Here is a 72089-nt window from a genome sequence, read left to right as displayed (position 1 = left end):
CTTATGCACAGCACGGACCTAACCAGCAGGCATAAAGAATCCCTGTGGAAAGTCCCCTCATCACTGAGCACTGTAACAGCACTGTCACAGTATCCAGTGATGAGGGGACACCCCGCGGGAGTTAAAGAGGCCGCATTCAGCTGTCAATCAAGGGCTGGGCGCCGCCTCTGATTGGTCAAGGCGCTCCGCCAATCAGAAGCAGTGCTTTCCGGAGCAGGGATTTTTAAATCCTTGGCCACCAGAATACAGAAGAACTACCAGGGACACGTGGCACGAACTTGCGCTGTACGCCCTGGAGGTGCTGGCCTGCCCTGCCGCCAGCGTCTTGTCAGAGAGGGTGTTTAGTGCAGCTGGGGGAATCATCACGGATAAGCGTACCCACCTGTCAACTGCCAGTGCCGACATGCTTACACTCATAAAGATGAACAAAGGCTGGATTTCTCCAGACTTCTCTTCTCCACTGGCGGAAAGAAGCGGAACCTAATGATTCTTTTCGCTGCAACAGGAGAAAAATGCATCCTCTATCACCACAAAAAAGGGGGAATTAGCTTTGTCAATCACTCTCGGATATTATTACTCCTACTCCTCCTCCTAAAACAGCATGTCATCACGCTGAACTGCCAATTTTTCTGCGGCCCAAAAGGCTCTGTTTAAAAGTTTTTTACCATTTTTCAAAGTTTCAAAAGTATTGATACTTTAACAGAAACCATTTTTTTTTCACAGGGCTGCCTCCAGGCTCTGTTACAAATTAAGTAACAGCGAGCTGTAGCTTTAAAAAATTTTATGGGTTTCACCTGCCCTCATGGTTGAGCAATTTTTCAGGGGTACACTTGTACTCTTGGTACACCAATTTTTCTGGCCCTCGCCTATACTGTTATCTAACTAATTTTTCCGGCCATTGCCTACACTCTTGGTAACCAAATTTTTTCAAGTGTTCTCCTATACTCTTGGTACAGCAATGTTTCAGGGGTATGCCTACACTCTTGCTACAGAAATGTTACAGGGGTCTGCCTATACTTTTGCTACAGAAACGTTACTGGGGTCTGCCTATGCAGTTTCTACTGAATGGTTTGAGGGGTTCGCCTATACTTTTGCTACAGAAATGTTACTGGGATCCGCCTATGCAGTTTCTACTGAATGGTTTGAGGAGTTTGCCTATACTTTTGCTACAGAAATTTCACTGTGGTGCACCTATACTCTTGAAATGGAAATGTTACAGGGGTCTGCCTATACTTTTGCTACAGAAATGTTACTGGGGTCCGCGTATACTCTTGGCACAGAAATGTAACAGGGGTCCGCCTATACTTTTGCTACAGAAATGTTACTAGGGTCCGCCTATACTCTTGCTACAGAAATGTTACAGGGGTCTGCCTATACTTTTGCTACAGAAATGTTACTAGGGTCCGCCTATGCATTTTCTACTGAATTGTTTGAGGGGTTCGCCTATACTTTTGCTACAGAAATGTCACTGGGGTCTGCCTATACTTTTGCTACAGAAATGTTACTGGGGTCTGCCTATACTTTTGCTACAGAAATGTTACTGGGGTCCACCTATTCTCTTGCTACAGAAATGTAACAGGGGTCTGCCTATACTTTTGCTACAGAAATGTTACTGGGGTCTCCCTATACTTTTGCTACAGAAATATTACAGGGGTCTGCCTATACTTTTACTACAGAAATGTTACTGTGGTCCACCAATACTTGTGGTACAGAAATGTTACAGGGGTCTGCCTATACTTTTGCTACAGAAATGTTACGGGGGTTCGCCTATACTCTTGCTATAGAAATGTTACTGGGGTCTGCCTATACCTTTTCTACTGAATGGTTTGAGGGGTCCGCCTATACTCTTGCTACAGAAATGTTACTGCGGTCTGCCTATGCTGTGGATGCACAAAGACTTCCCATCGCGGTGCTTTACCTATCTGGCACAAATACACTGACTGACTTGGGCAGAAATGTGGGCCAAGGCCGAGATCCTTGGCGGGGTGCAACTCTGCCATGTTTGGGCACTTTGATTTCTTCCTGTGTAATACCATCTTTGTGCACCCACAGCATTGGCAAGCCCAAGGAAATCAAAGACTTCACATTGCGGTGTTGAGCTATCTGACACCTACACAGAATAAAGTGTTTGGGGATCCATGGATTTCCCATAGCTATTTAACTCAGGGCACCTTGGGTCACACAAGGTGGAGGCTGGGACCAAGCCTGACCCAGGGCCCGCTCACAGACTTCCTACACAGAGTATTGAGGGGCCTACCTCGGTCATGGTTTCTCAACCTAATTATGCCACCTCCTCCTCCTGCTTGGGGTCTTGGGATCAGCGCTGGGCAACATGTATTTTCTCTCGTGTTACCACAGTTATCTGAGACACAGATTTGGGCCAAACAAAAGGAGCGTTACTGCATTAATGAGACGTTCACAGCTGCACTAGCATCCGAGTCTGCTTTATGCCCACGATTAATGAGGGAGTGAGCCGAGGTTCTTGGCAGGGTGAAACTGCCATGTTTGGGCTCTCTGATTTCTTCATGTGTAATACCATCTTTAGGTTCCTTGGGCCGGCCTATGTTGTGGGTGCACAAAGACTTCCCATAGCTGTATTTAACCTGTCTGGCACAAATACACTGACTGACTAGGGTAGAAATGTGGGCCAAGGTCTTTGGTGGGGTGAAACTCTGCCATGTTTGGGCGCTCTGATTTCCTCATGTGCAATACCATGTTTGAGTTTCTTGGGCTCGCCTATGCTGTGGGTGCACAAAGACTTCCCATAGTTTTATTTTACCTGTCTGACACAAATACACTGACTGACTAGGGTAGAAATATGGGCCTTGGCGGGGTGAAACTCTGCAATGTTTGGGCATTCTGATTTCTTCCTGTATAATATCTCTTTGTGCACCGACAGCATAGGCGAGCCCAAGGAACTCAAAGACTTCCCATTGTGGTGTTGAGCTATCTGACACCTACACAAAATGAATTGTGTGGGGACACATGGATTTCCCTTTGCTATGTAACTCACGGCACCTTGGGTCACACAAGGTGGAGGCTGGGACCGAGCCCGACCCTGGGTCTGCTCACGTGCTTCCCACACAGAGTATTGCTGCATTGTGGAGATGTGTAGAAGTGCTGGGCTGGCACCTGAGTCCCCTTTATGCCCACGTTTGCGGCTCCTGACCATTTTGTGACGGAGGTGGCACGGGATTGGAATGATGATCATACGTCAATCATCCATTCTCAACAGCATTGTGGGCTTTCGCCCACACTTTCAAAGAGGGTTGATGCCTGGCCCTGCCAAACCTCTACAGTGTGTGTCTCCGGTTCCTCCTCATCCAGTACGCACTTATAAATAGACACGAGGGTGATGTGGCATGAGGGCAGCTGAATGCTGCGCAGGGAAACTTTTGTGTGCGCTGTGGATGCAGGGTCGTGCGGGGGGGGGGGGGGGGGGGTTGGACTGCAATACCAGCATGTAATCCAGGAGAAAAGGGAACGGTGTCACCCACAGGCAGTGATTGTCAATGGTTGCAGGTAGTGTGGTGCTTAGCTAAGATGTACCTGCGCGTGTGCCTTGCTAATGAGGGTTTGTCCGAAGTAAATTGCTAGGGGGGTGACGCCAGACTTTTGCCCCCATTTTGGCTTAATAGTGGGACCTCGGAGCCCCAGATGCAGCCATGCATGCTGCCCCTGCCCTTCCCTATCCGGATTATGGACATGATGTTCTGCTTCATCTGTTAGTGGATAGAGAAAGACCTAATTAGGTCGAAACGTTGCCTTTTTAACAATGAAACAATAAAGATGTTCCTTTAAATTAAGGATTGCTTTCTGCACCTTTTTATGCTGCCACTTCCCTGTGTTTACTTATGGGACCTCACAATTTTTGAATGAATCTAAGCAAAGCAGAAGGAAAAAAAAGTGATTTTAATTTTTTTGGCAATTGTGTCATTTTAAAAACTTTTTTTTTGTACAGCACACATAGGAATGAAGATTTGCACACCAAAATAGATACCCCTGTTTGTCCTGTGTTCAGAAACATACCCATTGTAGCCCCGATCTACTTATAGAACACATGGCTCGACCAATAATGGAGGGAACGCCAATTGGATTTCAGGGCACAACTGAATAATTATAGGCCCCATTGCTCACTTGTGTGGAAAAAAAATTTGACTCCCTAAAAATAATCCCCCCTTCTTTTTGGCATTCCCTAAATCTATATATATAAAATTGAATGTATGTCTGTATGCGTGCGTGCGTGTCTGTCTGTCTGTCTATCTGTTTGTCCTTTATGCGCTACTACACCATTCATCCGATCGCCATGAAACTTTGGGAAGTTGTTAAGTACACTCCTGGGAAGATTATAGGCATAGTACAACTATACTACGATTAATGGCGCGCGAGCGTCGTCGAAAGTTACGCCCCCCCCCCCCCCCCCCCCCCCCCACGTAGATCGTTTGATTTCCATCACTGGATGTCTGACAGTTAAAGGGGTTGTCCCGCGAAAGCAAGTGGGGTTATACACTTCTGTATGGCCATATTAATGCACTTTGTAATGTACATTGTGCATTAATTATGAGCCATACAGAAGTTATCAGAAGTTATTCACTTACCTGTTCCGTTGCTGGCGTCCTCGTCTCCATGGTGCCGTCTAATTTTCAGCGTCTAATCGCCCGATTAGACGCGCTTGCGCAGTCCGGTCTTCTTCTCTTCTGAATGGGGCCGCTCGTGCTGGAGAGCGGCTCCGTGTAGCTCCGGCCCGTCACGTGCCGATTCCAGCCAATCAGGAGGCTGGAATCGGCAATGGACCGTGCAGAAGCCCTGCGGTCCACCGAGGGAGAAGATCCCGGCGGCCATCTTCACCAGGTAAGTAAGAAGTCACCGGAGCGCGGGGATTCAGGTAAGCACTGTCCGGTTTTCTTTTTTAACCAGTGCATCGGGTTTGTCTCGCGCCGAACGGGGGGGCTGTTGAAAAAAAAAAAAACCCATTTCGGCGAGGGACAACCCCTTTAAAGCTGCATTGTGATGTCATTAAGGCTCTATTATGACACGTACAGAGCCACGTAGATCGTTCGATTTCCATCACTGCCACTAATTCTCTCACTTCCCGATGTCGTAGAAACATGAAATTTGGCACGAGCATTGATTATGTCATAAATAGGAAAAGGTAATGGGTCCCAACTCGATTATTCAATTCTAAGCGCCAAAGAATTAGCGTCCAAATTCTACGTACGGAATCTAATTTTCTCGCTTTCCAATGTCATAGAAACTTGAAATTTGGCACAAGCATTGATTATGTCAAAAATAGGAAAAGCTAATGGGTCCCAACTCGATTATTCAATTGTAAGCGCCAAAGAATTAGCGTACAAATTTTACGTACGGAATCTAATTTTCTCGCTTCCCAGTGTCATAGAAACTTAAAATTTGGCACGAGCATTGAATATGTCACAAATAGGAAACGCTAATGGGTCCCAACTCGATTATTCAATTCTATGTGCAAAAGAATTAGCGTCCAAATTTTACGTACAAAATCTAATTTTCTCGCTTCCCAATGTCATAGAAACGTGAAATTTGGCACGAGCATTGATTATGTCATAAATAGAAAAAGCTAATGGGTCCCAACTCGATTATTCAATTCTATGCGCAAAAGAGTTAGCGTCCAAATTTTGCATACGGAATGTAATTTTCTCACATAGAAACTTGAAATTTGGCACGGGCATTGAATATGTCACAAATAGGAAACGCTAATGGGTCCCAACTCGATTATTCAATTCTATGCGCAAAAGAATTAGTGTTCAAATTTTACGTACGGAATCTAATTTTCTCGCTTCCCAATGTCATAGAAACGTGAAATTTGCCAGGAGCATTGATTATGTCATAAATAGAAAAAGCTAATGGGTCCCAACTCCATTATTCAATTCTATGCGCCAAAGAATTAGCGTCCAAATTTTACGTACGGAATCTAATTTTCTCGCTTCCCAGTGTCATAGAAACTTAAAATTTGGCACGAGCATTAAATATGTCACAAATAGGAAACGCTAATGGGTCCCAAATCGATTATTCATTTCTATGCGCAAAAGAATTAGCGTCCAAATTTTACGTATGAAATCTAATTTTCTCGCTTCCCAATGTCATAGAAACGTGACATTTGGCACGAGCATTGATTATGTCATAAATAGAAAAAGCTAATGGGTCCCAACTCGATTATTCAATTCTATGCGCAAAAGAGTTAGCGTCCAAATTTTGCATACAGAATGTAATTTTCTCACAAAGAAACTTGAAATTTGGCACGGGCATTGAATATGTCACAAATAGGAAACGCTAATGGGTCCCAACTCAATTATTCAATTCTATGCGCAAAAGAATTAGCGTCCAAATTTTACGTACGGAATCGAATTCTCTCGCTTCCCAATGTAATAGAAACTCGAAATTTGGCACGCGCATTGATTATGTCATAAATAGGAAAAGTTAATGGGTCCCAACTCGATTATTCAATTCTAGGCGCAAAAGAATTGGCGTCCAAATTTTACGTACGGAATCGAATTCTCTCGCTTCCCAATGTAATAGAAACTCGAAATTTGGCACGAGCATTGATTATGTCATAAATAGGAAAACGTAATGGGTCCCAACTCGATTATTCAATTTTAAGTGCAAAACAACTGGCGTCCAAATTTTACGTACGGATTCGAATTTTCTCGCTTCCCGATGTAATAGAAACTTGAAATTTGGCACGAGCATTGATTATGTCATAAATAGGAAAAGTTAATGGGAAGTTGTTGAGTACACTCCTGGGAAGATTACTGGCATAGTACATCTATCCTACGATAGGTGGCGCGTGTGCGAGCGTCGTCGACAGTTATGCCCCCCCAGACAAAGATCGTTTGATTTCCATCTCAAGCACAAAAGCAAAAGCCATTACGAGCAATGGGATGAGTGTTCAACCACAAAATGATGCATCCGCCGAACGTATCACAAGACAATTCCTGGATATTGAGAATGCTGAGGTAAAATAAAAGCTGTGCTGTGATTCGTTGCTATATATTATACCGCTGAGGTAAAATGAATGCTGCGCTGTGATTCGTTGCTATTTTTTTGTGGTTGAACACTCATCCCATTGCTCGTAATGGCTTTTGCTTTTGTGCTTGAGATGGAAATCAAACGATCTTTGTCTGGGGGGGCATAACTGTAGACGACGCACGCATGCGCGCGCGCCACCTATCGTAGGATAGATGTACTATGCCAGTAATCTTCCCAGGAGTGTACTCAACAACTTCCCATTAACTTTTCCTATTTATGACATAATCAATGCTCGTGCCAAATTTCAAGTTTCTATGACATTGGGAAGCGAGAAAATTAGATTCCGTACGTAAAATTTGGACGCCAATTCTTTTGCGCCTAGAATTGAATAATCGAGTTGGGACCCATTAACTTTTCCTATTTATGACATAATCAATGCGGGTGCCAAATTTCGAGTTTCTATTACATTGGGAAGCGAGAGAATTCGATTCCGTACTTAAAATTTGGACGCTAATTCTTTTGCGCATAGACTTGAATACTCGAGTTGGGACCGATTAGCTTTTCCTATTTATGACATATTCAATGCTCGTGCCAAATTCCGAGATTCTATGACATTGGGAAGCGAGAAAATTAGATTCCGTACATAAAATTTGGACGCTAATTCTATTGCGCATAGAATTGAATAATCGAGTTGGGACCCATTAGCGTTTCCTATTTGTGACATATTCAATGCCCGTGCCAAATTTCAAGTTTCTATGTGAGAAAATTACATTCCGTACACAAAATTTGGACGCTAACTCTTTTGCGCATAGAATTGAATAATCGAGTTGGGACCCATTAGCTTTTTCTATTTATGACATAATCAATGCTCGTGCCAAATGTCACGTTTCTATGACATTGGGAAGCGAGAAAATTAGATTTTGTACGTAAAATTTGGACGCTAATTCTTTTGCGCATAGAATTGAATAATCGAGTTGGGACCCATTAGCGTTTCCTATTTGTGACATATTCAATGCTCGTGCCAAATTTTAAGTTTCTATGACACTGGGAAGTGAGAAAATTAGATTCCGTACGTAAAATTTGGACGCTAATTCTTTGGCGCATAGAATTGAATAATGGAGTTGGGACCCATTAGCTTTTCCTATTTATGACATAATCAATGCTCGTGCCAAATTTCACGTTTCTATGACATTGGGAAGCGAGAGAATTCGATTCCGTACGTAAAATTTGGACGCTAATTCTTTTGTGCATAGAATTGAATAATGGAGTTGGGACCCATTACCTTTTCCTATTTATGACATAATCAATGCTCGTGCCAAATTTCAAGTTTCTATGACATTGGGAAGCGAGAAAATTAGATTCCGTACGTAAAATTTGTACGCTAATTCTCTGGCGCTTAGAATTGAATAATCGAGTTGGGACCCATTATCTTTTCCTATTTATGACATAATCAATGCTCCTGCCAAATTTCATGTTTCTACGACATCGGGAAGTGAGAGAATTAGTGGCAGTGATGGAAATCGAACGATCTACGTGGCTCTGTACGTGTCATAATAAAGCCTTAATGACATCACAATGCAGCTTTAACTGTCAGACATCCAGTGATGGAAATCAAACGATCTACGTGGGGGGGTGGGGGCGTAACTTTCGACGACGCTCGCGCGCCATTAATTGTAGGATAGTTGTACTATGCCTATAATCTTCCCAGGAGTGTACTTAACAACTTCCCAAAGTTTCATGGAGATCGGATGAATGGTGTAGTAGCGCATAAAGGACAAACAGACAGACAGACAGACACGCACGCACGCATACAGACATACATTCAATTTTATATATATAGATATGGCAAAAGGTTTTTTTTTATTTTTTTTAATAATTGGTAAAACTTTTTTAAACTTATTTTTACTTTTTATTTTAGTCCCCAGAGGGGACAAGAACTTGCGATGCTTTGATCACTACTGCAGTATGTTGTAATTCCATAGCGTTACATCATACCGTGATCTGACAGGTATTCTATTAAGCCATGCCATAGGCACTCTGCAATAGCAGCCCTGCGGCCTTTCAAAAGCCCCCCAGCTGCCATGACAACTGCACGGCAACCTGCGATCTCATTGCGGGGGAGCGTACGAGACCCCCAAACATTGGTCAGGGGATTTAAATGCTGCTGTCTGAATTGACGACGACATCTAAAGAGGGAAAACAGCTCCGATGAGCAGTGTGGCTTATCAGAGCAGTTGTGTCCAGGTGTCGGCTGTAGGAAACAGCCAGAACCCACATCGTATGGAGCTGAATCCCCTCGCGATCACCCTCCATACACACTTCAAACCTGTTGTACGTCACTGTACACCCTGCAGAGTTAAGGGGTTAAACAGTTTCTACAAATTCTTTCACTTGATGTTCATGCCTAGGTCAAAAAACATCAACCCAAGAATGCTGACAAAGCAATATCTTTGGCTGATTACTTTCTCCTTGCAAAAAGAGACGAAAGGAAACCTGTAGCTGATTCCTACAGACCATTAAGAATGATCTCAAATGAGAAGTCATGATGCCCAGACACCATTAAAAAACAGTCATTAATGGCAAAATGTGCCTTATTTGTCAAAAGAAGGGACATGTAGCTAAATTTTGCCCCAGAAAAAGCGCTAAAGGTCTAACAATGTTCTTTGTTTCCAGTGACTTTGTCCATTAATTTGAATTGGCCAGATAGGCTGTGGATGCTTTGCTAGAATCTGGCAGTAAGCTGAGCCTGGTAGGGAAGATTTTGTAAACCGGAGGACATTAGTTGTGTTCATAAAATACAAAAAATTACTCCACATCAAATACTAAACTGCAGTTGGATGAAAAAGGTTTTAAAATGCCAATAGTTGTTGTTCCTGAAGTACAAGTACCAGTGATCTTTGACAGAACTATTCTGGGATTCAAGGACTTGCCAATGAGAGGCCAGCTGCTTGACCTTTGGCAATCACAGCAGACAAAAATCCAGGATAAAGCAGAAAAAGGGAATTATACCTACCCGATACTCGGCTTTTCAGGAGTCTCCATGACAGCACCACGTGAGATCGCCTCCTCCTGTTAGGATAGGAACACACAGAGAAGTTTAGAGACTCCCCCTTGTGCTACCTTTCTCAGTGATTATAATGAACCAACAGGGGTAGGAGCTTAACTAAAATAATTATGCAACACCCTATAGAGGTCTCCTGGACACTTGACTAACATGAAGAGCTGGGAGGGTTAAGTGTTGGCTTGTCACACTGGGGTTTTTTATAAGTAGACACAGGCAGGTACAACTCCCTATTGTGAAGTCCCTGTGGACCCGCAGCATGGGTGTCTCCCTGGAACCCACCGGCGGTACATAAATAAATCCCATTGCAGTGCCCATCACAGCTGAGGTAACGTCAGGTTTAATGCAGGTGGGCTTCGGCCCACACTGCATGCCCCAGTCAGACTGGCGTTCTTTAAAAGTGGACACATGCAGTTACAACTCCATGTGGACCGACAGCATGGGTGGGTCCCAGGAAGCCACCGGCGGTACATAAATATATCCCATTGCATTGCCCATCACAGCTGAGGTAACGTCAGGTTTAATGCAGGTGGTTTTCGGCCCACACTGCATGCCCCAGTCAGACTGGGGTTCTTTAGAAGTGGACACATGCAGTTACAACTCCGTGTGGACCGACAGCATGGGTGGGTCCCAGGAAGCCACCGGCGGTACATAAATATATCCCATTGCATTGCCCATCACAGCTGAGGTAACGTCCGATTAAATGCAGGTGGTCTTCGGCCCACACTGCATTCCCCAGTCAGACTGGGGTTCTTTAAAAGTGGACACATGCAGTTACAACTCCATGTTGACCGACAGCATGGGTGGGTCCCAGGAAGCCACCGGCGGTACATAAATATATCCCATTGCATTGCCCATCACAGCTGAGGTAACGTCAGGTTTAATGCAGGTGGTTTTCAGCCCACACTGCATGCCCCAGTCAGACTGGGGTTCTTTAGAAGTGGACACATGCAGTTACAACTCTGTGTGGACCGACAGCATGGGTGGCTCCCTGGAACCCACCGGCGGTATATAAATATATCCCATTGCAGTGCCCAGCACAGCTGAGGTAACGCCAGCTTTAATGCAGGTGGGCTAAAAATTACTAGGATTACAATGTAGGCGAGGGACCAAAAAAATTGTTGTACCAACAGTACAAATGTACTTCAGAAAAATTGCCCATGCCCAACCAAGAGGGCGGGTGAATCCCATTAATCGCTTTGGTTAATGTGGCTTAATTTGTAACTAGGCCTGTAGGCGGCCCAGTTAAAATAAAAATTGGTTCAGGTGCAAGTTTCAACGCTTTATTGAATTGAGAATTGAAACGTATAAACATTGTTTACAAAAGTTATATGACTGAGCCTTGTGGGCCTAAGAAAAATTGCCCGTTCGGCGTGATTACGTGAGGTTTCAGGAGGAGGAGCAGGAGGAGGAGGATGAATATAATACACAATTTGATGAAGCTTAAAGGTCCCCGTTTTTTATGGTGATAGAGAATGATGCTTCCATCCGCGGGTGCAGCCTACGTATTGTTTAGGTACCGCTGCTGTCCGCTGGTGGAGAAGAGAAGTCTGGGGAAATCCAGGCTTTGTTCATCTTTATGATTGTAAGCCTGTCGGCACTGTCGGCTGACAGGCGGGTACGCTTATCCGTGATGATTCCCGCAGCCGCACTAAACACCCTCTCTGACAAGACGCTAGCCGCAGGACAAGTAAGCACCTCCAGGGCATACAGCGCGAGTTCAGGCCACGTGTCCAGCTTCGACACCCAGTAGTTGTAGGGGGCAGAGGCGTCACGGAGGATGGTCGTGCGATCAGCTACGTACTCCCTCACCATCCTTTTACAGTGCTCCCGCCGACTCAGCCTTGACTGGGGAGCGGTGACACAGTCTTGCTGGGGAGCCATAAAGCTGTCAAAGGCCTTAGAGAGTGCTCCCCTGCCTGTGCTGTACATGCTGCCTGATCTCCACGCCTCCCCTGCTACCTGGCCCTCGGAACTGCGCCTTCTGCCACTAGCGCTGTCGGATGGGAATTTTACCACCAGTTTGTCCGCCAGGGTCCGGTGGTATAGCATCACTCTCGAACCCCTTTTCTCTTCGGGTATGAGAGTGGAAAGGTTCTCCTTATACCGTGGGTCGAGCAGTGTGTACACCCAGTAATCCGTAGTGGCCAGAATGCGTGTAACGCAAGGGTCACGAGAAAGGCATCCTAACATGAAGTCAGCCATGTGTGCCAGGGTACCTGTACGCAACACATGGCTGTCCTCACTAGGAAGATCACTTTCAGGATCCTCCTCCTCCTCCGGCCATACACGCTGAAAGGATGACAGGCAAGCAGCATGGGTACCCTCAGCAGTGGGCCAAGCTGTCTCTTCCCCCTCCTCCTCATGCTCCTCCCCCTCCTTCTCCTCCTCCTCAACGCGCTGAGATATAGACAGGAGGGTGCTCTGACTATCCAGCAGCATACTGTCTTCCCCCGCCTCCGTTTCCGAGCGCAAAGCATCTGCCTTTATGTTTTGCAGGGAACTTCTCAAGAGGCATAGCAGAGGAATGGTGACGCTAATGATTGCAGCATCGCCGCTCACCATCTGGGTAGACTCCTCAAAGTTTCCAAGGACCTGGCAGATGTCTGCCAACCAGGCCCACTCTTCTGTAAAGAATTGAGGAGGCTGACTCCCACTACGCCGCCCATGTTGGAGTTGGTATTCCACTATAGCTCTACGCTGCTCATAGAGCCTGGCCAACATGTCGCACAGCAGTCGGTGCACTGGCAGATTAAACCGATGTTGCAGGGTGCGCAGGGTGGCAGCGTCCGTGTTGGACTTGCGGAAGTGTGCGCTGACCCGGCGCACCTTTCCGAGCAGGTCTGACAAGCATGGGTAGCTTTTCAGAAAGCGCTGAACCACCAAATTAAAGACGTGGGCCAGGCATGGCACGTGCGTAAGGCTGCCCAGCTGCAGAGCCGCCACCATGCCCGGTTGGAGGCTCAGCGGCGAAGCCAGCGGTCGGTCTGCTCTGTCAGTCCCTGCAGCAGTTCATGGGCCGTGTGCCTCTTCTCTCCTAAGCTGAGTAGTTTCAGCATGGCCTGCTGACGCTTGGCCACCGCTGTGCTGCCACGCTGCGCGACACCGACCGCTGGCGACGTGTTGCTGCTGACACATTTTGATTGCAAGACAGAGGTTGCGTAGGAGGAGGAGGGTGGTTTAGTGGAGGAAGCATACACCGCCGCAGATACCAGCACCGAGCTGGGGCCCTCAATTCTGGGGGTGGGTAGGACGTGAGCGGTCCCAGGCTCTGACTCGGTCCCAGCCTCCACTAAATTCACCCAATGTGCCGTCAGGGAGATATAGTGGCCCTGCCCGACTGTGCTTGTCCACGTGTCCGTTATTAAGTGGACCTTGGCAGTAACCGCGTTAGTGAGGGCGCGTACAATGTTGCGGGAGACGTGGTCATGCAGGGCTGGGACGGCACATCGGGAAAAGTAGTGGCGACTGGGAACCGAATAGCGTGGGGCCGCCGCCGCCATCATGTTTTTGAAAGCCTCCGTTTCCACAAGCCTATACGGCAGCATCTCCAGGCTGATCAATTTGGCTATGTGCACGTTTAACGCTTGAGCGTGCGGGTGCGTGGCGTACTTGCGCTTGCGCTCAAACAGTTGCGCTAGCGACGGCTGGATGCTGCGCTGAGAGACATTGCTGGATGGGGCCGAGGACAGCGGAGGTGAGCGTGTGGGTGCAGGCAGGGAGACGGTCGTGCCTGTGTCCTGAGAGAGGGGTTGGATCTCAGTGGCAGGTTGGGGCACAGGGGGAGAGGCAGTGGTGCAAACCGGAGGCGGTGAACTGCCTTTGTCCCACCTTGTGGGGTGCTTGGCCATCATATGCCTGCGCATGCTGGTGGTGGTGAGGCTGGTGGTGGTGGCTCCCCGGCTGATCTTGGCGCGACAAAGGTTGCACACCACAGTTCGTCGGTCGTCTGCACTCTCAGTGAAAAACTGCCAGACCTTTGAGCACCTCGGCCTTTGCAGAATGGCATGGCGCGAGCGGGCGCTTTGGGAAACAGTTGGTGGATTATTCGGTCTAGCCCTGCCTCTACCCCTGGCCACCGCACTGCCTCTTCCAACCTGCCCTGCTGCTGCACTTGCCTCCCCCTCTGAAGACTTGTCCTCAGTAGGCTTAGCAAACCAGGTGGGGTCAGTCACCTCATCGTCCTGCTGCTCTTCCTCCGAATCCTCTGTGCGCTCCTCCCTCGGACTTACTGCAATTACTACTACCTGAGTGATAGACAACTGTGTCTCATCGTCGTCGTCCTCCTCACCCACTAAAAGCTCTTGAGGCCGTTGCCGGAAGTCCCCAGCCTCATCCCCCGGACCCCGGGAACTTTCCAAAGGTTGGGCATCGGTCACGACAAACTCCTCCTATGGGATAGGAACCATTGCTGCCCATTCTGGGCAGGAGCCCGAGAACAGTTCCTGGGAGTCTGCCTGCTCCTCAGAATGTGTCATTGTAATGGAGTGAGGAAGCTGGGAGGAAGGAGGAGCAGCAGCCAGAGGATTCAGAGTTGCAGCCGTGGACGGCGCAGAACTCTGGGTGGTCGATAGATTGCTGGATGCACTTTCTGCCATCCACGACAGGACCTGCTCACACTGCTCATTTTCTAATAAAGGTCTACCGCGTGGACCCATTAATTGTGAGATTATTCTTGGGACGCCAGAAACGTGCCTCTCTCCTAATCCTGCAACAGTCGGCTGCGATACACCTGGATCAGGAGCTCGGCCTGTGCCCACACCCTGACTTGGGCCTCCGCGTCCTCGGCCGCGTCCACGTCCTCTAGGCCTACCCCTACCCCTCAGCATGGTGTATTACCAGTAGTGCAGAAACAGAACGCTGTAATTAAATGTGACGCTTATTGGCCTATGGTTGGAGGCTGAGTTCGCTTACGGAACGCACAGCAGAGCCAGGAAAGAATTTTGCGCAAGCCTGTAGTGAGACGTAGGTGCGTATGACTGAGCTAGTGGAATTCACAGCGCAGAAGCAGTCAAGTGTCCAAAGGCCGCTAGTAGGCCTTAAGTGTTTTGCTTCTATTTTTTTAAAGGCTGAGCTGAGACAGCAGAAAGATACTGTAGGCAGCGTATATATGTATACTGTTTCCCTCTGGACGGGATGACGGCGGTGATGTAACGGGCAACGCAGAGCCAGGAAACACTTTTGCGCAAGCCTGTTGTAACACTTAGCTGCGTATTAATTAGGACTACTACCCCCAGCAGAGATGCAGTACACTGAGGACGGTCACAGGCAGCCCAAGTATATTTTTTTTCCCAAATTTTTTTGAAAAAGCCCACTGCCTATATAGACAGTATATCTCTTTCACCTTTCCCACTGTCCCTGCCTCACCAGTACTGGCCCTATACTATGTAAAATTACTGCAGACTGAGGACGCAATGCTCTGCACGGCCGATATACAAAAAAAAAAAAAAGTGCAACACTGCTAAAAGCAGCCTCAACAGTACTGCACACGGTCAGATGTGGCCCTAAGAAGGACCGTTGGTGTTCTTGATGCCTAAAATAACTCCTAACACTCTCCCTGTAGCAGCTCCAGCATCAGCAGCACTTTCCCTGATCTATGTCAGAATTCATCTGTGTCGAGCCGCGGGAGGGGCCGATTTAAATACCCGGGTGACACCTGATCTCCCCAGCCACTCACTGCAGGGGGGTGGTATAGGGCTTGAACGTCGCAGGGGAAGTTGTAATGCCTTCCCTGTCTTTCTATTGGCCAGAAAAGCGCGCTAACGTCTCAGAGATGAAAGTGAAAGTAACTCGAACATCGCGTGGTGCTCGTCTCGAGTAACGAGCATCTCGAACACGCTAATACTCGAACGAGTATCAAGCTCGGACGAGTACGTTCGCTCATCTCTACTGACGACATCATTCTTTCATTAACCAACCCACTAACGTCACTACGAAAAGCATACCAAATCATAAAAGTATTTATAAAAGTATCCTTCTACAAATTAAATACAAACAAATGCCAAATCCTTGGCCCCAACATTCCCACAAAATTAAAATCAATAATACAAACAGAATTCCCTTTTAGCTGGCAAGCAGAATGTATCCCATATCTAGGCATTATCCTAACCTCTCCGCTAAAACTTTTGGTTGAAAGAAATTTCATCCCTCTCCTTGAGTTCATACAAAAGGACATTAACTCCCATAAAACTCAAGGACTATCTTGGTTAAGCAGAATAATGGTATATAAAATGATCACTCTACGAAGGGCTTTAAATCCCCGCCTCCAGAAACACACGTGCCTTCAGCCAATCACAGCCAATGACAATGATGTCATTGAATGGCTGTGATTGGCTGTGTTTCTGGAGACGGGGATTTCAAGCCCTGCGTCCAGAAAGCAATGCTCTGCCGTGGACCAGGAGGGAGCGACAGCCTGCAGGAGCGGCGCAGAACGTCAGAAGAAGTGAGTAATGATTTTTATTCTTTGCTCCACTGTATTGCCGGCGTATAAGGTGACAGTTGGGGGGTCGTCTTATACGCCCCGTCGCCTTATACGCCGGTATATATTTTTATTGTAACACATTTCTGGATGAATTGCAGGGAAGGGCTTATATATTTAAGCCCTTCCCGACAATTCATCCCGCGTACGCCGGCAACCCATTGCTTTTAATAGAGCCGGCTGTATTGCTGGCTCCATTGAATTCAATGGGCAAACATTGTTCTTCTCTGCCACAGCTGTTACAGCTATGGCAGTGGAGAACGATCTTTACGCTGACAGTGCGGGGGGGGGGGGGGGCACTCTTGCCGCTATTGTGGCTTAATAGTGGGACCTGTGAACTTGAGATGCAGCCCAACATGTAGCCCCTCGCCTGCCCTATCCGTTGCTGTGTCGTTCCCATCACTTTCTTGAATTGCCCAGATTTTCACAAACGAAAACCTTAACGAGCATCGGCGATATACAAAAATGCTCTGGTCGCCCATTGACTTTAATGGGGTTCGTTACTCGAAACGAACTCTCGAGCATTGCGAAAATTTCATCCCGAGTAACGAGCACCCAAGCATTTTGGTGCTCGCTCATCTCTATTAATGATCTATCCACTAGCTCTTGGAAAACCAAGGGGATCACCTACATTAAGGACCTAATAGAAAATGACAGAGTCAAATCCTTTCAAGATCTACAGGTCCAATTTGGATTAGGAGAGGGTGAAAGACTGCGTTATTTCCAGGTCCGCTCCCTACTAAATTCCTCTAAAATGGGCGAAATAAGAATTCCTAGATTAGTACTACAATATTTACAGAAAGAAGATATGTTAAACTGCTCATTCACTAGGAATATTTATGATTCTTTAACAGGGAATTATGAACTCAGCAAAAAAATCCACTTGTTGAATTGGGAAAAGGACCTGGGGAAGGCGTTTTCTATGGATAGCTGGGAATCGGCCCTGAGGTTAGCTTCACAAGCGACAAAAGGAGCAGCAGTACTTGAAACTTTCACGAAAATAGTGACCCGCTGGTATCTTACGCCGAGAGCTCTTAAAAATAGAGGATTAAGTGACGACGACCAATGCTGGAGAGCATGTGGCCACTCGGGGACACTTCTCCATGTTTTTTTGGGAATGTCCACGAGTGATACCCTATTGGGAGGAGGTTTATGATATGTTAAATAAAATAACAATTTCTCAGGTGCCCAGAAGACCTGAATTAACACTACTTCTACTAGGCCTAGAAAATTATCAAATAGACATCCAAAAAATACTAGCCCACATTCTTATGTCAGCTGCAAATTTAATTGCCAAGAATTGGAAGGCCCAATTACCACCTAAAGGGAGTGACCTCCACAATGGGCTTCATGCCCATGCCACTATGGAGAAATTGATAGCAATGAGATCCAACACCCTGCACAAATACGAGAAAACATGGCACAACTGGCTCACACACTATCCGAATTAAATGAACAAGAGTATTTTAAAGTTATGTTCTGTTGTTATGTTATTAAACTGTTTTTTTTTTAATTTTAAAGCTATAAATGTCAATAAAGATAAACTCTTGAATAAAGACTTATCAAAATTTGTATGGAGGAACAGGAACATGTTGAGCATACAAGAGGGACGGAAGCCCTCAAAATTATCCTGTTGGAATATAACTGTAATGTATTTCCTGTCTTCCTGTCTTTTTTTGGGAAAAAACAAAATATGCAAAGAAAAGATCAAAATTGCCAAGGAGGAGACAAAAAGACTGATCGCCAAAGAGAGCAAAAACAACTCGAAACTATTTTTCAACTATTGTAACAGCAAAAGGATTTGCAGGGAGAGCACTGGCCCTTTAACAAATAATGCAGGGGAAATCATTGAATATGATGGAGGAAAGGCAAATTTATTAAATAGTTTCTTTTCAAGCGTATTTACAAATGAAAAGGAAATGCCACACGAGATGCAGGGGAATAAAATGAACCCCTCACAAAATATGTCATACCTAACGGAAGAGGAAGTGCGGAACCGATTAAAAAAGATCAAAATCAATAAATCGCCAGGCCCCGATGAAATACACCCAAGGATACTAAGGGAACTAAGTGATGAGATAGCTAGGCCGCTATATCTAATATTTTTAGACACTATCAAGACCGGTGTTGTACCATTGTATTGGCGCATTGCCAACGTGGTTCCAATTTACAAAAACGGGACCAAAAGTGAGCCTGGTAACTACAGGCCAGTAAGTCTCACTTCAGTAACGGGAAAAATTTTGGAGGGGATTCTGAGAGACGCCATTGATGAGTACCTCAAGGAGAACAAGGGAATAACTCGTCACCAGCATGGATTCATGAAGGGTCGCTTATGTCAGACAAATCTGATCAGTTTCTACGATTAAGTAAGCTCTAGGCTGGACCTGGGAGAATCTATTGATCTCATATATCTGGACTTCTCTAAAGCATTTGACAACGTGCCACATAATAGGCTAATATACAAAATGAGACAGCTCACTCTGGGGGAAAACGTGTGTATCTGGGTAAAGAATTAGCTCAAAGATAGAAAGCAGAGGGTGGTAATAAATGGTTCATACTCTGATTGGGCCACAGTTGCTAGTGGGGTGCCACAGGGCTCAGTATTAGGCCCCATTCTGTTCAATATATTTATCAACGACCTGAGAGAGGGGCTGCACAGTAAAATATCAATATTTGCAGATGACACAAAATATACAATATAATTAACGCAACGGAGGACAGTGTACGGCTACAAAAGGACCTAGATAGGCTGGGGGCTTGGGCAGAAAAATGGCAAATGAAGTTCAATGTTGACAAATGTAAGGTTATGCATATGGGCAGCAAAAACGGATGTTACCTATATACACTTAATGGGGTACTGCTAGGGAAAAGTGATATGGAAAAAGACCTGGGGGTACTAGCGGATTGTAGACTAAACTGGAGTAACCAATGCCAGTCAGCTGCTGCAAAGGCAAACAAAGTCTTGGGATGCATAAAAAGAGGTATAGGGGCGAAGGACGAAAACATTATCCTTCCATTATATAAGGCACCAGTCAGGCCCCACATGGAATACTGTGTACAGTTCTGGTCACCAGTGCTCAGGAAAGATGTTACAGTATTGGAGGGGGTTCAAAGAAGAGCGACTAAACTAATACATGGAATGACGGGACTGGAATACCCAGAGAGGCTATCCAAATTGGGACTATTTACTCTAGAAAAAAGAAGGTTAAGGGGCGACCAAATAACTATGCATAAATACATGAGGGGACAATACAAGGATCTCTCCCATGATCTGTTTATACCCAGGACTACGATGGTACCAAGAGGGCATCCGTTACGTTTAGAGGAAAGCAGGTTTCATCACCAATAGAGATGAGCGAGCACCAAAATGCTCGGGTGCTCGTTACTCGGGACGAAATTATCGCGATGCTCGAGGGTTCGTTTCGAGTAACGAACCCCATTGAAGTCAATGGGCGACCCGAGCATTTTTGTATGTCGCCAATGCTCGCTAAGGTTTTCATTTGTGGAAATCGGGGCAATTCAAGAAAGTGATGGGAACGACACAGCAATGGATAGGGCAGGCGAGGGGCTACATGTTGGGCTGCATCTCAAGTTCCCAGGTCCCACTATTAAGCCACAATAGCGGCAAGAGTGCCCCCACCCCCCCCGCACTGTCAGCATAAAGATCGTTCTCCTCTGCCACAGCAGTAACAGCTGTGGCAGAGAAGAATGATGTTAGCCCATTGCATTCAATGGAGCCGGCAATACAGCAGGTTCCACTGAAAGCAATGGGCTGCCGGTGTGCGCAAGATGAATTGTCGGGAAGGGCTTAAATATAGAAGCCCTTCCCTGCAATTCATCCAGAAATGTGTAAAAATAAAAAAAATATACCGTATATACCGGCGTATAAGGCGACGGGGCTTATAAGACGACCCCCCAACTGTCACCTTATACGCCGGGAATACAGCGGAGCAAAAAAAAAAAATCATTACTCACTTCCCCCGGCGTTCTGCGGCGCTGCTGCAGGATGTCGCTCCCTCCTGGTCCCTGGCAGAGCATTGCTTTCTGGACGCAGGGCTTGAAATCCCCGCCTCCAGAAAACACACGTGCCTTCAGCCAATCACAGCCAATGACAATGATGTCATTGAATGGCTGTGATTGGCTGACGGCGTGTGTTAGCTAATCACAGTAGCTTTCTGGAGGCGGGGATTTCAAGCCCTGCGTCCAGAAAGTAATGCTCTGCCAGGGACCAGGAGGGAGCGACAGCCTGCAGCAGCGCCGCAGAACGCCAGGGGAGGTGAGTAATGATTTTTTTTTACACTTTCTTTTTTTTGTATTACCGGCGTATAAGACGACCCCCGACTTCAGAGCAGATTTTTCGGGGTTCAAAAGTCGTCTTATACGCCAGTATATACGATATATACTTACCTTGTCCCGGCAGACGGAGTTCAGCGCGGCCGGCCTACAGTGGGTGTGAAGGGTGTGTGAGTCAGACCTGCCCCCTGATTGGCTCAGCGCTGAGTCTGACTCACACCCCCTTCACACCCACTGCCGGCCGCCGCGGCTGAACTCCGTCTGCCGGGACAAGGTAAGTATATATATATATTTTTTTTTATTTTAACACATTTCTGGATGAATTGCAGGGAAGGGCTTATATATTTAAGCCCTTCCCGACAATTCATCCCGCGCACGCCGGCAGCCCATTGCTTTCAGTGGAACCTGCTGTATTGCTGGCTCCATTGAATTCAATGGGCAAACATCGTTCTTCTCTGACACAGCTGTTACAGCTGTGGCAGAGAAGAATGATTTGTCTTCTATATGTTCTCAATGGGGTCGGCGCTGCTGCCGCCGGCCCCATTGAGCGCATATAGGGAAGAGAACAGGAATCGCAGATCGCAGATAGGTGCGATCTGCGATTTCTATGGCCTAAGAAGGACCGTTGGGGTTCTTGAAGCCTAAAATCACTCCTAACGCTCTCCCTGTAGCAGCTCCGGCATCAACAGCACTTTCCCTGAACTATGTCAGAATGCATCTGTGGCGAGCCGCGGGCGGGCAGATTTTAATACTCGGGTGACACCTGATCTCGCCAGCCACTCACTGCAGGGGGGTGGTATAGGGCTTGAACGTCGCAGGGGGAAGTTGTAATGCCTTCCCTGTCTTTCTATTGGCCAGAAAAGCACGCTAACGTCTCAGAGATGAAAGTGAAAGTAACTCGAACATCGCATGGTACTCGTCTCGAGTAACGAGCATCTCGAACACCCTAATACTCGAACGAGTATCAAGCTCGGACGAGTACGCTCGCTCATCTCTAATCACCAACATAGGAAAAGGTTCTTTACTAGAGATGAGCGAACACCAAAATGTTCGGGTGTTCGTTATTCGGAACGAACTTCCCGTGATGCTCGAGGGTTCGTTTCGAACAACGAACCCCATTGAAGTCAATGGGCGACCAGAACATTTTTGTATTTCGCCGATGCTCGCTAAGGTTTTCATGTGTGAAAATCTGGGCAATTCAGGAAAGTGATGGGAATGACACAGTGACGGATAGGGCAGGCGAGGGGCTACATGTTGGGCTGCATCTCAAGTTCACAGGTCCCACTATTAAGCCACAATACCGGCAAGAGTGGGCCCCCCCCCCTCCCAACAACTTTTACTTCTGAAAAGCCCTCATTAGCATGGCATACCTTTGCTAAGCACCACACTACCTCCAACAAAGCACAATCACTGCCTGCATGACACTCCACTGCCACTTCTCCTGGGTTACATGCTGCCCAACCGCCCCCCCTCCCCCCACAGCGCACACCAAAGTGTCCCTGGGCAGCCTTCAGCTGCCCTCATGCCACACCACGCTCATGTCTATTTAGAATTGCGTCTGCCATGACGAGGGACCGCAGGCACACACTGCAGAGGTTGGCACGGCTAGGCAGCGACCCTCTTTAAAAGTGGCGGAGCGATAGCCCACAATGCTGTACAGAAGCAATGAGAAATAGAATCCTGTGCCACCGCCATCAGGAGCTGCACACGTGGGCATAGCAATGGGGAACCTATGTGCCACACACTATTCATTCTGTCAAGGTGTCTGCATGCCCCAGTCAGACTGGTAATATGCACCTTAACAGTAACCGCGTTGGTGGTAATGTGGTGGTGACTGCGGACCTAGTAGCACGGTTGTATTTTGTTGGTTTTCGGAATGTGGCCAGGATTAAGTAGGCCGTGGCGGGGGGATGGTGGGGGGGCTCTCTTGTAGTGTCGGTAAAGGTGAAATTCTTGGACTGCCACCAGACGAACCAATGCAAAGGCATTTGCCAAGAATGTTTTCCCTGTTGGAGGAGGAGGGGGATGTTTTTGAGGCACTACGTGTCCTCTCCACGTGTCCGTGGTTATATGCACCTTAACAGTAACCGCGTTGGTGGTAATGTGGTGGTGACTGCGGACCTAGTAGCACGGTTGTATTTTGTTGGTTTTCGGAATGTGGCCAGGATTAAGTAGGCCGTGGCGGGGGGATGGTGGGGGGGCTCTCTTGTAGTGTCGGTAAAGGTGAAATTCTTGGACTGCCACCAGACGAACCAATGCAAAGGCATTTGCCAACAATGTTTTCCCTGTTGGAGGAGGAGGGGGATGTTTTTGAGGCACTACGTGTCCTCTCCACGTGTCCGTTCCATGTCAGCAATAGTAGCACTCAAGACAGGCCCCAGTAACAATTCTGAAGCAGCAGTATAGCGGGAGCGCAGTCTTCGTTCCATGTAAGCAATAGTAGCACTCAGGACAGGCCCCATTAACAATTCTGAAGCAGCAGTATAGCGGGAGCGCAGTCTTCGTTCCATGTAAGCAATAGTAGCACTCAAGACAGGCCCCAGTAACAATTCTGAAGCAGCAGTATAGCGGGAGCGCAGTCTTCGTTCCATGTAAGCAATAGTAGCACTCAAGACAGGCCCCAGTAACAATTCTGAAGCAGCAGTATAGCGGGAGCGCAGTCTTCGTTCCATGTAAGCAATAGTAGCACTCAAGACAGGCCCCAGTAACAATTCTGAAGCAGCAGTATAGCGGGAGCGCAGTCTTCGTTCCATGTAAGCAATGGTTAATGTGGCTTAAGTGGTAACTAGGCCTGGAGGCAGCCCAGTGTAACGAAAAATTGGTTCAAGTTAAAGTTCCAACGCTTTTAAGCGCATTGAAACTTATAAAAATTGTTCTGAAAAATTATTTGAGTGAGCCTTGTGGCCCTAAGAAAAATTGCCCGTTCAGCGTGATTACGTGAGGTTTCAGGAGGAGGAGCAGGAGGAGGAGGAGGAGGAATATTAGACACAGATTGATGAAGCAGAAATGTCCCCGTTTTGGATGGTGAGAGAGAACGTAGCTTCCATCCGCGGGTGCAGCCTACGTATTGCTTACGTATCGCTGCTGTCCGCTGGTGGAGAACAGAAGTCTGGGGAAATCCAGCCTTTGTTCATCTTGATGAGTGTTAGCCTGTCGGCACTGTCGGTTGACAAGCGGCTACGCTTATCTGTGATGATTCCCTCAGCCGCACTAAACACCCTTTCCGACAAGACGCTAGCCACAGGACAAGCAAGCACCTCAAGGGCATACAGGGCTAGTTCAGGCCACGTGTCCAGCTTCGACACCCAGTAGTTGTAGGGGGCAGAGGCGTCACCAAGGATGGTCGTGCGATCCGCTACGTACTCCCTCACCATCCTTTTACAGTGCTCCCGCCGACTCAGCCGTGACTGGGGAGCGGTGACACAGTCTTGGTGGGGAGCCATAAAGCTGGCCAGGCCCTTAAAGACTGTTGCACTGCCTGGGATGTACATGCTGCTCGATCTACGCACATCCCCTGCTACCTTGCCCTCGGTACTGCGCCTTCTGCCACTAGCGCTGTCGGCTGGGAATTTTACCATCAGCTTGTCCGCAAGGGTCCTGTGGTATAGCAACACTCTCGAACCCCTTTCCTCTTCGGGAATCAGAGTGGGCAGGTTCTCCTTATACCGTGGATCGAGCAGTGTGTACACCCAGTAATCCGTCGTGGCCAGAATGCGTGCAACGCGAGGGTCACGAGAAAGGCATCCTAACATGAAGTCAGCCATGTGTGCCAGGGTACCTGTACGCAACACATGGCTGTCCTCACTAGGAAGATCACTTTCAGGATCCTCCTCCTCCTCCTCAGGCCATACACGCTGAAAGGATGACAGGCAATCAGCCGGTGTACCGTCAGCAGCGGCCCAAGCTGTCTCTTCCCCCTCCTCCTCATCCTCCTCATGCTCCTCCTCCTCCTCCTGTACGCGCTGAGAAATAGACAGGAGGGTGCCCTGACTATCCAGCGGCATACTGTCTTCCCCCGCCCCCGTTTCCGAGCGCAAAGCAGCTGCCTTTATGGTTTGCAGGGAATTTCTCAAGATGCATAGCAGAGGAATGGTGACGCTAATGATTGTAGCATCGCCGCTCACCACCTGGGTAGACTCCTCAAAATTACCAAGGACATGGCAGATGTCTGCCAACCAGGCCCACTCTTCTGAAAGGAATTGAGGAGGCTGACTCCCACTGCGCCGCCCATGTTGGAGTTGGTATTCGACTATAGCTCTCCGTTGTTCATAGAGCCTGGCCAACATGTGGAGCGTAGAGTTCCACCGTGTGGGCACGTCGCACAGCAGTCGGTGCACTGGCAGCTTAAAGTGATGTTGCAGGGTGCGCAGGGTGGCAGCGTCCGTGTGGGACTTGCGGAAATGTGCGCAGAGCCGGCGCGCCTTTACGAGCAGGTCTGACAAGCGTGGGTAGCTTTTCAGAAAGCGCTGAACCACCAAATTAAAGACGTGGGCCAGGCATGGCACGTGCGTGAGGCTGCCGAGCTGCAGAGCCGCCACCAGGTTACGGCCGTTGTCACACACGACCATGCCCGGTTGGAGGCTCAGCGGCGCAAGCCAGCGGTCGGTCTGCTGTGTCAGACCCTGCAGCAGTTCGTGGGCCGTGTGCCTCTTATCGCCTAAGCTGAGTAGTTTCAGCACGGCCTGCTGACGCTTGCCCACCGCTGTGCTGCCACACCGCGCGACACCGACTGCTGGCGACATGCTGCTGCTAACACATCTTGATTGCGAGACAGAGGAGGAGGAGGAGGAGGAGGGTGCTTTAGTGGAGGAAGCATACACCTCCGCAGATACCAGCACCGAGCTGTGGCCCGCAATTCTGGGGGTGGGTAGGACGTGAGCGGTCCCAGGCTCTGACTCTGTCCCAGCCTCCACTAAATTCACCCAATGTGCCGTCAGGGAGATGTAGTGGCCCTGCCCGCCTGTGCTTGTCCACGTGTCCGTAGTTAAGTGGACCGTGGCAGTAACCGCGTTGGTGAGGGCGCGTACAATGTTGCGGGAGACGTGGTCGTGCAGGGCTGGGACGGCACATCGGGAAAAGTAGTGGCGACTGGGAACTGAGTAGCGCGGGGCCGCCGCCTCCATGATACTTTTGAAGGACTCAGTTTCCACAACCCTATACGGCAGCATCTCAAGGCTGATGAATTTTGCGATGCGGACGGTTAACGTTTGAGCGTGCGGGTGCGTGGCGGCGTACTTGCGCTTGCGCTCGAACACTTGCGCAAGCGACGGCTGGACGGTGCGCTGAACTACACTGCTGGATGGGGCCGAGGACAGCGGAGATGAGGGTGTGGGTGCAGGCCATGAGGCGGTAGTGCCTGTGTCCTGAGAGGGGGGTTGCATCTCAGTGGCAGGTTGGGGCACAGGGGGAGAGGCAGGGGTGCAAAGCGGAGGCGCTGAACGGCCTTCGTCCCACCTTGTGGGGTGCTTGGCCATCATATGTCTGCGCATGGTGGTGGTGGTGAGGCTGTTGGTGTTGGCTCCCCGGCTGAGCTTTGCGCAACAAAGGTTGCACACCACTGTTCGTCGGTCGTCAGGCGTCTCTGTGAAAAACTGCCAGACCTTAGAGCACCTCGGCCTCTGCAGGGTGGCATGGCGCGAGGGGGCGCTTTGGGAAACACTTGGTGGATTATTCGGTCTGGCCCTGCCTCTACCCCTGGCCCTGGCCACCGCACTGCCTCTTGCAACCTGCCCTGCTGATGCCCTTGACTCCCCCTCTGAAGACCTGTCCTCCTGAGTAAGCGTTGCACACCAGGTGGGGTCAGTCACCTCATCGTCCTGCTGCTCTTCCTCCGAATCCTCTGTGCGCTGCTCCCTCGGACTTACTGCCCTTACTACTACCTCACTGCAAGACAACTGTGTCTGATCGTCATCGTCCTCCTCACCCACAGAAAGTTGTTGAGACAGTTGGCGGAAGTCCCCAGCCTCATCCCCCGGACCCCGGGAACTTTCGAATGGTTGGGCATCAGTGACTATAAACTCCTCTGGTGGGAGAGGAACCGCTGCTGCCCAATCTGAGCAGGGGCCCGAGAACAGTTCCTGGGAGTGTTCCCGCTCCTGAGCAGGTGTCATTGTAGTGGAGTGAGGAGGCTGGGAGGAAGGAGGAGCAGCAGACAGAGGATTCGGATTTGCAGTAGTGGACGGCGCAGAACTGCGTGTTGACGATAGGTTGCTCGAAGCACTTTCTGCCATCCAGGACAGGACCTGCTCACACTGCTCATTTTCTAATAACCGTCTCCCGCGTGGACCCATTAATTGGGCGATGAATGTGGGGACGCCAGAAACGTGCCTCTCTCCTAATCGCGCAGCAGTCGGCTGCGACACACCGGGATCAGGAGCTCGGCCTGTGCCCACACCCTGACTTGTCCCTCCGCGTCCTCGGCCGCGTCCACGTCCTCTAGGCCTACCCCTACCCCTCAGCATGCTGTATTACCAGTGATTTGATTTCACAGGCAGGAAATAAATTGGCGCAAGACTGCAGGCCAAATATAATTTTTGCCCTTTTTGGAAAACGAAAGGCCCCACTGCCTCTAGTGAATGAATAATCTAAGTTTAATAACTGTGCTGTGTCCCTGCTAATGTGTCACAGAACGTGAGGGTAGCAGAGTTACTATAACTCTGGCAGAGCAGGTATTTTTTTTCCCAATGAAGGAAAGCAAATGGCGAAGCCAGCAGTAAAGCGTAGCTGGGTGCGTATGATTTAGCAATGTTGTTCACGCAGCTCACACGTGTCCACAGGCGTTAGGACGGACAGAGGCTGGACAAATAGATTTGTTTTCAGTTTTTTTCCACCAAAAGGCAGCACTGCGTATATTCAATGAACATGAGAAGTTTAATAACTGTGCTGTGTCCCTGCTTATGTGTCACAGAACGTGAGGGTAGCAGAGTTATTATAACTCTGGCAGAGCAGGTATTTTTTTTCCCAATTAAGGAAAGCAAATGGCGAAGCCAGCAGTAAAGCGTAGCTGGGTGCGTATGATTTAGCAATGTTGTTCACGCAGCTCACACGTGTCCACCGCCCTTAGGACGGACAGAGGCTGGACAAATAGATTTGTTTTCAGTTTTTTTCCACCAAAAGGCAGCACTGCGTATATTCAATGAACATGAGAAGTTTAATAACTGTGCTGTGTCCCTGCTTATGTGTCACAGAACGTGAGGGTAGCAGAGTTATTATAACTCTGGCAGAGCAGGTATTTTTTTTCCCAATTAAGGAAAGCAAATGGCGAAGCCAGCAGTAAAGCGTAGCTGGGTGCGTATGATTTAGCAATGTTGTTCACGCAGCTCACACGTGTCCACAGGCGTTAGGACGGACAGAGGCTGGACAAATAGATTTGTTTTCAGTTTTTTTCCACCAAAAGGCAGCACTGCGTATATTCAATGAACATGAGAAGTTTAATAACTGTGCTGTGTCCCTGCTTATGTGTCACAGAACGTGAGGGTAGCAGAGTTATTAACTGTGGCAGAGCAGGTATATTTTTTCCCAATTAAGGAAAGCAAATGGCGAAGCCAGCAGTAAAGCGTAGCTGGGTGCGTATGATTTAGCAATGTTGTTCACGCAGCTCACACGTGTCCACAGGCGTTAGGACGGACAGAGGCTGGACAAATAGATTTGTTTTCAGTTTTTTTCCACCAAAAGGCAGCACTGCGTATATTCAATGAACATGAGAAGTTTAATAACTGTGCTGTGTCCCTGCTTATGTGTCACAGAACGTGAGGGTAGCAGAGTTATTATAACTCTGGCAGAGCAGGTATTTTTTTTCCCAATTAAGGAAAGCAAATGGCGAAGCCAGCAGTAAAGCGTAACTGGGTGCGTATGATTTAGCAATGTTGTTCACGCAGCTCACACGTGTCCACAGGCGTTAGGACGGCCAGAGGCTGGACAAATAGATTTGTTTTCAGTTTTTTTCCACCAAAAGGCAGCACTGCGTATATTCTATGAACATGAGAAGTTTAATAACTGTGCTGTGTCCCTACTTATGTGTCACAGAACGTGAGGGTAGCAGAGTTATTATAACTCTGGCAGAGCAGGTATTTTTTTCCCAATTAAGGAAAGCAAATGGCGAAGCCAGCAGTAAAGCGTAGCTGGGTGCGTATGATTTAGCAATGTTGTTCACGCAGCTCACACGTGTCCACAGGCGTTAGGACGGACAGAGGCAGGACAAATAGAATTATTTTCACTTGTTTTACAAGCAAAAGGCAGCACTGCGTATATTCAATGAATAATAACTGTGTTGTGGCCCTGCCTATACAATTCTTTCCCTGCAGTATCAATGGAGGGTGGAATGCTCTGCAGAGGCGATTTTGAGAAGCCCAAAAAAAATGCAGCACAGCTAACAGCAGCCTGAACAGAACTGCACACGGATAAATATGGCCCTAGAAAGGACCGTTGAGGTTCTTGAAGGCTACACTCACTCCTAACACTCTCCCTGCCTATGCAGCACTTCTGTCCCTAATGCCAGGTGCAACGCTCTGCAGAGCCGATTTTGAGAAAAAAAAAAATGCCACTGCTAACAGCAGCCAACACACAGCTATCAGTGGCCCTAATAAGGACCTTTGGGGGGTCTTGAAGCCTACACTAACTACCAATTCTTTCCCTACAGCAGCTCCGGTACAAACAGCACTGTCCCTCATCTAACTCACCAGACATCTGAGGCGAGCCGCGGGAGGGGCCGACTTTTATATTAGGCGAACACCTGATCTTCCCAGCCACTCACAGCAGGGGGGTGGTATAGGGCTTGAACGTCACAGGGGGAAGTTGTAATGCCTTCCCTGTCTTTCAATTGGCCAGAAAAGCGCGCAAACGTCTCAGGGAAGTAAGTGAAAGTAACCAGAACACCGCATGGTGTTCGTTACGAATAACGAACATCCCGAACACCCTAATATTCGCACGAATATCAAGCTCGGACGAACGCGTTCGCTCATCTCTATTCTTTACGGTAAGAGCAGTTAGACTGTGGAACTCTCTGCCTGAGGAAGTAGTAATGACAAAATCCATAGAGGAGTTTAAAAGGGGACTTGATGTCTTTCTGGAGAGGAAGGACATTATAGGTTATAAATCTTAGGTTAATTGTTAATCCGGGTATATAGGCAGGTAGGAACTATTAGGGGTTGATCCAGGGAACAGTCTGATTGCCATTAGGGAGTTGGGAAGGATTTTTTTTCCCCAAAAGGGCTAATTGGCTTCTGCTCTTGGGGTTTTTTGCCTTCCTCTGGATCAACAACACAGGAGGATAGACAGGCTGGACTAGATGGACATTGTCTTCATTCGGCCTTACAAACTATGTTACTACTGAATAAAAAATGTTGAAAACAATTTGTGTTTGGCCTTCTCCATCCTTTGTTGAATGTTACAGCCTCCAATTCATACCCATTCCTCTTTGTTGAGTTCACCCCCTTCTTTGAGTCTAAAACTACCATTCTTACCTATCTTTACCACCCAAGCACAGTCAGCCTCATTACTAGTATGAAAACCTACTGTATCTGTTATTGCTGAAAGATGGCTGCAGTAATACATATGCTGTTCTGTGGAAATGAGTCCAGCTGTCTCAAAGACCTTGAACACAGGTTGCAAAATATAGATGTATTACTTCTAAAAATGACTGGCGTGGTGGGCTATGTCAATATTTTAGCACAATTGTGTAGAGTACAATGGGAGACATAAATTGAATCCGGCATCAAACTAATGTTTGGCACATTAAACAAGTAGATGTGCTGTGATGAACATTCATTTGGCTCCTGCCCAATTTGTATGCAAGGCAATCTTTTCATTTGGACAAATGCTGAAATGCCACCTGATACTTCAGAATCAGGATGAATTATCGTACGTCATCAGCTGACCTATTTAGTTCGAAAAAGCAGGCAAAAGGTAGCTCACCATTAATGTATACAAACTGGAACACTGAAAAAATACTGAGAGAAAGGACAGTCATCTGGAGAAAAGACATCAGAGAGAAAATCAGCACGTTTCAAAGGGATTGTCCGATAGCTTAATATTAAATTTTTTAGGTCACATAAAACACAGCATGTTTTCAAAGAAAATCATTTTAAATGTTAATATTTAATGTTCTTATGTCTTATGTTTAAGTTATATGCTTGTTATGTGCCTCCTAGAGTTCATTTGATTCCCTCTTAGAACATCTAACTAATATTAATTAAGGCCTGTTTCACACAGGTAACAGCGATATTGCTGCGAAAAAGTCACTGCAATATCGTGGCTATGTACACGCGACTTTCTCAAGCTGAACATGCGATTCCCTGGATAACCAATGTTGCATCGCACATTCATGCATTTTTCTCGCATGATTTTGTGGCGCGAGAGGCTGGATCAAGGTGCAGGTGAGGATTTCTCAATTGGTGACTAGCCCTCTTGCAATCCCATTGAAAGATGCTCACCTGAGTATCTGCCCTTTGCCATTTTTGGTACAAGAGTAGAGTGGTGAGAGGTGTTTTTGTAGAGTTTGGGATGTATACCAAAGTGTGTGATGTCCTTTTGTCATGGCTTAGTTTGCGGCTATTTGGCACAAACACAGTCGGTTGTGTGAGGCTCTGTGGGTGGCCCAGCACATGTGGGTACACCCCTTATTGTAGCAATGGGTGCTGCATGGCCATTTTCCGTCACTATTTGCCGTCCTGTGAGGTTGTCTGGACATGTTTGTGGCATTTGTGCAGCTCATACCGGCCTCTTTTGACTGCCTTCTGAACCTGGTTCGCCTGGACCTGACGTTCCAGGATACCAGCCTATGGAGGTGCATTCCCATAGAGGAACAGCTTCTGCTAACATTAAAGGGGTTGTCCCATGAAAGCAAGTGGGTCTATACACTTCTGTATGGCCATATTAATGCACTTTGTAATATGCATCGTGCATTAAATATGAGCCATACAGAAGTATACACTTACCCACTCCGTTGCTGGCGTCCCCGTCTCCATGGCGACGACTAATTTCTGTATCTTGAGCCTTCTTTAGACGCGCTTGTGCTGTCCGGTCTTCTGCTCTGTTGAATGGGGCCGCTCCAGCGTGCTCGTGTCGGAGAGCTGGTCTGCGCTTGGTCATCGTAGCTCCGCCTCCGTCACGTGGTGCCGATCAGCCAATTAGGTGGCTGTAATCGGCAGTGGAACGCAAGACAGGAGAAAATAATCCACGGTGCACCATGGGAGAAGACCCGCGGTGCACCATGGGAGAAAACCGCGGTGCACCTTGGGAAAGGACCGGCGGCCATCTTTAAAAGAAGAAAAGAAGAAACTGCCCGAACGGGGATGCAGGTAAGCGATTTTTTTTTAAATAACAAAGGGATTGTTTTTAACGAGGCACAATGTGGGGGTATGTAGAAAAAAAAAATTTTTGATTTAGCTGCGGGACAACCCCTTTAAGGTACATGTGTGACATTTGTGGAGTCACTGTAATGGAGGCCTTTACGCTACTGCTTATACAATGTTTGCTGCAAATATTTTCCCAAAGGTATGGCTAGCTGTAAGGTTTTTATTCTTCTGTTTATCCTGTCCCATGTCTTTTTCTTCTCTCCACAGTCCTGATGTGTGTTTCAGCTAGCATGCTTTTCGAAGGGGAGGGAAGGCTTTTTACTGCTTTAGTGCTGAGGGTCTGTGGTTTCTTCTCTACTTTATTGGAGGGGTTGTGTTTGTGCAGATGAGTTAAAGTTAGAGTTTCAGGATGGGTGGGGGAATGGGATCCCTCGGGCACCCTGACAGTCCAAGGCTATAATTGTTCTCTGAAGAGACTGTTGCATGTTGCTTCCCACTTAGAAAAGTGTCTCAATTATTTGTGGCCCATTTTTGGCCAGCCTTAGAGTTGTGAGGCCCCTTTGCTTTTGCAGTTGTGCTGGCTTTTGGTTTGTGCATCCACCACTGTAGTGCCTGTTGGGATTTTGAGGGTGGGTTTTGGATTAGTTTGGCCTTTTGGGTAGGGTGAGTACCCATTGAGTCTGGCTGAATTTCATGTTGAATATGTGTTCTATTTTTTTCTCAGATTTCTGGCTATGGGGAAATCCTATACATCACTCTAGTTCCAGTTCCAATTTGGTGTTTCATCTATTTCAAGGATTGTCCTTCATACATGTGAGGTTTTATGGATCAAGCTGCTCTCTGACGTCCTTTCTGTGTCCGCCACTGCACACTGGCAGGCAATAGCTAATGGCTTTTGGACAGCAAAGGCTTTCCCAAACTGCCTTGGTGCCCTAGACAGGAAGCACGTGCACATGCGTAAGCCCCCATACTCTGGCTCCCGTTATTTTAATTATATTTTTTTTTTCGGTGGTACTTTTGGCTATCGTGGACAGCAACTGTAAATTTGTCCTTGTAGACATAGGGACTAGAGATGAGCGAGCACCAAAATGCTCGGGTGCTCGTTACTCGGGACGAAATTATCGCGATGCTCGAGGGTTCGTTTCGAGTAACGAACCCCATTGAAGTCAATGGGCGACCCGAGCATTTTTGTATTTCGCCGATGCTCGCTAAGGTTTTCATGTGTGAAAATCTGGGCAATTCAAGAAAGTGATGGGAACGACACAGCAACGGATAGGGCAGGCGAGGGGCTACATGTTGGGCTGCATCTCAAGTTCACAGGTCCCACTATTAAGCCACAATACCGGCAAGAGTGGGCCCCCCCCCCTCCCAACAACTTTTACTTCTGAAAAGCCCTCATTAGCAATGGATACCTTAGCTAAGCACCACACTACCTCCAACAAAGCACAATCACTGCCTGCATGACACTCCGCTGCCACTTCTTCTGGGTTACATGCTGCCCAACCCCCCCCTGCACGACCCAGTGTCCACAGCGCACACAAAAGTGTCCCTGCGCAGCCTTCAGCTGCCCTCATGCCACACCACCCTCATGTCTATTTATAACTGCGTCTGCCATGACGAGGAACCGCAGGCACACACTGCAGAGGGTTGGCACGGCTAGGCAGCGACCCTCTTTAAAAGGGGCGGGGCGATAGCCCACAATGCTGTACAGAAGCAATGAGAAATATAATCCTGTGCCACCGCCATCAGGAGCTGCACACGTGGGCATAGCAATGGGGAACCTATGTGCCACACACTATTCATTCTGTCAAGGTGTCTGCATGCCCCAGTCAGACCGCGGTTTTTAATTCATAGACACAGGCAGGTACAACTCCCTATTGTGAAGTCCCTGTGGACCGACAGCATGGGTGGCTCCCTGGAACCCACCGGCGGTACATAAAAATATCCAATTGCATTGCCCAACACAGCTGAGGTAGTAATGTCGTGCTTAATGCAGGTGGGCTTCGGCCCACACTGCATGCCCCAGTCTGACTGGGGTTCTTTAGATGTGGTTTCAGATGCATTTATAATTCTCTGTGGACCCACAGCATGGGTGGGTGCCAGGAAGCCACCGGCGGTACATAAATATATCCCATTGCATTGCCCAACACAGCGGATGTAACGTCAGCTGTAATGCAGGTGGGCAAAAAATTCATTTGATTACACTGTAGGCGAGGGCCCACAAAAATTGCTGTTTCAACAGTACTAATGTACATCCAAAAAATTGGCCATGGCCAACCAAGAGGGCAGGTGAAACCCATTAATCGCTTTGGTTAATGTGGCTTAAGTGGTAACTAGGCCTGGAGGCAGCCCAGTTTAACGAAAAATTGGTTCAAGTTAAAGTTTCAACGCTTTTAAGAGCATTGAAACGTATAAAAATTGTTTAGAAAAATTATATGAGTGAGCCTTGTGGCCCTAAGAAAAATTGCCCGTTCGGCGTGATTACGTGAGGTTTCAGGAGGAGGAGCAGGAGGAGGAGGAGGAATATTATACACAGATTGATGAAGCAGAAATGTCCCCGTTTTGGATGCTGAGAGAGAACGATGCTTAGGTATCGCTGCTGTCCGCTGGTGGAGAAGAGAAGTCTGGGGAAATCCAGGCTTTGTTCATCTTGATGAGTGTAAGCCTGTTGGCACTGTCGGTTGACAGGTGGGTACGCTTATCCGTGATGATTCCCCCAGCCACACTAAACACACTCTCTGACAAGACGCTAGCCGCAGGACAAGCAAGCACCTCCAGGGCATACAGCGCGAGTTCAGGCCACGTGTCCAGCTTCGACACCCAGTAGTTGTAGGTGGCAGAGGCGTCACGGAGGACGGTCGTGCGATCGGCTACGTACTCCCTCACCATCCTTTTACAGTGCTCCTGCCGACTCAGCCTTGACTGGGGAGCGGTGACACAGTCTTGCTGGGGAGCCATAAAGCTGGCAAAGGCCTTGGAGAATGTTCCCCTGCCTGCACTGTACATGCTGCATGATCTCTGCGCCTCCCCTGCTACCTGGCCCTCGGAACTGCGCCTTCTGCCACTAGCGCTGTCGGATGGGAAGTTTACCATCAGTTTGTCCACCAGCGCCCTGTGGTATAGCATCATTCTCGAACCCCTTTCCTCTTCGGGAATGAAGTGCAAAGGCTCTCCTTATACCGTGGATCGAGCAGTGTGTACACCCAGTAATCCGTAGTGGCCAGAATGCGTGTAACGCGAGGGTCACGAGAAAGGCATCCTAACATGAAGTCAGCCATGTGTGCCAGGGTACCTGTACGCAACACATGGCTGTCTTCACTAGGAAGATCACTTTCAGGATCCTCCTCCTCCTCCTCTTCCTCCTCCTCAGGCCATACACGCTGAAAGGATGACAGGCAAGCAGCATGGGTACCGTCAGCAGTGGGCCAAGCTGTCTCTTCCCCCTCCTCCTCATCCTCCTCATGCTCCTCCTCCTCCTCCTGAACGCGCTGAGATATAGACAGGAGGGTGCTCTGACTATCCAGCGACATACTGTCTTCCCCCAACTCTGTTTCCGAGCGCAAAGCGTCTGCCTTTATGCTTTGCAGGGAACTTCTCAAGATGCATAGCAGAGGAATGGTGACGCTAATGATTGCAGCATCGCCGCTCACCACCTGGGTAGACTCCTCAAATTTTCCAAGGACCTGGCAGATGGCTGCCAACCAGGCCCACTCTTCTGTAAATAATTGAGGAGGCTGACTCCCACTGCGCCGCGCAAGTTGGAGTTGGTATTCCACTATAGCTCTACGCTGCTCATAGAGTCTGGCCAACATGGGGAGCGTAGAGTTCCACTGTGTGGGCACGTCGCACAGCAGTCGTGCACTGGCAGATTAAACCGATGTTGCATGGTCCGCAGGGTGGCAGCGTGTGTGTGTGATTTGCGGAAATGTGCGCAGATCCGGCGCACCTTTCCGAGCAGGTATAACAAGTGGGGGTAGCTTTTCAGAAAGCGCTGAACCACCAAATTAAAGACATGGGCCAGGCATGGCACGTGCGTGAGGCTGCCGAGCTGCAGAGCCGCCACCAGCTTACGGCCGTTGTCACACATGACCATGCCCGGTTGGAGGCTCAGCGGCGCAAGCCAGCGGTCGGTCTGCTCTGTCAGACCCTGCAGCAGTTCGTGGGCCGTGGGCCTCTTCTCTCCTAAGCTGAGTAGTTTCAGCACGGCCTGCTGACGCTTGCCCACCTCTGTGCTGCCACGCCGCGTGACACCGACTGCTGGCGACGTGCTGCTGCTGACACATCTTTATTGCGAGACAGAGGTTGCGTAGGAGGAGGAGGAGGGTGGTTTAGTGGAGGAAGCATACACCCCCGCAGATACCACCACCGAGCTGGGGCACGCAATTCGGGGGGTGGGTAGGATGTGAGCGGTCCCAGGCTCTGACTCTGTCCCAGCCTCCACTAAATTCACCCAATGTGCCGTCAGGGAGATATAGTGGCCCTGCCCGCCTGTGCTTGTCCACGTGTCTGTTGTTAAGTTGACCTTGGCAGTAACCGCGTTGGTGAGGGCGCGTACAATGTTGCGGGAGACGTGGTCGTGCAGGCCTGGGACGGCACATCGGGAAAAGTAGTGGCGACTGGGAACCGAGTAGCGCGGGGCCACCACCGCCATCATGCTTTTGAAAGCCTCCGTTTCCACAGGCCTATACGGCAGCATCTCTAGGCTGATCAATTTTGCAATGTGCACGTTTAACGCTTGAGCGTGCGTGTGCGTGGCGTCGTACTTGCGCTTGCGCTCAAACTGTGGCGCTAGCGACGTCTGGACACTACGCTGAGAGACATTGCTGGATGGGCCGAGGACAGCGGAGGTGAGGGTGTTGGTGCAGGCCAGGAGACGGTAGTGCCTGTGTCCTCAGAGGGGGGTTGGATCTCAGTGGCAGGTTGGGGCACAGGGGGAGAGGCAGTGGTGCAAACCGGAGGCGGTGAACGGGCATCGTACCACCTTGTGGGGTGCTTGGCCATCATATGCCTGCGCATGCTGTTGGTGGTGCCTCCCCAGCTGATCTTGGCGCGACAAAGGTTGCACACCACTGTTCGTCGGTCGTCAGGCGTCTCTGTGAAAAACTGCCACACCGTAGAGCACCTTGACCTGTGCAGGGTGGCATGGCGTGAGGGGGCGCTTTGGGAAACAGTTGGTGGATTATTCGGTCTGGCCCTGCCTCTACCCCTGGCCACCGCACTGGCTCGGCCTGTGCCCACACCCTGACATGGGCCTCCGCGTCCTCGCCCGCTTCCACGTCCTATAGGCCTACCCCTACCCCTCAGCATGGTGTATTACCAGTGATTTGATTTCCCAGGCAGGAAATAAATTGGCGCAAGCCTGCTGTTAAACGTAGCTGGCTGCGTATGAATTTTTTACTATCTCCACACACCACACACGTACACAGAACGCTGAGGACTGACAGAGGCAGGGCACATAGAATTTTTCCCTTTTTTTAAAAAGCAAAGGCCCACTGACTATATTCAATCAGATAAGAAATCTGTTCCACAGAAATGCAGTTATATGAAGTGCAGCAGAGCGGTGATTTTTCCCAGGAAGGCAGGAAATAAATTGGCGCAAGCCTGCTGTTAAATGTAGCTGGCTGCGTATGAATTTTTTACTATCTCCACCCACCACACACGTACACAGAACGCTGAGGACTGACAGAGGCAGGGCACATAGAATTTTTCCCTTTTTTTTAAAAAGAAAAGGCCCACTGACTATATTCAATCAGATAAGAAATCTGTTCCACAGAAATGCAGTTATATGAAGTGCAGCAGAGCGGTGATTTTTCCCAGGAAGGCAGGAAATAAATTGGCGCAAGTCTGCTGTTAAATGTAGCTGGCTGCGTATGAATTTTTTACTATCTCCACCCACCACACACGTACACAGAACGCTGAGGACTGACAGAGGCAGGGCACATAGAATTTTTCCCTTTTTTTAAAAAGAAAAGGCCCACTGACTATATTCAATCAGATAAGAAATCTGTTCCACAGAAATGCAGTTATATGAAGTGCAGCAGAGCGGTGATTTTTCCCAGGAAGGCAGGAAATAAATTGGCGCAAGCCTGCTGTTAAACGGAGCTGGCTGCGTATGAATTTTTTACTATCTCCACCCACCACACACGTACACAGAACGCTGAGGACTGACAGAGGCAGGGCACATAGAATTTTCCCCTTTTTTTAAAAAGAAAAGGCCCACTGACTATATTCAATCAATAATATATGTCTTCTGGCCCTGCCTACACAATTCTCTCCCTGTAGTATTACTGCAGGGCGCAATGCTCTGCACAGCCGATTTTGAAAAAAAATAATATGCAACACTGCTAACAGCAGCCTGCACAGTACTGCACACGGTTAAATGTGGCCCTAAGAAGGACCGTTGGGGTTCTTGAAGCCTACACTCACTCCTAACACTCTCCCTGCCTAACCACCACTTCTGTCCCTGTAGTATTACTGCAGGGCGCAATGCTCTGCAGACAGCCGATTTTGAAAAAAAAAAATTGTGCAACACTGCTAACAGCACCCTCCACAGTACTGCACACGGATAGATGTGGCCCTGAGAAGGACCGTTGGGGTTCTTGAGCCTACACTCACTCCTAACACTCTCCCTACAGCAGCACCAACAGCAGCACTTTCCCTCAGCTAACTCAGTCACAAGGCATCTGAGGCGAGCCGCGGGAGGGGCCGACTTTTATACTCGGGTGACATCTGATCTCCCCAGCCACTCACAGCAGGGGGGTGGTATAGGGCTTGAACGTCACAGGGGGAAGTTGTAATGCCTTCCCTGTCTTTCAATTGGCCAGAAAAGCGCGCTAACGTCTCAGAGAGGAAACTGAAAGTAACCGGAACATCGCGTGGTACTCGAGTAACGAGCATCCCGAACACGCTAATATTCGCCCGAGCATCAAGCTCGGACGAGTACGTTCGCTCATCTCTAATAGGGACCTATGTGAGCATGGTGGATGTGGTTGCATTCATGTCTTCCCGTATGGGACACCGACTGCAGAGCGGACAACTGAGGGGTCCCTCACCTGCGCCCTCTTCCAGGGACAGTCAGCACATCAGTTCCTTATTGCCTTGTAGCTGAAAAGGGCTTTGCACTTGCCTGTCATGTTATGCATCCCTTTCCACACATATGCTTGACTGAACGCTGCAGGATATTTAACTCCTGCCTCTCAAGGGCATGCCACACTGTTGAACGGGCCTTTGAAATTTTGGCCAGCAGATGGCGGATTTTGGCTGGATCCATTCAGTTGGCTCCAGACAGCATGGAAGCCCTCAAAAAGGCATGCATAGTGCTACATAATTATGCCTACATGTACTGTATGATGGCAACCAAGACATAGAGCACAAGCTGCAGGTTATGCAGGCTTTGTCGCCAGACATTGGGGCAGCAAAGTGTTTGTTAGCACAAAAATAACACTCTCCTGTAAGTTATGTGTTTGTGCAACTTTAATGGATTATAATTATTGTTTGTGGCATAGGCTGCCTGCAGACGGCCGGGTCGGAATTCTTGCAGTAGGACCCGACCCGAGCATCTGCAGAGAGCAGCGTGGCACTCGCCTGCTCCCGCGGCCCCGGCTGTTTGATGTGCCGGCTGCTGGGCAACCAGCACATGAGCAGACCGGAGCCGGCGGCCGGGGATTGAGATTTCTGTGTGGGGCTCAGAAATAGAGCATGCCGCGATTTGTTTGCCGCGCGAGATTTCCCGCTGCCAAATCGCGTCTATCTGCCTAGGATTGCGTTTGCTAACCACGGGCGGAAATTCCGAGGGAGATCCCGCCATGGAATTTCCGCCCGTCTGCAGGCGGCCTTACTGTGTGCCAAAAAATGCACAAATTTGAAAACACTACCATCTGATCTAAGACCAGAAAAATAAACTGGGTGGTTGTAAACATGTAGTATGGATGCTTTTGCTTCTCGTTTTAAAACTTTTGTGACAGGTACAGAGGGAATATGATTTAAACCACCAAAGACATCTCGTCAAGCTACCGGCCACATATCTTCCAATGTAGCCAAAACTGTGAGGCAAGTGTCAGCAAGCAAGTGGGTCCATGCACAGACATTCTCCAGAGTTGGCAGTACATGTACTGTCTTTGCAGCCATGTTGGTTAAAGCAATGGCCATGCTTAGGGCACCTTACTGCTCGCAACTATGGAGAATGGCTCCTCCATTGGGTACTATAGCCTACATAAGGTTCGTTGGGCCAACTCCATTATGTGCTTGCATGCCCCAAACTCAATGCTCCTAAATTCCAGGTTTTGCCGTTTAAAAATCCTACCAAAAAAAAGCCTGCAAAGAAAATAAGCCGTAGCTACACTACATGTTACCCAAAAATCAGCCGCCGTTCGGGTCCCTCCAGCTGGGCTCCACAGTTCTGCCAGGCTTCCTTGCAGTTCTTCATAATGGCTGGTGAGGGGGCTTCTAAATGCTACATCCAGCAAGCGAGTGCTCTGATTGGTTCATTGTGCGTCGCAGTGAATAGGTGTTCCGTGGAACACAAGGAACCAAAATGAGCAATCGCATGCAAAATGTTGAGTTTATTTCCCGTCCTTACTGGCCTGCTATCTTTGGTTGGTGCTGCGAACTGCACCTAAGCCTGGCAGAACTGTAGAGCGCAGCGGGGGGGACCCGGATACTGGCTCATAGGTAAGTATAAGACATCCCCCGAATCCAAGACCCAGTTGCGCTTTTGGGGGCAAAAAATAATACAATTGTATATATGCAGCTATTTACCGGCGTAAATATGCCAGGCCATCTGAATTCAATGCATTCCTTCAGATGGCCGGATATTTACGTGGGTACTTAGCTGTGTATATACGTTTGTGTGAAGAAGCCCTGAGATATATTATTTTTCACCCCTACAAGCACAACTGTGTCTTGGATTCAGGGGATGTCTTATACTTACCGATAAGCAGGAGGTGACATTTTTAGTGTGTGATTCTCACAGAAAGAACTGCTGTGTGAACTACAATCACCAGGCTTCAAGGAAATCCCCTTTTCAGCTCTAAATCTGAAAAGCCCACCTTTTTATTTTTGTAGGCATCACCATAGTAACATTCGATTTTATCGCATTGCATGTGAGTCGCAAGTTTGTGCAATGCGATAAACTAGGAACGCCATATGGAAACATGGGCTACAAAACATGGCGGGCATCTCTAGCAACCTGCAACTTTTGTCCTTGCAATCTGGCATGCTACAAAACATTGCAAATGTGCAGGAACCCATAGGAAAGCATGAGCTTCACATACATGCAATTTGTCACACTGTTGCATCGCAAGAAATTGCACGATTTTGTCACCCGTGTGAAACAGGTCTTAATGCTATTAAGAAAAAGCATATAATGTTCTATTTATTTCTGGTTGACCTGCACAATAAGAATGATCACTCACTGCCTGTGTACAAGAGGATCCAGGCTGTTCGACTCAGCTACTGAGCATGTGTGAAAATGGGAACCGTAATCATTAGGCGGACGATACAGAAGTGTTAAAAAAAATATTCCAATTGAAAACTTCATAAGAGTAAAGAAATATTTAAGGTCAGAAAAACCTCTGGGAGACATATAGACTCAGAATACTTAAAGGGGTTTTCCAGGGAGAATACTATCCTCGGGTCGTCAATAATTGATCGGCTGGGGTCCGTTGCTCGGGACCACAACCGATCAGCTGAGTGGGCGCATGCTGTCAGCGCCGCAATACACAGAGATCAGAACTGGAGCAGCGGAAGTCTATGTGCCGACCTCTGTGTAGTGACCGACGCTTATAACTGCAGACACAGCTTGCGTTGATTTCACTGAGAGTGATGCCTGCAGTTCCAAGTGTCAGCCGCTATACAGAGGTTGGTATAGAGACTTCTGCTGCATCCACTCCAACTTATGTATATTTGCGGCGCTGAAATATGCGCCCGCTCAGCTGATCAGTCGGTCCTGAGAGATGGACCCCAGCCAATCAACTATTGATGACCTATCTTGAGGATAGGTCATCAATAGTATTTTCCACGGAAAATCCCTTTAATTGCAGGACACAGGTTTTCAACTTGTGTCATACGTTTACATTGGCATAGATATAAACACTAGAACCTTATGCCATTGTTAATTAAAGCAATATGCAGGATTGGGAAAATATGGCCGTTTTACATCAAAAACAGTGTTATAGCTGTCCACAGATTGTGTGTGTTATTGGAAATCGGCCCATTCACTTCAATGGGGCTGAGCTCCAATAATGGAGCCAATTTATATGAACAAGCATGGCAATGTTTTTGTTAGAAAGAAGCATTATTTTTAAGTCTTCATCATGGTAATCACCTGTAAACTTAATTCTACTTTTTTATGCTTGTCTTGCAGCAGGGACTTCTTCTTTGTACTATAGCCTTTCAGCTCATGACAAAGTTGGATTTTCTTAATGTAGATACTTTGGTACCTGCTGCTATTAACTGTTCCAGGTCATCAATCCTAATTAGAAACCACTCATAGATAGCTGCTCTGCAAATTCATGGTTTGTATTGTAATCACTGCCAAGGTTCAAATGCAGAGTAAGAAGTAACAAGGGAACCTGAGCAGAGCAACTCAAGGAGGAGATCTGCGGCAGGGGTGGAATGCTAAAGTGCTGCGTACCAGTGTTTATGGCAAAAAAGATATAGTGAAGGTACTGCTGGCCTAATATACTGATCAACCAAAGGTCAAGTTAGTGCCAGATGACATTGTCAAGACTTCAGTGAAAAAGTAGACGTCTGGTGTAACATGTTTGTGAGTGCCAACTCAGATGAAGGCCAGAGTCTCAACCAAAGGTCAAGTTAGTGCCAGATGACATTGTCAAGACTTCAGTGAAAAAGTAGACGTCTGGTGTAACATGTTTGCGAGTGCCAACTCAGATGAAGACCAGAGTCATAGTTGTAGATAAAATGATGCATGCTTTATTTAACACCTACTGACTTTAAATAAAGCATACTTCCTTTGATCTACACCAACAGGGTGCGCCGGAGTCCTACTTTTTCACTTACATCCTTTGAACATTGTAGAGAGTTAAGGCAACATTTTAGATGATTACGTGCCCTTCTTCAGGTTTGAGTGACTTATATGGCAGCGGTAAGCCTGAAGTAGGACACATAATTGCTTCAAAATTTGCCTAAAGCCTAATGTCAACTGGTGGATTTGATTTGCGGAATCTGCATGGGTCTCCCGCGCGGAAGATCCACAATTCAAAGTGCCCATAGGGAAGCATTGGTATCCGCAACTGAACTTAAGCATGCAGATTTGATTTGTGGACCATTTGGTGCGGAAAACAAATCACAGCATGCTCTATTTCAGTGCAGATTATGTGCGGACGGGCTCAATAGAAGTCAATAGGTGCAGACAATCCGCAGTGCAACCGCAAATACAATTGCGGATGCACTGCGGATTTGAAGGGGCAAATTAATTTGGGAAATGGGGAAAAGACTGGGAGATGGGGTTGCAGATTTTTTTCTACACGGATGATCCACAGTGCATCTGTGTACATCTGCGTGGAAAAATCATTACATCCATGATCTTCTTCAAATGGTTTCTTCAGGTCTTCCACTGAGGAAATCCGCATGCGGAATCCAATCCACCTATGGACATAAGGCCTTAGGGCGCCCACCCACTGGCGTTTGCGATTTCCGTGCGTGAAAAACGCAGCGCTTTCGGCGCGTTTTTGGCGCGTTTTTTGTGGCGTTTTTTGCGGCGTTTTCGCTGCATTTTCGCGGCTTTTTCGCGCCATTTCCATTGACATTCATGGGTGCATTACGAGAAAAATAAGGACACATATGCAACTGACAGTTCCTATGTTAAAAAACGCAACGGACCGAAAAAAAAAACGCCAGTGGACAGGAACACATTCAAAACTAATTGCTCTTGAGAAAAAACGCAAAACGCAAAGAAAAAAAAAACGCCAGTGGGTGGGCGCCCTTAGGCCTCATGTCCACAGGCATGATTTAATTGCGGAATCTGCGTGGTTCTCCCATGCAGATGATCTGCAGTTCAATATGCCCATAGACTATCATTGGGCGTCCGTAGGTATTTAAATACCTGCGGATGTTATTTATTTCCCAGTGTGCGGATAGCACGCGCGGGAAAAGACGCAGCATGCTCCATTTTCTGTGGTTTTTACCGCATGGACGGCTTCCACAGACTTCCATTGAAGTCAATGTAAGCCGTCGGGATCTGCAGCACGTCTGCAGCTGACACCACGGACATGCCACGGCAGCTGTGACCCTGCATGCCTGTCTTTTTCTTCTGAAATCTGTACTGCGGATGGTCGGGCTGTCACACCGACACATATGCACAGTACAGATGTCCTCGCACTATCACTATGGCGGCGGGTCAACCAGCTTCCACTGACTTCAATGGAAGCCGCCCATTTAGGTCGAGCATGAAAATGCAGCATACTGTGATTTTTCATCCTCGAGTAGAAACAGTAATTGGTTTCCACTCGTGTGCATAAAGAATAACTTTTGCATAGCATGCTATGGTCAGTATTTGCTGCGGAATCCGGAAGCAGGTCTGCCCATGTGCATTCACATTCAGTTTGCATTTCAAATGAAGTCAGTTGGGGTGTCGAGATTAAACTTCCAGAATGCCTCTCTATGAATTAATCTTCTATGTAGATCCCCTCCTCTTGACTTTTATATGAGTTTTTTTACTGCAATTGTTTTCAAAGATGAACTATCGCAATTATGTACATCGATAACATGTTTTGAAGCATTGGATGCCCGATGCCCTGTGTTATTATTGGAGATGTTTACATGTTCCACGAATCTCCATTTGAACTTGCATATGGTACCGCCCACATAGCTTTATCATCTAAGGTACATCAAATAACAGATTACCATCTTAGAATTACAGTTACTAAAATTCCTAATTTTGAAGTTACGAGTGTGATCTGCATTGGAAAAAGATTCGCTGTGCAAGAAGCTTTCCGTGCTCATAGGGAACTTAAGTGGATGAGCTGGTCCCTTTTTTCTTCTTGATTATGTCATTTTTCCATTGTCTGCAATGTCGCTCACAAAAAATGAAATTGAAATCATGTACAAATGTATTATTATAATTATTATATAATTGTGTAGATCGTATTATATCCCTGCAAGCCAAATAGTCCTTCAAGGATGTTCCAATCTATTTAAGGATTTCTTGAAGCTGTATATAGCTTACAGCATTCAATTTTAAATAATGAGCTTTTGTTCATGGAATTTGTGAAAACATCTATAGAGCTAGTTTTTTTATGGAAATTTAGCTAAAAATAGTGTCCTTGGCCTACGCACAAAGTGGAAGCCCAGAATTGTAATTTGAATTTGTCTAAATATAAGACTTTTCAATATGCCCCTATTACTTGCCCCTGGTATGTAACAATGCTAAACATCCTGTGAATAGTCAAAGAAGAAAGCTCTCCTACAAGTAAATTCTCATCGCCTTTCACTACTTTTGGTTCAAGTGAGTTCAGTAGTACTCTTCTTGAATGACTATTTAGGTATAAAGACCAAAACAACCCTGGTTATTGAGCTTGGAAGTTGAAGAAGTTCAAGTTGTTGTTCAAGTGTATTGGATGTCACTATTTTAGCAAATTAAACAATGGACTATATAGAACCATAAATAGCCTTGTGGGGAACTTCAGGAAGGAAGACAGAAAACTGAATAACTCATGCCTTAATTACTGGTCTACATAGATAATACACAACTCTTATGCTCGTCTACAATAGATAGAATTTTCTATGGAGTGTTTATTCTTGCTATACAAGACATTAATAGTATTCACATGGTATTTCACCTGATGTTTTATGTGCTATGATTATCCTGGGTTTTGGATAAATACTAGGGAGAAATTGAAATTTCCCAAATTTGTGATTTATAATAAATCTAATTTATATATAAGTGTCACTTTACCTTCAAACACAAGAGTCATCTTCCATTTGTAGTGTATGTGTAATTTCATTCTTTGGAAACTGACTAGTATTTTCTTGCCCCTTAATTATATCTGTTTCAAGGGAAAGTTGAGTTCAAGCATTATGGCCACCTTTACAACTTCCACATGGGTTATCACCAGCATTTCTACTATACTGAATGGTAATTGATAAACTTGCACAATACTTTTGAAGAGTACAATGGATAATTAGGTAAAAATGGCAAGTGGAATTCCTGGAAAGCTGTCTGGTGTATGATTGTAACACAACTTTGCCAGAAACAGCTAAGACACAACTGTATATTTAAATTGAAAAAAGAGGATTGTTTAAATACTTGTGCAATCCAGGAATGTTCTTTAAGAAAATAAGGCAAAAGTCAATTCCTTTGGACTATAGCTTCATAAACATATTTTGTAGTCTATAATAAAGCTGAATATATAAAATACCTGATAACTTTAATATATTGAATTGTTATTGAATATCCTTATACATTATTAAAATGTTCTAATGAGTGAGATACACACTGAACACAATGACAAAGTATATAATTCTTCTAGAATAGCTCCAGGTTTACATTTTAAGAAAAGTTGGAGATAACATTGTGTTAAACAAGTTTCTAGCTATGAATGCTTTTGTTACCTAGACAAGGAGTGTACTTGAGCTTGAGTCTTTTGAGCTGGTTCATCTTCCTAATTAAGAAACGAATGAATGCTTACTATGCTGATATAAGCATCCCCTAATTTCAAACCTGTTCCATGCCCTTCCCATCAAACTCTTAGCCAATGAAATTGAAGGCTACTGTATTTCTTTTTGTAGTACTGTTCCATATAAAAGACATTTCAGACCAATCCTTTCCACTTACATACACTCTTTATATTGGACTTCAACATTTAGGAGACATCTACATAACTTGAACATTGAGGAAGGGACTCACAGTACAAGTATTGAACATTAAGCACCTGTCATGAAGACTCTCTCATTAGCATTATCACCTTACATATCTCCTTACATGAGTTTAATACAAAAAATACACTTCCACACTGAAAGCACTGGCTTAACAAAAGAAAGACCATTACCATTACCCTTTTCCTCTCTCCCAGGTCCTGGTTTTGGAAGCCTCTTAAATTTCATGTGGAATGGGGGACTACAAAATCAACATGAAATCATGGTATGTTTATTATATGCTAAATACATGATTGGTAGTATATGGGTTATGTTCTTACATTGTCTGCATTTTGATGCTTTGGAATTCTGTTTTTATTCTTCATAAGCATAAATATCATCAACAATTTGGAGGGATTTTTAAGATGAATCTTGGAGCTTTTAAGTCAGTACAAATTGGAGACCCAGCACTCCTGGAATCAATTCTAAGACATGAATGCATCCATCCTAAAAGAATGGAGATCAAACCATGGAAATTGTACAGAGATTACAGAGATGAAGCTTATGGCTTACTTACACTGTGAGTGCCTAATATTTTTACTGTACATTGCCTATATATATATATATATATATATATATATATAGTTACATTTGAAAGTATGATTGAGATGTCCCATTTTATTTCTTCATTCCTCGTTTGCCTTTGCATGTAATTATGCAAAATATTGAATTCAATAATAACAATTCTTTTTATTTGTGATTGTTTTAATTCCATTAAGAAAATTATGTAATTATTAGAGATGAGCGAACGTACTCGTTATGAGTACTTACGCACCCGAGTACCGCCATTTTCGAGTACTTCAGTACTCGCGCGCAAATATTCGGGGGGCGCCGGGGGGCGGGGAGAGGCGTGGCGGTGCGGGGGGTAGCAGCGGGGAACAGGGGGGAGCCCTCTCTCTCTCCCTCTCCCCCCCACTCCCCACTGCTACCCCCCGTGCCGCCACGGCGGCCCCCGAATTTTTTCGCCCGAGTACGGAAGTACTCGGAATTCGCGGTATTCGGGCTAAAAAGGGGCGTGGCCGAGCACGTTCGCTCATCTCTAGTAATTATGTAAGGAATAGGCAATTTTTATATTCTTTGCAAAACTGGGAAAATGCCTCACTCGGTCTACACCCCAAAATGCTGTGTGTGCTTTGTTTGGCCTTTAAAGAGGTTTTCCAAAAGTGGAAAAAAACTCTGGGTAGGGAGTGGGCAAAAAAAGCAATGCAAACCAGTTAGATATCTGTTCTAGTCCAGCACTAGAGCCCTAGTCCCTGATGGTCCTGTTCTGGAAGATGCTCACTGGTCATATGCTGTTCATTGTATATGTGATTGCTCAGCAATCTCATGATAGTATTGCCACTGAAGCCACTGATTGGCTGAACAGTCATGCGTACAATGACACCTGATCATTATGACATCTTCTGGGTCTGGAGCAGCTGAGATTGGGGCTCATGCGCTGGATGGGAGAAGAGACATCTAAGTGGTAAGTATTGCTTTTTTTATTTTAGCACCTTCGCTGTAATTTTTTTATTCTCAAAAAACCCTTTAAATTTACAATACGCTAAACTATATATCTACTAATGGATGAGCTTTTTGATATTTTTTCTTATTAGAATAGCCACTTGGCTATCCCCATCAGTCCAACTGAAATAAATGGAGCTGGTACTTATGCATGACAATTGCTCTCTTCATTCATGGCCGTTTGAGACCCACTTACTAGTGATTATGAGGTCCCAAGAGTCACTAGCTTCCCACCAGTCAAATAGTTATCCATTAGCCTATGAATAGGGAAAAAAATATTTTCAGGTGAAACTCTTTTTAAGGTGGATTCCCATCTCACATTTTTATAGCATATCCACGGGATATTCCATGAAATTCTGATACATGCAAGTCCCACCTTTCTGACCCAAACTTTTTATTCACTTCCTGCCTAATATATCCCACATCTTAACAAATACCACTGTCATGAGTTAATCAATGCTATTCACTTCATCTGTCAGTGATTTTAATGTTACAGCTGATCAGTGGATATATACTAATGCATACACACATGAATACATATCTGAAGAAACCTCTCTTTGCATTACAAGGGCACTCATTAATTTTACTGGGTACAATGTATTGCTACATTTCCCTGTGATTGTGCAGCAAGGAAAGTACTTGTTGACAGTTTTCTCTGCAGATTACAGCTAATCACTGGAGGTTAACTGGGTCTGTTCTAACAATAAATAATTTAATTAGCAGTCAACCTGCCTAATTTGTTCCTAACAGCAACAAAAAAAATGTACATTGCAATTACGGGCAAATTCCTGCTCTGTGAAACACATTATCATCATGTGATCTCATGAGTGCTGTCAGTGCACCCATGACATTAAAGGCGGAAGTGAAACTGAATTACAATGGGTAGGAGCAGTACCTCTAAGCCATAAACTCCAGCTCTATGCCAGGCTACTAATAGTACTGAATGCCCAAAAAGTCTGGGTTGAAAGATACTGAATTTGAATTGCCATAAGCAAAATTAACACTTTGGTATTAATTCTAAATAAAATATAAACCTTTATTATAATGTAGACGGACAAACACCAGTCTGCAAAGGTCAGTCCATAAACATGGCAATATCAAGACTGCTACTATATAATATAATAGTTTGGTAACTGAAGTCATCTACGGAGGCTGGCCAATCCTATATTCTTAGTACAGAAAAAACTTTCTAGCTGACTACCAGAGACTGATATCTAAAAACTAGCTGTATAACCCCTAATAGTAAATCTCCAACATGTTTTGCTGTCTAAACAGCATAATCAGGTAGACAAGGTGATAGTTATAGTGAGCCGGGTGTTGACAGACAGAACTTATATAGTAAAGGGGCGGACCAAATGAGAGGACAACCTATCCAGACAAGAGAAGCAATTGGGTCGACCATTGTGAAGCAATGGAGAGAGGGCGAATGATTGACAGTGATCTCCTCCATACACATGGCAGGAGGCTAAGTCCAATGGGAAACAGATGCTTGCATATGTACTGTCCTATTGGAATGGCTTAGAAATTTAGGTGCTAAAAAGACTAACACCACACATAAAAAGAGACTTAGAAAAAAATCAGTTCCAAATGTTCTAAGGATGGTGCACATGCCTATAGACTTGAAAATGGCAAAATTACAGAGTGGACATGTACTGATTCCCACATTTAGAGAGTACGCATACCTTACTATAAGTGCAGTAAACATAAAATATATAATGGAACCTATAGAAGTCAATAAAGGCCAATTTCATCCTGTGTGAGTTGGGACTTTGAAAAAAAAGGCAGGTGGACTAGAAAAAATGGGTGCTAAAAAAGACAAACACCACACATAACAAAGGACTTAGAAAAATTCAGTCCCAATTATTCTAAAAGTGGTGCATATGTCTATAGACTTAAAATGGCGGAATTGCAGAGTGGACATGTACTGATTCCCACATTCAGAAAGTAGGTATCCCCTACTGTAGATGCAATAAACTTAAAGTATATAATGGAGCCTATAAGAGCCAATAAAACCAATCAAATCTCATGTAAGTAGAGACTTGTGTAAGTAGGTGCTAGAAAATACAAACACCACACAAAAAAGGGGACTTGGAAAGAATTTTCTAAAATTGGTGCGCATACCTATAGACTTAAAAATGGCAGAGTTGCAGAGTGGACATGTACTGATTCTCATATTTAGAAAGTAGGTAGTGTATAATAAAGCCTATAAGAGCCAATAAGGACTTTTTAGCACTTATCTTTCTAAAGCCCCATTTACACACACTGATTATCACTCACAATTCGCTCAAAAGCCATCTTTTGAGCGATAATCTTTGTGTCTAAATGTGCTCATCTTTCAGTTTTCTGCCAAACCAAGATTTCCAGTTCTGCTTGAAAACCGTTATTCAGCAGAACAGCTGATAAGCAGGACCACACGCTGTGTTCTGCCAGCAGAGACCCAATAACAGCTGATAACATTGTTATCAGCTGTTATCCCCTTTGCCGTACAGCTGATTGGCAGGACCACATGCTGTGTCTGCTGTCCATGGTGCTGGGATCTCCCAGGGGAGCCCAAGGCTGAACAATACAGCTAATTTAAGAGCTCAGACCTCCTGCTGAGTTCTGTAACAGCTCCCAGAAGCTCATTTGCATGCAAATGAAGCTGATAAGTACTAATAGCAATTAGTGTCTTTTAGTACTTTTATGCAAAACGATTGCTGATCTTTCAATCTTTTGAAAGATATCTGTGTGTGTAAATGGACCTCAAGCCATTCCAACAGGACAGCACATGTGCAAGCATCTGTCTCCCATTGGACGTAGCCTCCTGTCATGTGTATGGAGGAGATCATTGTCAATCATTCGCCCTCTCTGCATTGCTTCACAATGATAAGCCCAATTTCTTCTCTTATCTGGATAGGTTGTCCGCTCATTTGGTCCGCCCCTTTACTATATAAGTTCTGACTGTGAGCGCCTGGCTCACTATAGCTACCACCTTGTCTCCCTGATGATGCGGTTTAGACAGAAAAGCATGTTGGAGCTTTACAATTAGGAGTTGTACAGCTAGTTTTTAGATATCAGTCTCTGGTAGTCAGTCAGAAAGTTTATCTGTACTAAGAATATAGCATTGGCCCTCCTCCATAGATGACTTCAGTTACCAAACTGTCATATTATATAGAAGCAGTCTTGATACTACCATGTTTATGGACTGACCTTTGAAGACTGGGTTTTTAAATATAGGTGTTTGTCCATCTATATTATAATAAAAGTTTATACTTTATTTAGAATTAATACCAAACGGTTAATTTTTCTTATGGCAATTCAAATTCACTATGCCAGGCTATAGCCTCAGAATGTAATAAGGCTTTATGATGTCTGGAGATGGACCACAGAATCAAAAAACAAAAAGTAATTGGGACAGATTTACTATTCTAGCTGTGCCAGAAGTCTAGTTGCATCAAAATTTGGGAGCAAATTAAGTTACAAAAATGTATCAATTATGTGTGCCAAAAAGAACAGATGTTTGGACCTTACTAAACACTTCTTGATCGAGTGTTAAAATACGCCAGATTTAATTCTTGCAAGATCTAGTTTTAAGGTGCAAAAAACTGGCCCAAGGTTCAACCACCACTCAAGAGGTTGCCTAGAGTAGTAATGCATTCTAACTTTTGTCAAAATGCTCCAGAAGACGCAGAGAAGATGCATCAAAAAATCACGTCTAAAAGAACCCATGGGTTCGCGCGTCAAAAGATTCTTTTGATGCATAGATTTCTCTTCATCAAAAGATAGGACTAATCCTATCTTTTGATGGCACAATGCCGGCAGCTCCCATAGACACCTGCTGCTAGTCGTTCACACAATTCAATGTTCCAATGTGCAAGAGGCCTTAGTAAATATGCCCCATTGTCTCAGTTTAAGTTGAAAAAGTTGTCACAAACATTAGGACTTTTCCCACACAGTTTTTAATCCACTGAGAAGGGGAGCACATTCCAAGGCCTAAATATGGATATATTGTGTTGCCAATTTGTTTGGAAAATGTCCATTTTACATGTATTCATAATGCATATTTTTTATCCACAGTGATGGTAAAGAGTGGTTGGATATGAGAAGAATAGCTCAAGCAAAGTTGATGAAAATCAAAGAGGTAGCACAAATGGATGCACAAATTAATGAGGTGATTTGCCAACTTTTAGAACAAAAAAATTAGACATAACTATAAACTACGTATTTGCTGTACAGTACATTGAATTTCATTTGGTACCAACATGGCATAACTTCCAACCACTGTAATAAGTTACAACGTAACGTAATATATCATGGCAGAATGTTCCAAGTTTTGTACAATAAAATATAGCATAAAAGCTGCTCAAAATTATTATTATCTAAGCCAAAAATGGAGTATTTAATGCTTAAAACTAAAATTCAGTTAGATAAATTTGAGATCTTTTTGCAGGTATTGAAAGATTTTATCACACATGTCAACCGAGTGTGTGACGAACACGGCAGAATTGATGATTTGTATTTTGAACTTAACAAACTCTCATATGAATGTAAGTAGGCAGAGATAAATCATCGCAGTCTGTGGATAAATGTTCTTGGCTTTTACTGTGATAAATGTCAGTCTTTTCTTTCTTCAGTAATATGCTCAGTCCTGTATAATGAGAGATGTGGACTTCTCCAAGAATCATGTACAGAAGATGCATTGCTATTCATACAGTCAGTGAAAAAGGTGCAGTATACATATTTAAATATGAGTGTTTACTAACAAAGGTAACATGTTTGTTTTCGGGTGCTTTCATACTTGAGCTGGGGATTCCGCTTTCCTGCTTCCTTTAGAACCGAACAGCGTTGGGTGGGCCCCATTGACTATAATGGGGTCCGCGTGCTTTCCACCCAGCTGCCCAGTTTTGGGGCAGAAGAAAATGCCATGCATGCAACGTTTTTTCTTCCGGTACTTGCAGCTAGATCTGTGACAGAAACTCAGGGTGGAGGTTCTAATGCAGGTGTGAAACCACCCTAACAATATTTGTTTGGAGTACCTGCACCGAGTTGTAGGAGAACAAGAAATTAACTATCGCTCTGAACATGAAGGTGAATAAATGTATTGTATTTTAATGTATGTATAAAATTTGGTCCACACCCGGAGCCGGAAAGTAATATTACCTATTCCCCTTGTTTGCAGCATTCTGCTGTGGATTCACTGTTTCCTGGGCACCTCATCAATATCCTAAGAGGCACTCCTCTCTCTGCTCAATAAACACCATATTCATAGAATCATAGAATGGTAGAGTTGGAAGGGACCTCCAGGGTCATCTGGTCCAACTCCCTGCTCAGTGCAGGATTTACATATTGACCAGTGCTACTCATGTGATTATCAATAGCCAATCATAAAGCAGAATTGTCTTAAACAATGAGTGCACTATCAATGCACAGTGTACATCAAATAGACAGAACAATGTAGCTGCCATCTAAGACGACCAAAGAGGGGACCAGAAAACAGCAGATCATTGGCAGAACACCACAGAGTATCAAATAATAGTACTCTCTCTATTGAAGAGTGCATGCACAGCACTCTAAAAAGAGTGAGATTTTCAGACCACACAAATGTTCCGTGGGGAACACCATCACCTCCCTGAACAGTACCAAAACGTGGTTGATGGCGCTGTTCCAAGGTTCCCTCTAACCATAAGTGTACGAAAGAGCATTTAAATAAGTATGGTAGGTGTTATATGGTTTGTATTATTGCTCACATAAACAACTATAGGCCCATAGTGTAACTCCATATGTCTCTTTTCTTACAAGGAGGCACCTGGATGTTTTCCATCTGATTATGTGAGCAAAAAAACTGTATGTTCCATTACTTTCCATATTATGGAAGGAGGCATCATGTAACATACATAATAACATAGAATGTTAGGCTGAAAGAAGACAATGTCCATCTGGTTCAGCCTGTTTCAACCTCCTTGTTGATCCAGAGGAAGGCAAAAACCCCCAAGAGGCAGAAGCCAATTAGCCCCATCAGGGAAAAAATCCCTTCCCGACTCCATAATGGCAGTCAGAATAATCCCTGGATAAACCTCTGATAGTTCCTACCTGACTGTAAGACCCGGATTAACAACGCACTGGTCACCTAATGTCTATATCCTGTAACATCGTAGCACTCTAGAAAGACATCTAGTCCCCTCTTAAACTCCTCTATAGATTTTGCCATCACCCCGTCCTTAGGCCTCGGTCAGACGGGCGTTTTTTCGTGCGATCTGCGCATATATAGAACCATTGCTTCTCAATGGCATCGTACACATGGGCGCTTTTTATGCAGATGTCCGATAAATTATAGGACACGGGGAATCGCAGATCGCACCTATCTGCGATCTGCAATTCCTTGTGTTCTATTATATGCGCTCAATGGGGCCGGCGGCAGCAGCGCCGACCCCATTGAGAACATATACTACAAAGATCATTCTCCTCTGCCACAGCTGTAACAGCTGTGGCAGAGAAGAACGATGTTCGCCCATTGAATTCAATGGAGCCGGCAATACAGCCGACTCCATTGAAAGCAATGGGCTGCCGGCGAGCGCGGGATGAATTTTCGGGAAGGGCTTAAAAATATAAGCCCTTCCCTGAAAATCATCCTAAAATGTGTAAAAATAAAAAAATATATATACTCACCTTGTCCCTGCAGCCGGAGTTCAGCCGCGGCCGGCCGGCAGTTCTCCTGAACTGCTCTGTGTAGTATTCAGCAGCCGGGGATTTAAAATCCCCGCCTGCTGAATGGGCTGCCTCTGATTGGTCACAGCCCTTACCAATCAGAGGCAGCTCTCACTCACCCATTCATGAATTCATGAATGGGTGAGTGAGTGCTGCCTCTGATTGGCTCAGCACAGGGTCCAATCAGGGGCAGCTTTCAGCTGTTATTCAATAGCTGTCATTCAATAGTTGACAAATTACATTTGTCAACATTGAACCTCATTTGCCATTTTTCTACCCAAGCCCCCAGCTTATCTAGGTCCTTTTGTAGCTGCAAATTTTCCTCTGTTGTATTAATTGTCTTATATAATTTTTTATCATCTGCAAATATTGATATTTTACTGTGCAGTCCTTATATATTGATAAATATATTGAACAGAATGGGGCCTAATACTGAACCCTGTGGCACCCCACTAGCAATGGTGGCCCATTCAGAGTACAATCCATTTATTACCACCCTCTGCTTTCTATCTCTGAGCCAGTTCTTTACCCAGATACATACGTTTTCACCCAGTCTGAGCTGTCTCATTTTATATATCAACCTATTATGCGGCACAGTGTCAAATGCTTTAGAGAAATCCAGATATATGAGATCAATAGACTCTCCCAGGTCCAGCCTAGAGCTTACTTCATTGTAGAAGCTTATCAGATTGGTCTGACATGATGGACCCTCGTGAACCCATCCTGATGAGGAGTTATTCCGTTGTTCTCCTTGAGGTATTCTAGGATGGCGTCTCTCAAAAACCCCCTGAATATTTTTCCAGTTATTAAAGTGAGACTTGTAGTTTCCTGGCTCTTTTTTGGACCCCTTTTTGTATATTGGAACTACATTGGCAATGTGCCAATCCAATGGTACAACCCCTGGTCTTAATAGTATCCATAAATATTAGAAATAGTGGTTTAGCTATCACTTCACTTAGTTCCCTTAGAATCCTTGGGTGTATTCCATCTGGGCCCGGTGATTTGTCGGTTTTAATGCTCTTTAAACAGCTCAGCACTTCCTCCTGTGTTAGGCATGCAGTATTTTGCGGGGGGGGGGGGGGGGGTTCGTTTTATTCTCCTGCATCTCATGTGACATTTCCTTTTCGTTCGTGAATACACTTGAAAAGAAACTATTTAATAGATTTGCCTTCCCCCTATCATTTTCCATGATCTCTCCTGTATTATTTGTTATTGGGCCAGTGCTCTCATTGCAAATCCTTTTGCTGTTAATATAATTGAAGAATAGTTTAGGGTTGTTTCTACTATCTTTGGCGATCAGTCTCTCTGCCTCCTCCTTAGCACTTTTGATTTTTCCTTTACATATTTCAGTGTCTTAGTTCGCTCTTTCAGTGTCTCCTTTGCTGGCTCTACCTCCACTCCTCTTCCCCTTGCTGTTGGTGTCCCCCAGGGCTCGGTCCTCGGCCCTCTTCTTTTCTCTATCTACACAGCCCCTATTGGACCCACCATCAGGGGATTGGGGCTCCAATACCACCTGTATGCTGACGACACCTAGCTTTACTCCTCTTCCCATGACATCTCTGCACCTTTCCTCCAAAACATCACCAACTGTCTGTCCGCTGTCTCTAACACTATGTCCTCTCTCTACCTAAAACTAAACCTCTCTAAAACTGACTTACTGGTGTTTCCTCCTTTCACTAACCGACCTCATCCTGACATCTCCATCTTAGTGTGTGGTGCCACCATAACTCCTAGACAACATGCCCACTGCCTTGGGGTCATATTCGACTCTGATCTATCATTTACCCCCTACATCCAATCTCTGGCCCAAACATGTCAGCTGGACCTCAAGAACATCGCAAGAATCCGCTCTTTTCTCACTGTGGACACGTTAAAAACGCTTACTGTTGCCCTCATCCACTCCCGGCTCGATTATTGCAGCTCGTTGCTGATCAGCCACCCTTGCACCAGACTCTACCCTCTACAATCCATCCTGAATGCGGCAGCCAGGCTCATCTTCCTGTCCAGCCGCTACTCGGACGCCTCTGCCCTGTGCCAGTCACTGCACTGGCTGCCCGTTAAGTACAGAATTCAATTTAAACTCGCTACCTTCATCCACAAAGCCCTCCACAGCGCAGAGCCCCCCTTATTTGCCTCCCTCATCTCAATCCATCACCCAGCCCGGGCTCTCCGCTCTGCTAACAAAACCAGACTGCGCGCCCCTCTAATTCGAACTTCTCATTCCCTCCTCCAAGACTTCTCCAGAGCAGCACTGGTCCTCTAGAACGCACTACCAAAGGCTACCCGAGCAATCCAGGACTCGCAGAACTTCAGGCGTGCTCTAAAAACGCACCTCTTCAGGGAGGCATACCGCATTCCCTAAACAAACCCCTCTGTACTCCGCCTGATAACATGCTCTCTGTCCTAGTGACTGCAATCCCTGCTAGCCATCATAAACTGCTCCTGCAGTCATACTGTTTCTGCCGTCACACGGCTAAATGTCTGACCATTGTCCATGTGTATAGCATCCCTCACTCTCCACCTCGCCATACGGCGCACACCGCCAGCCCCTTTACCTTCTGTATCACCCCATTACTTGTAGTATGTAAGCTCGTTGGAGCAGGACCCTCACCCCTATTGTTTCCATCTACTGATTACTATTGTAACCGTGGTTCTATAATTTTTGTATTTTGTCTTTCTATATTCCCCCTGTCTATGTAAGGACTGCAGAATATGTTGGTGCTATACAAATAAAGATTATTATTATTATTTGTTTTTTCCCTGTATGATTTTAGCAATTCTTCACTGCCTTTTTGCTTTAGTAGTTTAACCGCTTTCTTTTTTTCGTTTATTGCCCCCCTTACAGTCTTGTCGAGCCACATTGGTTTCCTTCTTCTTGTAGTTCTTTGATTTTTAAAGGGTATGAACTGTTCACATGAGGTCATTATGTTTTTAAACTTCTCTCATCTGTCATCTGTACTGATATTTTTGAGGATGTTATTCCAATTAATGTTACCGATAGTAGTTCTGAACTGATCAAATGTTGCTTTACTAAAGTTTTGTTTTTTTGTCGCTCCCTGGTAAGGTTTCTTATTGAATAACAGCTTTAAATTAATTTTATTGTGCTCCCTGTTCCCCAACCTGCACCCCTATTATTCGGTCCAGTTTGTTAGTTAAGAATAAGTCTAGAGAGGCCCTCCATCTAGTTTGGTCCTGCACAAGTTGGGTAAGGTAGTTATCTTTAATTGTTCTCAATAACTTATCACCCTTGTTAGATTTGCAAGTTTCGTCTTCCCATATTCTATCCGGATAATTAAAGTCCCCCATGATAATTAATTCATTGTGGTTTGACACCTCTTCTTTCTGCCTTAATAATAAGATTTCCATTTCTTCTGTTGCTTTGGGTGGCCTCTAGAAAACCCCTATCAAGATTTTGTTATTTTTTCCTCCCTGCATTTCTACCCACAGAGATTCTACGTGTTTCTCTCCTGCTCCTATATCCTCCCGTAGCCTTGGCTTTAAGTAGGAATTAACGTACAGACATACCCCTCCCCCTTTCTGGTTTCCACGGTCTCTTCTGAAGAGACTGTTACCCAGTAAATTCACCGCCTGATTGCACTTATCATCAAGCCCTTTCTCAGTTACTCCAACTATATCATAATTTTCATCAGTCATTCTCACTTCAAGCTCACCCACTTTGCCGATCAGACTTCTTGCATTCATTGCCATACAATTTATATGTTTATTTTTGTTCCTGAATTACATTTTACTAATGGTACTACTGGCTGTTCTGTCAGTTCCAACTGCACTAACCCTACCCCTGCTCGACCCCCATTCCCATTACTTGGCCCCACGGCGCTAACTACATTGACTACCCCCCTATTTCTAATTTTTGCCCTTCCCTCCAGTCCCTAGTTTTAATACTCCTCCAGCCTACTAGCCATCTTCTCCCCCAGTACAGCTGCACCCTCCCCATTAAGATGCAGCCCATCCCTATGGTAGAGCCTGTAGCCGACAGCAAAGTCAGCCCAGTTCTCCAGGAACTCGAACCCCTCCTTCTTACACCAACTCTGGAGCCACTTGTTTACCTTCCTGGTGACAGAATATTTTACAAGTCTGTACACTAAATGAAATTATTTTCATTTAATTGAAATATTTTTTACTTTTTTGTTGTTGTCCATTATTACAATTAGTTTCTTCAACAGTGTCATATGATGTATCTTATAGATTTTTTTTTGTATTATGATTTGTAATAACTGCAATATAAAACTTTTATTTTTTGCAGATGATGGACTATTTAGGTCCACTCATTGTTACCCCCGCAGACCTTCATAAACAATTTAATACAAAATCATGGAGAAGTCATACTGAAGCGTGGGACAATATATTTGCGACAGGTAATCTACTGGACATTATACTATTCCATAGACAGCACATTGATTCATTATAGCCATTTAGACTATTCACCCAAACGTTCTTTTACATGGACTAATGGCCCGTGTGAAACAAGTTATATCACGTCTTGTTCTCATCCATTTTCATAGACAGAAGTAGCACATGCAATATACAGAGTCCATGAATGTAAGGGCTTCTTCACACAACCACATTTACACATGCTTTTGCGCAACTAAAATATACGTGTGTGTATAAGAGAATAGAATCCATTGATGTCAAGGGATTTGTTCTCATGAGAGTATTTTGCGCAAGTGGAATAAAGTAGGACCTGCTCTATCTGTCTGTGTTTTGCACAGCCAAGGCCCCTATAGAAGTCTATGGGAGGTGCACAAATATGCAAAGGGATGAGTGAAACACAGTGCAGAACCGTAAAAAAAAAGAACACATTTTGACCTTACTATGTTAAATAGCCTTTTAATCTACAGAAAGGGTGTGTTGATGCTTGTGAACTGGCCCTGCATATGCAAAAATACAGTAATATGTGTAGATATGCTTGCAAATCAACCTTGTTTATGCGGAAATACATTGTGTTGAGGAAAGCATTTTTCCACATACCCTCATGTAAAGCCACTTTTAAATACCGTGTTTCCCCAAAAATAAGACCCTATCTTATATACATTTTTGTCCCAAAAGAGGCACTAGGTTGTATTTTCGGGGGAGGTCTTATTATACTTACCTAACAGGCTTGGTCCAGGTCCCTCCTACTCCTCTTCATAGCTTCGCTGCGCTTCCTGCAGTCTTCGGCTTTCATACAACATAACTTCTTGGTTATGGGATTCAGAAATCCCGCCTCCAGGAAGCGATGGCTATGATTGGTTCTTCGACCGATGCTCAGCCAATCAACAACTATCGTGCCTCTGCAACAGGATGGCTGTTGATTGATTCTTCAACCTCTGCTCAGCCATTAAATGCAGCGATGGACGAACCAATTTGATGGCTGTGATTTGTTCATCCAGTGCTGCATTGATTGGCTGAGCAGCGGTCAATGAACTAATCACAGCTATTGTGTTGTGGAGGCAAGATTTATGAATCCCATAACTAGGAAGTGATGCGAGAAGAGCGTGGGACTATGAAGAGGAAAGGGAGGGATCTGAAACTGGACCGAGCCTGCTAGGTAATGTATTACTGTTTATTTATGTAGTGTAACTAGGGCTTTTTGGGGGGTAGGGCCTATATTTAAGCCTCCTCGAAAATCTGGCTAGGGCTTATTTTCGAGGCAGGTCTTATTTTTGGGGAAACACAGTAGCACACGTGCAAGTTTTGTGGGCGCATCTCTGAAAAATTGTTCATGGAGGACCATAATCATTCTTGTTTAGCATTACTGCATAGTAAATATAAGACCTTTCTGACAAGTAAATCATGAAGAAGAATCTGTTTAACCAAAGTTCAAATTGAAAACACTGGTTAGACTGCAAGTAATACCAATTTCCAACCAAGATCCAAGTCTTAGGCTAGGTCTGCACAAAGTTTCTGACCCTGACACTGATCACGCAACCTACGGCATGTAGCTATGCAGTCTTTAACTCTCATTGCAGTCAATGAGATTGTGGTTTTACTTGCAAGTTAGTGATCTCCAGATCACAAAAAGTCCAATCTCAGCGGATTCTTTGTGATCTGTGGGTTGCAGTCGCAGTAACTTGCAATGTAACCCCACTGTCGCACCAGGACCCCTTTGACTTCAGAGTGCAAGTTCAAAGAGGAATCTTTGGTCACATGACTTATGTGTTGCCATCAAAATCTTCATGTAGCTCTAGCTTTGTTCACAGGGTGCCAGAAATAAAATGTGATTTAAATTGTCCATGCACTAGCAAATTGGGAAAGGAGGCAGCTAATCACTAGTAAATTCTTTATCTGTCTGAACCCAGCTTCACATAGGCACCATACACAGAGAACAGAACCTATTCATTTCAATGAGTTTGTTCACATTTCCATATTTTGCCTGCAGATTTCAGCTGCATAAAAAATAGAGCACATTCTGTTTTTCTTTGAATTTAAACATCAAAGATCCCCATAGAAGTCAATGAGGGGGTGCGCAAATGTACTACACACAATACACAAGAAAACTAATTAGCCAGTTCAATCAGTGAGTTTATTAGAAGAGATGAGCGAGCATACTCGCTAAGGACAATTATTCAAGCGAGTATTGTCCTTAGCGAGTACCTGCCAGCTCGGAAGAAAAGATTCGGGTGCCGACGCAGGTGAGCGGTGAGTTGCGGGAGTGAGCAGGGGGGAGCGAGGGGGAGAAAGGGGGAGATCTCCCCTCCGTTCCCCCCTGCTCTCCCCTGCAGCCCCCCGCCCCCCGCCAGCACCCAAATCTTTTCTTCCTAGTGGGCAGGTACTCGCTAAGGACAATGCTTGCTCGAGTAATTGTCCTTAGTGAGTATGCTCGCTCATCTCTATTTCTTAGCTATGCTCCTATGAACATGCCTTGCAGGCAGAAAAAGTGCAGTATAATACACCAATATGCATGCAAAAATGTTGCGCTAAGGCGCGCAAATTGCGCTTACGCCTGTGTGAAGCCGGCCTAACACAAATACTCTATTTAAGTCATTAGGCTTATACATGCAGTAGTTATGACAGAAACTGTAAATAACAAGTGGCACAAAGCATGTACAAACTCTAGTTAACATGCTGAATGCGCACATGCAGATTTCTGTTAAAATCCAGGACAAAGTAGACATTCATGCAGCACTAAATTGCCTTGGAAAATGCTGGAGGGCACAACAGAATCTTGACAGACCCCGTTGTACAGTAGCCAATGGCGTCTGCCCAGCGTCACTTGGGTCTGGCATGTGCTGGATGCCGCACTTACGATTTTACTGTTGTTCAGTTCCTAGAACATAGCCAAACAATGGAATGTGGCAAGGAAGGCTTTAGACTACAAAACCTCAGCAAAACAGGCAAGAATGGTATTGATATGTTTTGGTTGATGCGTCATAATAATAGATTCTGTAGATGATTGGCAAGTCAAGTCCAAAAGTAGGATTTTATTGAACACGATGACTGGAGAGAAAATGTCAGATTCACTTTATCCAAAAGAGTAAAATAGGAAAAAAATCTGTTTCAAATTCAATGTGGTGACTTCAGTGGCAATGCGATATATAATTTCTTATTTCTTTTATCAACCTACTTTTATGTGGAACCAGTAAAAAGTTATATTGAGAAGCGACTAAATTCCGACTGTGCCCAGAAGGATGATTTGCTAAATACAATACATTCTGAGAAATCGCTTACAAAGAAACAACTGTCTGGTCTTTTCACCGAGCTTCAAATTGGAGGTGTTGAAACCGTAAGTTCATCACTAGTCGAAACATTAACTCAACTAATAGCAATAAATATGACTGCTAAACAAATGTGCATGCTTATTTAACAATTGTAGAAATTGGCAATGTATTAAAAAGTGGAGTGCTCCAGACAATGTATGCCAAATATAGACATAGACATCCATTGACCTGAAGTATGCCATAGAGTATAATTTTAGACTACATTCTGGGAGTATACAGAGGAACACCTGATTCACTATTTTTGCATTTCTGCGATACAGATTCATATACAATATGATGTCTCTGTAACCCCTTAACAATTGCATAATCTACAGTATGCCATGTGCGCAGGGGTAGTTTTGCTCATTGTGATTGGGTAGAAGAAAACATTTGGCCAATTTTTGCAAAATTGGATTGGGTCAGCCCAACCAGATTTTTGGTGAACATTTAGGAAAAATCAGATAATCAGAAATTCTGTTGAAAATCTACCCCCCACCCCCCCCCCCCCCAAAAAAAAAATCCCAATTCTCCTCTGCTCAGTGGGAAGCACTGTTGCCAAGGTCAATATCTACATGGGTTTCTTCTTCATGATACTCTTTATTGGTGTTCACAATCTATATTCACTCCATGCAAATGTTTTCCTTGGCTTGATTTGAACCTGGGACTCAAGTGCTGCAAAACAATAGCTTTAAACACTGAGCTTTTCCTTAGAACATAGAAACTCCATGCAGAGTTAGTCCTTGGCCAGATTTGAATCTGGGACCTCAGTGCTGCAGAGCAATAGCACTAAACATTGAGTCAATGTGCTTTTCCTTCCTCCTCCACCTGTGCAATATCTATGTGCTATATAGCTAAAGATCATTATTATTTAAAAAAAAACAACAGAGAACCACCATGCGGAGGTTCCTTGGCCAAATTGGAACCTTGGTGCTGCAAAGAAACAGCAGTAAACACTGAGCCAGTGTGCTATCCCTTCCTTCTCCCACACAAACTCCATGCTGCTGAATCTGCGATAGCGCTAATCACAAAGCCACTGGCATTCTTCCTCCTTCTGGCATCTTGAACTGGAAGAATTTCATTATGACAGGTCTAATCTGCAAGGTATGGTAGTCAAAGATTAAAATTTGACTGTGACCGTCTAAGTCTGCGTACCTTAACAGTACATTCCAATATGAAGACTCCTGTGAATAGGAAAGGGGGAAGTCAATAATTAAATAGTTGCATAGGTTAAAAACAGATATAGCTCTATACCTACACTGTTGTTCAAGAAACATTTTGGAGGTCAAATAAGAGAACCCAGTTTTTACTCCTATTCATTTTAATGGAAGTCGGAATTTACAATCCCGATTCAAAATTTTTTTTTTTTTAAATCAGGTCTGTCACTCCCGACTCATTTATTTCAATAATTGCTCTGTGCTACTACATACCTAATGTAGTCTAGACATAGCCTGTAGAAAGTTGACCCCATTCACTGACCCACCCTCATATTCCTCTTTCGAGGTAAAAATGGTTGGGCATCAATGCATACATTGTCTTGGTTTTCCCGTTCTGATTGCTTAGACTGCCTCCTTAACATCCATGACACAGATGGACCCATGTGGACTGCTTCGGAGTGTGTAGGGAATTTGCCATGGGGTGAAGTAGAGGGGACTTCTAAGGAATGGCAGCAGGCTTTCCTCGCCCCTTGCAAAACGGGGAGCTGTTGCGTCCATGGGAGCCACTTGAAGCCCCAATTTGGCCTGTCCACCACCACCACAACTACCAACAAGTGCACTATTCCTTGCTTGCATGGTTTTAGTTTTTTTTACTTTAGTTTAGTTACTTGTTTACAGAAAAGCACAAGCAGGTATGTAATGTGCCTGACAATCTAACAGGCCAGAATCATAACTTGGCAAAATTTGTAATACAAGAAACAGAGCTGCAATATTCCCCACACTAGAGCACAGCTTATCTGTCTGCTGGTATATAGTGTTTCACACCAGCTAAAAGATATGTTCTGTACGGTATTTCTTCTGAACGATAGAGCACTTTTTCTGTTGGAATATACACTTTCTGCTGCCGCTCCAATATTTCCTACACTGCCTTGAACTTCTCTATGCTGTGCTGACCTGTAAAATAGTCGCTGGCAACACAATGCCTATGTCATATATAGCTGAGTCATGTGATTCAGATGTCTAATAAAAATGCTGCCCATATGCAACATGGAGGATACATTTAATCATCCAGGTGCCCTGCCTGCATATTGGCTGCATGCTGACCTGCCTTAGCTTGAATTATGGGAAAGTCTATTTTCCAGAGATTTTGCAAAAATTGGTCCGATTTCATCTCCCGGCCCAATCGTGATGAGTAACACTAGTAACATATAACTTCAGGGTTATAACTTTAGGAAGTTTTCTCAGTGTAAACGAAGAACTTGAAAATACAGCCTTACAAGCCACATGCAGACAATACATTCATAATGAGGTTTGTATAATTATTAATTGAAATGAATAAAAAATAGTAACTGTGTCTTTTACTTACAGACAGCAAATTCCTTACTGTGGTTGATATATAATTTATCAAGACACAATGATGTGCAGGAGAAACTTCTCAATGAAATTCAGACAGTTTTATCACCAGGAACAATCCCATCTGCTGATCATTTGCAGAAGATGCCATATTTGAAATTATGTATTAAGGAGTCCATGAGGTTATTATTATTATTATATGATTGTTTGTATTATTGGAGACATTAGTGATTGATACTATGTCATATACTTTAGATAATATACCAGGAAGCCTCAGTTTTATAGTGTCTAATATTTCTAAATGGGGATGGTCTGAGGATGGTTGTACCATTAATGAAATACATAGCCCTTAAAGTCTTCAGTAGGCTCTGGGCTGCAAGGTGGACATATCAGCACCACGCAATTGAGTGGCAGGGGGCCGGGATGGAGGTGGGCCCTTATGACTGGCTGCTCAGATGTCAACTTTGATAGCAGCAGCTAAAAAGTCAGTTCAGTGATCTTAGCCAGGGTTTCCGAAAGTCTAGGGGCTTCGCGAGTGATTATCAGGGGCTCCGATAGAGGGTCTACGTCTCCTCTTTACTCAGCACTGTAGTTGTGTCAGGACAGCCTAGACAGAGGAAACGAACGTCCAGGATCTGCGGTCGGCATAGCAACATGAATCACAACTGCCAGCTCTGTTCATGTGATTCGTGTTGCTATGCCGACCGCAGTTCCTGGATTTTCATTTCCTCAGTCCAGGCTGTCCTGACACCACTACAGCGGTGAGTAGAACAGGGACCAATGATGGATTATAATAGGGGCAATTGAGGCAACTGCCCAGGACCTGAGACTCCAACAGCCATCCCAATCGCCCCTATTGTAATCCACACTGCTAAACATCCAGTTTCAAGTAAAGGAAGGGGTTAGCAGTGCAGCAGACACAGGGAATGCTGTGTGTAGTCAGTAATTTAACCACTTCCTCTCTCTGCATCTGAAGAGAATTGCGGCAATGGCAGACCCTAATAACACTGGGACAGCAATGGAGGGGTGCTATCACTACTGGGGCTGCAATGGGAAAGCCTATTAATACTGGGGCCAATATAGGGGATGCTATTATTACTGGGGCCAATATAGGGGATGGTATTATTACTGGGGCCAATATAAGGGATGCTACTACTACTGGGGCCACCAATATAGTGGGTTACTATTCCTATACGGGTTGGATTTGTTGCTGAATTTACAGCAGTTATAGCAGCAAAGTGGATGAGATTTTGAAAATCTCATCCACATGCTGTAGAATAAATCTGCACAAAACCCATGCGGATATTGACATGTAGTGTGGGATTTAATTCCGCAGCATGTTAATTTTAAATACAATGTATATCAATATCCCATCCAGTACTCCAGCATTCCTTCCTGATTTTTTTAAGCAGCCCTGTCCTTTTTATAAGAACAGAGGTAAAAATCTTATGTTGTGATAAGCCATGCACCTAACCCATCACCTGAGCACACCCTCTGTCCCGCTTTCTTGGGGCTCCACGAGAAATGTTTGCTTCAAAAAGGGCTCCATGGCTGAAAAAGTTTGGAACCACTGATCTTAGCCATCTCCAATTGCTACCATTGCAGGGAGGTATCATCTGACAAAAACAGCAGGTTCTTACAGGGTATGAAGCTGGCTTCACTCCCAAGTCTGCTCCATACACCACCCACAACTGCCTGCTATATATTTACAGTGAGTAGTTCTTATGGAGTTAAGTCTTTGCCAGTATGGGGCTGCCATTGCTTACTAGAACACTTGATAGGCGGACCCATTCCCCTAATAATTGAGGAAAAGAGTGGATATGTTGATATATGGATATGCCATAATTTTTTACATGGGGGCTTTAAACAAGTTATGAAATAATAGTTATAAAATATTGCTATAAAATAATATTGTTAACTACAAACCTCTTTAATTTAGAGTCACACCTACAGTGCCTTTTACAAGTCGTACATTGCATGAGGATACAAACCTTGGAGGTTATTTGATTCCACAAGGTGTAAGTATCACTTGTCTTTACAGCATATTTAGCGATCAGTGTTCAGTTACCTAAAGGGAATAGAAACATTCTTCAGCAAATGTTTAATATTTGGTGAGAGGTTGTTATAATGATACATGTAAACTATTGATACATGTTATTGAGTTGTGTTGATTTCCTACTAAAGTTACTTTAAATTATTATTATTAATAGTAATAATATCATGCTTGGATAACATTATTTACATAAAGTATACAATATAATATAATATATGTAATTTCTATGTTGTATCAGAGAATGCTTATTGTTGCAAGACATTCTAGTTTACTACACATAGGTTTCCTGTATTTAGAGTCAATTAATCCATTGTTATTTTGTCTCATTTTTAATAGACTATTGTAATGATTAACTTTCATGCAATGATGTGGAATAATGACTACTTTCCTGATGCTCAACTGTACAAGCCTGAGAGGTGGATGAAGCCAAGATCCACAGTAAACCCATTTGCATGTATACCTTTTGGTATTGGAAAAAGGATGTGCATAGGACGACGGTTGGCAGAATTACAGCTTCAGCTGGCTCTTTGCTGGGTAACATGAATTCATATTGTTTTGTGTCTGTAACATATTATTTCCTTCCAAATATAGAAAAATCTGAGATGGCTCTTATTGCTTTATCCCCACAAATTCTAGCAGGTCTTAAGCATAAATATAAATATAGTCAAAATGAGCCAAGAATGCGGTCGAGCAGCACTGGAAGTAAGTAGGATCAAGCAAACACACAAGACCTAGTAAAGCAGCTAATAAAGATTCCATTAACAAAAAATTCCATTCCTATTAGATCCAAAAACAAGCCACAAAATGTGGCACCCAGGTGAGATAGCCAAAAATTTTTAAAAAATTCTACGAAAAACTTTACAACCTGAAAAATGACCTCTAAACTCCCCATCTCTCTGAGGAACTGATCAGGTCCTTCCTGTCTAAAATGAACCTTACCTCACTAAACAAAGTGCAGTTGAGCAAATTAAATGCCCCCATTCCGGACAGCGAGATCCTGGATACAATTCAAAGTTTAAAGCAGAACAAAGCTCCAGGCCCTGATGGGTATTCCAATGAAAAAAATATATAATGCACTTAACCAGGTTAGGTAACTCTAACATCAGGAGAGGCAGAGATTGTGCTCACACTAACTGCAAGACAGCTGAGCCTGTGAAGACAGCTCCCCCCACCCCAACCCACAGACAAGAAAACATCCTAAATACCTAACAACAGGCAGTGGATTGTGGAAAGGCTACACTTCAGCCTTGACCTACAGTGGTTAAAAAAAAAAATCTGAAAGTATATATGAAAAGATTAATGAGACACACACAGGCTATTAAATGAGTATAATTTGTCTGAAAAGTTAAGTACGCTTTAAACATGCCTGAGACAAACATATTTCTATCCTAAGAGAGAAAAAAGGAAATAATATAAAAGACAGACAGATCATACGATCTTTATCTGATGTTAATCGTATATGTTTTATGTTTCTTCTATACCTATAAATGTATATTTCTATGTGAAAGTTCAGATGATCTTTATATACACCCTGAGATGAATAGATTCACATCTAAGCAGTCTGTAGTCAAACTTTCCTGCATTGTTCGCATGATAGCTCTGTTCTTTCTTTACACTATCATTTTTAATTACAAACCAAAGGATAAAAAAAATGGGACATGTTCTGCTTCTATCCTTCCTGAAGGAATTTATTTCTCATAAATTCTTCCCAAAACCATCTTTTCTTTTGAGTTTAGACTATAATTAAAATATTTGGCAAAAAAAAAACAACATTATTTGGCTGCCTTACTTTTATATGGAGGTAGTAGAAACCTCCCATAAGTTTCCTAATAGAGATGAGCGAATATACTCGTTTCGAGTAATTACTTGATCGAGCACCGTGATTTTCGAGTACTTCCGTACTGCTGGAGCAGGGGGGAGCCCTCTCTCTCTCTCCCTATCCCCCCCACTCCCCGCTGCAACCCCCCACTCACCCACAGCGCCCCCCGAATCTTTTCGCCCGAGTACGGAAGTACTCGAAAATCGCGGCGCTCGGGCGAAAAAGGGGCGTGGCCGAGTAGGTTCGCTCATCTCTATTTCCTAACTGTTTCCTTACTATACTATCAAAACGCCTGTAAAAATCATACAGAAACACAGAATATGAATGAGCATCATTTAAAAGTTTGTACATTTGTTTACTTTAGATTTTACAGAACTTTCAGATAAACGCCACTGACATGGAACCAGTGAAGGCTACTGTCTCAACAGTAATGATTCCCATGCAGAAGCTGCCAGTAGCTTTTAAGAAGCGATAAGTCATCTATATCATGGGCCTTTATACCAAGCTGCTGTCTAATACATACATCCTCTGCTGTCTGGAAAATGTAAACAATTTGCCTATTGTGGACTGTAAAGGTCTAGATCCTAGTTTAGTTGGAATATTTCAGTGTGTTTTCTTTAGTTTTTATAGATTATTTTATTATTAGAAGTTTTTCTTCTTTAAGGGCTCATGCCCCCAAGCATTACGGAATACGCCTGCGAATTTACGCCATGGGAGACCGTGATTAAAAATGTGCTAGTGCCTGGGAGTGATTGCGGATTTCCGTGGTCTCCATTAATAGGCTATATTAATGGAGACCTCCCGCAGCTTAATAGAACATGCCGCAATTTATTTCTTGCTGTGGAGACCTGGGCGGAATTCTGCAAATTAGCATTGGCAGGCAGAAAGCTATTAGGTTCAATAGAACCTAATAGCTGCGTAATTCACGCATGGATTTCTGCTGCGGGAAACGCAGTAGAAATCCTCCATGGATATATAGGGCTGGATATATATATATATATATATATATATATATATATATACTCATATATAGGGCTCATGCCCATGGACGGAGCGGGATACACCCGCGGACTTACGCCACGGGAGTACCGCGTTTAAAAATGTGATACGCCCACGAGTGATCATGGAATTCCTCCGCAGATTTCCGCAATCTCCATTAATACTGTATTAATCAAGACCTCCCGCTGCAGAAATCCATTGTGAAATAGAACATGCCGCCATTTGGTTTCCTACAGTGAAAATCCACGGCAGAATTCCACATATGAGTATCAGACAGCAGGAAAGCTATTAGGTTCAATAGAACCTAATAGCTGCGGAATTCCGCCGTGGATTTCCGCTGCCGGAAACGCGGCAGAAATCCGTCCCTGGACATTAGCCCTAAAAGTAAAGTTAGAAACGTCGCAGAGAATTTTGGTTATAGTGGTAGAAAAACAAGAACTAGCCATAAAATTCTTCATTTTACAAGCTATGTTAATGTTTTCATATTTTCTGCTCATTGTTGTATGTAGCTTATTGCATTATTCCAGTTTATATACAATATACCGTAATTTCCGGAGTATAAGATGACTGGGCGTATAAGAGGACCCCCAACTTTTCCAGTTAAAATATAGAGTTTAAGATATACAGTGGTGCCTTGACATATGAGTTTAATCTGCTACGAGACTGAGCTCGTAGGGCAAAAAACTTGTATGTCAAAGCACTTGTCCCCATTGAAATGCATTGAAACTGCATTAATGTGTTCCAATGCATTTCAATGGGGAAACTAACTAACTACCAGTCATTGAATGGCTGTGATTGGTTAACTCAGCACTGGCTTACATTGGCTGACGCCACGCTGAGTTAGCCAATCAGAGCATTAGCTTTCTGGAGGCCGGGCATTCAAGCCCTGCATCCAGAAAGCAATGTTCTGTCGACGTAGAGGAGGGAGTAACAGCCTGCAGCAGCGCCGCGGGAGGTGAGTATAGTTTTTTTTCTTCTACAGGTAGTTAGTCCGGTGTATAAGATGACCCCCAGCTTTTGAGAAGATTTTCCTGGGGTAAAAAGTCGTCTTATACGCTGGAAAATATGGGAGGTCATTCATTTCAATAGATCACCCAAATCATCGATATTTCAGAAATGAACATGAAAGTTAGTTTTTTATGAGCATGAATGTATTGCAAAAAACAAATAAGTTCTGTGATCACTGTTAATAGTGGATACTATGAGGAGAGGGAAAGTTAAGAATATCAAGGCTCAATTTATTTACAAAACATGTTGATTTGCCTTATTTGTAGTGTATTGAAATGAATGAGTTGTAGTGTAAGAATAATGACAACTGATAATATATAAATGTAATACATAGTAGATCAATCCCATACTAACTGCAATAAGTAGTATGGCAGAGTCCATTAACAGCAAATGAAACATTTGATTTCTAACAATATCACATGCATTTCGATGAATTAAAGTACTGCTTATGAAGCAGCGAAGCACAGGAGGAAACAAGAGGTTGTTAGGTTTTACAAATTATTCACTTTACTGCCGAATATAAGTCTTGAGTAAGAGACAACCAAACCAGAGAAAAAGATAAAGTATGTCTTGCCAGAATGATTTATAAGGCCTCCTTCCCACGAACGGATTTACGCCGCGTAAATTCGCGGCAAAAATCCGCTGCGTGGCCCCCTGCTATTAGGTTCTATTGAACCTAATAGCACAATGCTCACGATGCGTAATTCCACTGTGGAATTACGCACCGCGATTTCTCCCGTCCTCACCCGCAGCATGCTCTATTTGCTGCGGGTGAGGACGGGCTGTACGCGCTGACGGCTTCCATTGCAGTCAATGG

General features: G+C 45.1%; 1 protein-coding gene across 1 annotated transcript; it reads left to right on the top strand.

Annotated features, from left to right (window-relative positions):
• The first annotated feature begins 44878 nt into the window (after window positions 1-44878).
• On the top strand, window positions 44879-69740 carry LOC136578650 (1,25-dihydroxyvitamin D(3) 24-hydroxylase, mitochondrial-like). The gene is made up of 12 exons (XM_066578845.1): window positions 44879-44942; window positions 47161-47228; window positions 47332-47522; window positions 52562-52655; window positions 52935-53031; window positions 53119-53210; window positions 59454-59565; window positions 62770-62912; window positions 65409-65575; window positions 67333-67411; window positions 67783-67980; window positions 69630-69740. Exons 1-12 carry the CDS (start codon window positions 44879-44881, stop codon window positions 69738-69740), a joined length of 1416 nt encoding a protein of 471 aa, XP_066434942.1.
• Window positions 69741-72089: the final 2349 nt, after the last annotated feature.

This window comes from Eleutherodactylus coqui, chromosome 9, assembly GCF_035609145.1.
Source record: "Eleutherodactylus coqui strain aEleCoq1 chromosome 9, aEleCoq1.hap1, whole genome shotgun sequence".
NCBI classification, from domain to species: Eukaryota; Metazoa; Chordata; class Amphibia; order Anura; family Eleutherodactylidae; genus Eleutherodactylus; species Eleutherodactylus coqui.
This window is presented reverse-complemented; position numbering and strand designations above follow the sequence as displayed.

Coding starts and splice junctions, on each gene's coding strand:
- LOC136578650 (XM_066578845.1), top strand. CDS start 44,879: ATGCCCTGTGTTATTATTGGAGATGTTTACATGTTCCACGAATCTCCA. Junction 53,211..59,453: donor TCATACAGTCAGTGAAAAAG/GTGCAGTATACA, acceptor TATTTTTTGCAG/ATGATGGACTATTTAGGTCC. Junction 65,576..67,332: donor TGTATTAAGGAGTCCATGAG/GTTATTATTATT, acceptor TCTTTAATTTAG/AGTCACACCTACAGTGCCTT.